General features: G+C 32.3%; 3 protein-coding genes and 1 long non-coding RNA gene across 4 annotated transcripts; all 4 read right to left on the minus strand.

Moving 5' to 3' along the window:
• Positions 1 to 5,905: 5,905 nt before the first annotated feature.
• Positions 5,906 to 9,117, minus strand: LOC145321986 (uncharacterized). Its single transcript, XR_013880472.1, has 2 exons — positions 8,996 to 9,117; positions 5,906 to 8,371 (listed from the first exon to the last, which is right to left on the minus strand). It is a non-coding gene; the product is annotated as an uncharacterized LOC145321986 (long non-coding RNA).
• A 21,902-nt stretch (positions 9,118 to 31,019) lies between these two features.
• Positions 31,020 to 43,022, minus strand: LOC145321987 (uncharacterized). Its single transcript, XM_080163708.1, has 17 exons — positions 42,770 to 43,022; positions 41,456 to 41,625; positions 40,944 to 41,039; positions 39,844 to 39,940; positions 38,434 to 38,543; positions 38,217 to 38,275; positions 37,959 to 38,008; positions 37,285 to 37,341; positions 36,386 to 36,474; positions 35,950 to 35,997; positions 35,485 to 35,596; positions 34,734 to 34,827; positions 34,440 to 34,483; positions 34,035 to 34,073; positions 33,653 to 33,685; positions 32,177 to 32,300; positions 31,020 to 31,353 (listed from the first exon to the last, which is right to left on the minus strand). Exons 1-17 carry the CDS (start codon positions 42,791 to 42,793, stop codon positions 31,070 to 31,072), a joined length of 1,530 nt encoding a protein of 509 aa, XP_080019834.1. The 5' UTR covers positions 42,794 to 43,022; the 3' UTR covers positions 31,020 to 31,069.
• A 1,185-nt stretch (positions 43,023 to 44,207) lies between these two features.
• LOC145322989 (uncharacterized) lies at positions 44,208 to 45,875 on the minus strand. Its single transcript, XM_080165377.1, has 5 exons — positions 45,776 to 45,875; positions 45,295 to 45,366; positions 44,796 to 44,844; positions 44,517 to 44,592; positions 44,208 to 44,288 (listed from the first exon to the last, which is right to left on the minus strand). Exons 1-5 carry the CDS (start codon positions 45,828 to 45,830, stop codon positions 44,208 to 44,210), a joined length of 333 nt encoding a protein of 110 aa, XP_080021503.1. The 5' UTR covers positions 45,831 to 45,875.
• Positions 45,876 to 48,640: 2,765 nt separating this feature from the next.
• Positions 48,641 to 59,124, minus strand: LOC145322990 (sodium- and chloride-dependent glycine transporter 1-like). The gene is made up of 18 exons (XM_080165378.1): positions 59,118 to 59,124; positions 58,548 to 58,645; positions 57,435 to 57,512; positions 56,624 to 56,745; positions 55,941 to 56,084; positions 55,449 to 55,560; positions 55,246 to 55,317; positions 53,921 to 54,070; positions 53,280 to 53,324; positions 52,791 to 52,874; positions 52,515 to 52,590; positions 51,725 to 51,861; positions 51,317 to 51,397; positions 51,044 to 51,095; positions 50,818 to 50,963; positions 50,483 to 50,533; positions 49,989 to 50,153; positions 48,641 to 48,736 (listed from the first exon to the last, which is right to left on the minus strand). The coding sequence occupies exons 1-18, from the start codon at positions 59,122 to 59,124 to the stop codon at positions 48,668 to 48,670; spliced, it is 1,689 nt and encodes a 562-aa protein (XP_080021504.1). The 3' UTR covers positions 48,641 to 48,667.
• Between the last annotated feature and the right edge of the window lie 1,824 nt (positions 59,125 to 60,948).

Below are 60,948 nucleotides of genomic sequence, written 5' to 3' on the forward strand. Positions count from 1 at the left end.
TAAATTACTTACAAGCAATCAATCACAACAAATGCTTATTTGGATTATATACCAAATCATGCTATTTTTTCATAAATTACTTACAAGCAGTCAATCCCAATAAATGCTTATTTTGCTTTTATACCAAATCATCTAATTTTTTGATAAATTACTTATAAGTAATCAATAACAATAAATGCTTATTTGGCTTATATACCAAATCATGCAATTTATTGATAGATTACTTATAAGCAATCAATCACAATAAATGCTTATTTGGCTTATATACCAAATCATGCAATTTTTTAATAGATTACTTATAAGCAATAAATCACAATAAATGGTTATTTGGCTTATATACTAAATTATACAATTTTTTGATAAATAAATTACAAGCAATCAATGAAAATGATTGCTTATTTGGCTTATATACAAAATCATGCAATTTTTTGATAAATTACTTATAAGTAATCAATCACAATAAATGCTTATTTGGCTTATATACCAAATCATGCAATTTTTTTGATAGATTACTTACAAGCAATCAATGAAAATGATTGCTTATTTGGCTTATATACCAAATCATGCTATTTTTTCATAAATTACTTATAAGCAATCAATGAAAATGATTGCTTATTTGGCTTATATACCAAATCATGCTATTTTTTCATAAATTACTTACAAGCAGTCAATCCCAATAAATGCTTATTTTGCTTATATACAAAATCATCCATTTTTTTGATAAATTACTTATAAGTAATCAATCACAATAAATGCTTATTTGGCTTATATACCAAATCATGCAATTTTTTGATAGATTACTTATAAGCAATCAATCACAATAAATGCTTATTTGGCTTATATACCAAATCATGCAATTTTTTGATAGATTACTTATAAGCAATCAATCACAATAAATGCTTATTTGGCTTATATACCAAATCATGCAATTTTTTGATAGATTACTTATAAGCAATCAATCACAATAAATGCTTATTTGGCTTATATACCAAATCATACAATTTTTTGATAAATTACTTACAAGCAATCAATCACAATAAATGCTTATTTGGCTTATATACCAAATCATGCAATTTTTGGATAAATTACTTATAAGCAATCAATCACATTTGTTGCTTATTTGGCTTATATCAGCCAAATCTTCTCTTTTTTTCATAAACTGCTTACAGGAAGGAAGGGATTAATTATTACTCCTCCTTCTTTTTCTTCACTTCAACTTATATAAGCCACTTTTACTGTAAATGACTGAGTATTTATGTAACTCCACCCTCTTTTATCTCACAAGTAAGACCAAATTGTTGTAGAATGCTGATATAAGTAAGCAATTAGTATTCTTTATGGCTTATCAGTAATTTACCACAAAAATGGCACAATGGCACATTTAAGTAAGCCAAAAAAAATGTTAATTGCTTACTTACACGTTTTGAGATTACTAGGGTTAATAATCAAATAAACATTAAGAATAGTTATATTGTATTATTCGTTGGGTTAAAAAATTTGGACACCTTCAGGACAGTGTTAATTGTCTTCACCTAAACTGCTGTATGGTCAAGACATAGAAGTTTGCATGTCTTACTGAACAGACAGATATGTATCTCTTTACTTTTGTTCAAGAATAGTTCAGAAAGCATCGTTCGGATTAATTATATGCGCCCTGCATTGTATTAACGCAGGGATATAAAGGGATAAGACATTGGATGATGAATTTATGTTAAAAAACACCCTATATTATAAAATAATAAATATTGGTTGAAAAGTTTGGACACTATCAGTGCTGAACCAACAAATCAGAAATTTTATAAAGTACCCAAAGTTAATTAGCAAACGAATATGAGATTTTGATTATATTGGGTACCAGTATAATATGCATACCAATGGACCCTCCCATCCTCTCTCCCTGGTATTAACTAAAATAAATGTTGATTAATGTTTATTGATTATTCCCTGGTCCCACCTTAGTCTTGTTTTTATTTATACAACCTGTCTATTTCTTTTATTAGCGAAGCTTTCCTGTAATTAGAGTCCGTCCGTCTGTAATAAATAGGTCTATCGTCATTTAGGAAAGGTTAATTTATAAATTGCCCTAGGCTAGGTTTTAATTCAGCAAGCACAGCAACTCTAAAGTTTCTTCACAAATAAACAACAGTCTATCTTAAAAAGCAGTCGAGATAATCAGATAATGGATAGTGTGTTATGAATGAATCACTGACGGACAGAAGCTAGTTATAGAATAGTTTGTTAACTAAAAGGTGTGCTAAAAATCTGCGGACCTTAGAATTAAAATTGCTCAGCTTGTGTTAATAGTAAAAAAATTTCACGCACGTTGATGTCCATTTTTTGGAAATATAAGAACAGTTTCTGTGCTACGTATAGTTAGGGAGCTACGTGGTAAAATGTCCCAACTGATGTAAAACTTGACTTGCGAGTATATTTTGGGACATTTTACCACCTAGCTCCTAGATTATTTGTAGCATAGAAACCATTGTTATATTTCCAAAAAATAGACTTCATAGCTGTTTTAACAGTATGCGTAACATTTTTCTACTATTAACACAAGCCGAGCAATTTTATTTTTAAAAAGTTCCGCATTTTTTTTGCACACCCTTTATATTGAAAACATGAGTATATATACACTTAAAAATATAATAATAGTTAGGATAGGTTAAATATGATAATAGAAGTGGTGTTAAAATAATAAAGAATTCTAGGGGCGCCTTCACACAGAGGAAAGGACGACATTTGGTTTGCATTTGATGACTGATTAACTCGAACTGCATAAACCCAGGGAGTAAGGGAGGGGACAATGGGCAATTAATTCAATATAAGAGTTATCAAAGAAAGGGCATGAAATCCAGTTTAATCCAATAAATTTGTAGGAAATTATAAAGGGATTATAAATTGAATAATAGATTTCCATAGCGTCATGTAAAGTGAAATCACAACTTGTTTTTGATGAAATATATTTAGGTTTTTTGGTGTGATTTTTATATTAAAAGATTATTTGACCCGGCCAGCTGCTAGCAAGAATATGACTGCCCCTTTTTATTCTGTTTATTTCCCTTGCCCCTTGCCCCCACCTCCCTTCTCCCTTCTCCCCGTCTGCTACATTCCAAACTAACACAACGAGTGTTTATTTCCCTTCCCCCCACTTCCCTTATCCCTTCTCCCCGTCTGCAATATTCAAAACATACATAACGAGTAGCGGCATTCTATGCGCAAGTCCCCAAACTCAGTCAGAAACTGCTAAATTCTTGCACATTCCCTTTAAGCCAGTCCCCAAAGTCTGAGACTCCTAAAAATTGAATATTCGATCCATTGTCCCCTCCCTTACTCCCTGGCATAAACCCATACTGAGAATCATTAAGTAGGAAGTTCCCTTCTAGGTGTGAACACAATATCACAATAGGCATACTGACGGAAGAACCTACGGGCTGACAAAGGTTAGTTTAAGAGTAGCTAAGCTACTAAACAAAAGTTTCAACCTTGTTTATATAAATACATTTTGTTGTATAAGATGCTAGAGTCGTTTGAATGGTTACTAATAAAGTAAAGCGTCTGGAGATTAAAACTAACCGTTTAAAAGTTTGGATACTGCTAATTTGAAGCAAACAATCACGACATAATACAAGTTTTTAAGGCATCTACACTAGCATCTGAAAGCTATGTAGTCAAAGAAGGAGGAAGGTGGCAAAAAATAGCCTAAATCAACCCAAAACTTTTTTTAAAAATCATACTGAAACCTAACCGGGAACTATGTGAAGTTTGTCTAAACTATAAAAAAAACTCTTTTTGTTCAGTGGTTAGCAAGATCTTAAGAGACAGACAAAAAATACCTCACTGCATTATATAATAGTATATAATTCAGAGATGTTAAGGGATAAGACAATTACCGACAAATTGATGTACATCCCTAATGATGATACAAAATATTACGCCTGTTGTAGAATACAATTGGTGGTTGACACGTTCGGACACTTAAACTACCAACTAAAATTCAATAAAAGTCCCCAAAGTTGTAGCGCCAACGAGTAACAAAACGTTGTTATAAACTTTGTGGAATAGTGTAATATAAACAGCCCAATGTCGATTCCCTCCTTAGATATTATTAGAAGATTTTCGCTTTAATTTATCGATAAACAATTCCCTACCCCCACTGAAAGAAACTGTAATAGAATGCTGACACATCAGATTTTATTTTCGTGAATTGTGAAGAAAAAAAGAATTCTTAGATAAGCTATCAGAATTCTTTTATCTCTATTTTTACTTTATTCAACAAGTTATATAGCTTTTTAGTAGCGAAGCTACTCTATAATTCACAATGTCCGTCCGTCTGTCCGTCCGTAATTAATGAATTGGGGGAAACGTGATTTTCTCGGCTCCTATAAAAGATAGAGAGCTGAAATTTTTTGACAACATTCCCATCATTAAGGAGCACAATTAACTATAAAACATCAATGGCGGTCGGACTGCTTTTAAGCAGGTTTTAGGCTATTTTTATATTTTCCAAATTTTCCCCATATCTTTGGTGTTTATGGTCCGATTTTCAAATTTTTTTCAGTTAAAGATATCAAAATTAAATTTCCCGTCATTTGAAGAAAACAACAATGACGGTCAGACTGACTTTTGCAGGTTTTTGGCTATTTTTCACATTTTTCCCCATATCTTTGGTGTTTATGGTCCGATTTCTAAATTTTTTCAGTTAAAGATATCAAAATTAAATTTCCTGTCGTTTAAAGAAAACAACAAAGACAGTCAGACTGCCTTTTTGCAGGTTTTTGGCTATTTTAATATTTTTCACATTTTTACCCATATCTTTGTTTATGGTCCAATTTTCACAAGTTTTTCAGTTAAAGATATTAAAATTAAATTTCTGGCGTTTTAGGAAAAGAAACAATGGCGGTCAAACTGCCTTTTAGCAGATTTTTGGCTATTTTTTTATGTTTGACATATTTCCCCATATCTTTGGTATTTTTGGTTCAATTTTAAAACTTTTTTGCATTAACAGTTTAAAAATTATTTTTTCCCATTGTTATGTGCATCTAGTATGTAATTTACTTTAACCATCTTCACCATACAAAATAAAACAAGGTTTCGTGTTTATTTTCTCCAATAAATCTATTTTTGATTTTAATAAATACACTTTAAATCTACTTCTATGTATTCCCATCCACAATTTTTTGTGCTTCGCTACTAATGAATGTTGTCATCCTTGTTAGTACTTTCAGCTTTATAAAAATTATTACAACAAATTATGTTAAGTTTTACTTACAAATACGTGCTTAAGTTTCGTTGGCTTAAATGCTTTGACACATCAACTAATAATTTTAATCTACATAAGGAATAATTTTGTTTTCACCACTGTGGATGTATATTAAGTCATAGTCCACTGTCCTTTATACTAGAACTTAATATTTTTGCTCCTATTGTTTCCTAAAGCTTCATGTTCTATCTCACACTATCAAAGGTATAGTCATGGTTTTAAGGGGTAAGACAAAGGGCGATAATTTGTACATTCTAATAATGATTTTAAAATGTAAGCAATTGTAAATTGTTGGTAAAAATTATAATAGTTTCTACATCCTTATCAAGATTTAACAAATATCATCAAAGATTTATAGCATCGAATAAGAGGACATTTTCATTAAATTTTGAGACCAATATAATCTACAGTCCATGTTTCCCCCATTTTTGATAAAACTATCGAAGAACTGTAAAAAATTTGGAAGGAAAATAAGGTAAAGTAAATACTCATTGCATTTTAAATTATTTACACAAAAAAACGAAACATACATCTATAATAGCAACTCAGAACAATCATATATTTTAAATATAGCATGACAGTAAGATGGGTGAACAGTCAAAGTGAGAAATAGAGTAGCTTTGTCATTAAAAAAGGCATATAAAATAGCAGAAAGAAAATTCTTTATTTTTTGGCATTCAATCTAAAATAATAATTTTTTCTAACAATTACTAATAAATAAAATCTCAAGAACATAAACCGGTTTTTATACATAAAACGGTTTCACCTGTTCTGTGATTTTTAAAATAAGAAATACATTTTATGATAGACTACTTAAAAAAAAACTTAAATTAAATAATTAAAATGTTTTATGCACCATAAAAAATATTTCTTATTTAAATCTACATTTAAATCACTTTAACATTACTACAATGTTCAAAACTGTTTTAGAAAAAAAATTTCTTTGGTCAGAATCAAGCAGGAATTCAGGGATAATTCAATGGCAGATAAACTTTTTCATAATCTTACATGATCTGCAAAAATTAAAAGCTATTCAACTATTTATTTGTAAATAACATCAGCTTTTTGTAAATTTAAAACACCAAAAACATGGGAAAGTGCTAGTTCTCTGTTTGAAAATACATTAAACTTATGGTATATTTCAATATTGGAAACAACGGCAAATTTTGATGCTTAAATATTTCAAATAATAATTAATTTTGGTTGTACTTTGTGCTTTTAAAATAGATTTATTGATAATAGCTCACTTATTGATTTAAAGATATTGAGAAAAGCCTAAAATAAATTCCATGTATTATTAAACAGTGAACAAAGACTTAAAATTGTTTGTTAACTATTCCTTTAGGTTTAAATGTTTTAAATTTTTTCATAAAAATCATCTACCATTGACATATCCTTGTATCTGTTTTTCATTTTTAATCATATTTTTTTCATGTTAATTAATTTTTCAAAAAAAATTATTTATATTCTAAACTATATTTTTCTAATTCTAAAGCTTATTTTTTGTAAAGCTTTTAAAGTAATTAAATAACATTAAAAAAAAAAATAAAATGCAAGACTTTTTTCAGAAAGTTATTAAACCATTAACATTATTATCTATTATTCTACACATTTGAACTTTTTAAAATCAGGAGATAATCTGCTAAAATAAGGTCAACGATATTTTTTGATTTAATGTCCTAAAGGGTTCAGGACCATGGGGGGGGGGGGTTGCAGGGGTGATTACCCTCCCCTCCCACCCCCCCCCAAAAAAAAATTTGGGAAGCCGTAAACACCCCAAAAATTTTGAATTTTTTCTCTCAATCCTCCAAAAAATTAAAAGCTTGGACGTCTTTGCTTATATGATATAAAGTCCCCCCCCCCCTAAATATTGAATACTAAATCTTTACCCTTCCACACAAATGGAAAAGCTTTGACGCCCTTGTTCATGACTATTGTAAATTACTCCCCCCCCCAAAAAAAAAAAAAAACATATTTAGCTTTTAAAAATTAGAGATCCAACCTAAATCTGAACAATATTTTTTTGTGTTCATGTACTTTATAACCTTAAATTATTTATGATTTTTTTTGAATATCTGTCCTTGGGATGGAGAAAAACTTTAAGTTTCCCAAACTTGATATGTGTCAAACTTTCTTCCAGCAGTTGGTACTGAGAAACCAAGTGTTAATACGTAGAAGTAATTAGTTTCCTTTTTTATTCATCACATAACATAAAAATGCAATTCTTTTGGAGATTAAGACTCTTATACTAATAAGAATTATTTTTTTTTTGTTTTTTTGGTTTTAATCTATATATGATTTAATTTTTTCCTTTATGAAGAAGTAAGAAATAGTGATACTGCATTGTTAGACATGGTTTTGCGGTCACAACTGCTGTCTAATAAACCTAAAACTTATGAAACTGAGAGAAATTAGTCCCCAAACTCTCGCACCTTAGAAGTTATTAGAAATCAAAACTTTGCATAATTTTCTAGATGCGAAGCATCTCTTTAATTTTCACTTTCCCCTTCTCGCCTCTACATCTCTCATTCCTTCTTATTTTGTGTTTACTATATTTTTTCCATTTTTAACATTTTAGAGTTCATATTTAATTTTAAGCTTTTCGATAATATTATGCATACTTATTTTTTCACTAAGCAATGAATATTCTATCTAAAACATTTAAATATAATTATAAACATATTTTCTCTATAATTTAGCTAAATGTTAAAAACTTGAATAAAAGCATAACAAAGATATGATAATATAATGTTATTTTGCATTATTAAATATACTTTTGGCATCTAAACTTTACTTTATTAATAATATTATTATGCTTGTAATATCTAAAGCCCGAGTTACACACACATAAAGTCACAACTAAATCTTAAATATTAAACTTTTTAATTAATTTAAAGTACTTAAATTCAACTTAGATATAAATTTTTAACTTTAATTTCTTTAAAATTGTATTTTGTTGTCTTTTACAAAAACAGAAAATTTAACGTAACAATAATATAAAATAAAGTATTTTGTATTTTACTTGGGCATATATAATTATCAACCTTTTTACTTTTAAATTTATTTCTTCTTTTCTTCCTTTGGTTCTTTGCTGTCCTTGGCATCTTTGTCCTGTGGAAATAGAGAATAGTTATTTCTCGCATCGTATTATAAACAGCTTTCCGCGGATATAGAATGTACAATCATAAGATTAAAACTAGTTTTTTTAGCCTCGAGGTGCCGAAGGCTTTCCCTCCTTATGTCCATTTGATTTCATCAAGCCAATATTACTTGTCGGTTTGTCTGTATTTAGGCCTTTCTATCTGTCAATATACTTATCTATCTATCTATTTATATCTCTTCTGGCTATTTTGCTATATTTCTATTCATTAAAATAAACCTTACCTTGCTATCTTTATCCTTGCCCTTGCTATCCTTACCTAGCTATCTTTATAATTGTCCTTGCTATCCTTTCCTTGCTATCTTTATCTTTGTCCTTGCTATCCTTTACTTGCTATCTTTCTCTTTGTCCTTGCTATTCTTACCTTTCTATTTTTATCCTTGACCTTGCTAACCTAACCTCGGTATCTTTATCCTTGCCCTTGCTATGTTTGTCCTTCTGGCCATCCTTACCTTGCTATCTTTATCTTTGTCCTTGCTATCCTTACCTTACTATTATTATCCTTGACCTTGCTAACCTAACCTTGGTATCTTTATCCTTGCCCTTGCTATGTTTGTCCTTCTGGCCATCCTTACCTTGCTATCTTTATCCTTGTCCTTGCTATCTTTGTCCTTCTTGCCATCTTTATCCTTGCCATCCTTCTTGGAGTCCTTCTTTTTCTTCTCATCCTCCTCCTCATCATCAGGTTCAGGGTCCTACGGGTAGATAGATTGGTAGGTAGATGAAGATAGATAGATTTCCCTAGTAATCTCTGTCTCAGCAATTTACCTTTTTTTGTGCTTATATAAGCATTTTTGTCAGATTTAAGTAGGACGTGCTCACATCGGGAAAGTCCGCACTTTACAACAAAAGTGGCTTACTTAAATCGGAAATGTCGGACTAACGAGCCATTTTCGTAGGTTAATTGCTTACTTGAAGAACTATTATTGCCCTATAAACCCCTAAAAATCCCCAAAAATAAGGGTGGCTGATAAGAATCAGCCAAATCGGACGCTTTTGACGTAAATGTCTTACAGATTAAGATTTTAATCCGGATTATTTTTCCTCAAAATTTAATCCCTTCTCAGCCATTTAGGCTATATTTGTAGTTGATTGCTTACTTATATCTTCCATTTTTGCTACAAAATCCTTACTTAAACAAGCCATTTTTGTGATTGATGTCCTACTTATATCTTCCATTTTTGCTACAAAATCCTTACTTAAACAAGCCATTTTTGTGATTGATGTCCTACTTATATCTTCCATTTTTGCTACAAAATCCTTACTTAAACAAGCCATTTTAGGGGTTGATTGCTTACTTAAATCCTCCATTTTTGCTGCAAAACCCTTACTTAAATAAGCCATTTTTGGGGTTGATTGCTTACTTAAATCATCCATGTTTGCTACAAAATCCTTACTTAAATAAGCCATTTTTGGGGTTGATTACTTACTTAAATCATCCATTTTTGTTGCAAAATCCTTACTTAATTAAGCCATTTTTGGGGTTGATTACTTACTTAAATCATCCATTTTTGTTGCAAAATCCTTACTTAAATAAGCCATTTTTGGGGTTGATTGCTTACTTAGATCATCCATTTTTGCTACAAAATCCTTACTTAAATAAGCCATTTTTGGGGTTGAGTACTTACTTAAATCATCCATTTTTGTTGCAAAATCCTTACTTAATTAAGCCATTTTTGGGGTTGATTGCTTACTTAAATCATCCATTTTTGTTGCAAAACCCTTACTTACATAAGCCTTTTTTGGGGTTGATTACTTACCTAAATCATCAATTTTTGTTGCAAAATCCTTACTTAAATAAGCCATTTTTGGGGTTGATTACTTACTTAAATCATCCATTTTTGTTGCAAAATCCTTACTTAATTAAGCCATTTTTTAGGTTGATTGCTTACTTAAATCATCCATTTTTGTTGCAAAACCCTTACTTAAATAAGACATTTTTGGGGTTGATTACTTACTTAAATCATCCATTTTGGTTGCAAAATCCTTACTTAAATAAGCCATTTTTGGGGTTGATTGCTTACTTAAATCATCCATTTATTTATTTTATGCTTTCTTTAATTCAACCTTTTTACTGTGAAATATGTGCTTGAACACCAGCTATCTTATGTTTACTTACCTTTCTTTTGAGCTACTAAAACCTCACATAAACTTGCTTAAACATTTTTAAAAATTATTTTATATATTTATTTACAATACAAAAGACTATGATGAAAATTTATTCAAGTTGATACAAATTAATTTGATGTTTCTGATTAAATGAAGTCTATAGGAGTTCCAGCAAAACCACTCTAACAACAGACTGAATTAAAAAAAAACAACAATCTATTTTTAAAGTGATTCTAAATGCCCCCTATTATTTTTTCAGGTGATAAGTTTATGTTCTTCACTGAAGTAATCTAATGAAAAATAATTACAGACAAACAAAATATATTCAAATGTACTAAATAGGATTACATAAAAATATTTCTTAACAATTTCCAATTAAACATTCAAGAATTTTTATCAACATTTAATAACAATAAATACTAATAAAATACATCAAATATAGAAACAAATAATATTCCAATGCCTGTTTGTTAATAAACCTGAATAAATTTCAAGAAAAGTATTTAAATTTAGGGTAAAACTTTTATAAGAAAACTTTAAAACATTTTGATTATTATTGTGCCTTGAATACCAGTTTTTTCAGCTATTTGTAGTTTAGGAGCTACATTGAAAATGTGAGAAAAAAGTTGAAAAGTTTTGAGTAAGGTGGAACATTTTACCATGTAGCTGCTATACTAAACTTAGCTCAGGAATAGTTCTTACATATCCAAAAACTAGAGCTTGTGACAATTCACAAATAGCTATACAATTGAATGTGTGGTAACCAATAGTTTTTAGACTTAAGATGAATCAAATTCATCCAGAGGTGTATTGTAGTTATATAAATTAAGTGTAAGTTCCTGCTTTGGTGTCAGATAAATTGCCAATATGAACCTACCCTAATAAACATAATGAACAAACTAACAAACAAACAGACAGACAAATTTTGAGATGTCCCAAAGACCAGACAAAATGACATGAGAGCATTGAAAAAATATTTTAAATTGGTGGAGTTGAAAACTTGATGCCTTTTTTTCTAAACATTAAAAAAAATATTTATTTACCTTTCACAGAAAGATAAACAGACAGATGGACAGACAGTCAAACAGACAGATGTAAATATAGACAAACATATTAACAGACATTTAGATAGACTGTCAAACAGATAGTAAAACAGATAGTAAAACCCCCAATTTATTAGGGTCAATATTCTTGTTTAAGAAGGTATGCTTGTTATGTTGCCTTACTTATATTCTAATTATTCTTGTATTGGAAGGTATACCTTGGTATTGCTGCGCTACTTATAAAATAATTGTTCTTGTTTAAGAAAGTATAGAATGTTATTTTGTGCTACTTATTGATATTATTATCTTTGTTTACAAAGCTGTAAATTGTTATTGTTGCACTACTAAAAAAATAATTAATCTTGACAGAAGACTAACAGACAGACAGAAAAACAGATCAAATACAAATAGATAGATGGACAAATAGAAAGATGGACAGACAGATGGATAAGCAAACAGATAGACATTTAGAAAGACTTCAAGACAGATGGATAGACAGACAGAAAAATGGATAGAGTAACAAATAGACAGATAGTCAGATGGACAGAGAGATGGTTGGACATATAGACAGACAGACAGACTGACAATAGTCTGACATACAGACATGCAGACAGATTTTCGGACATACAGATAAAAATATGAACATACGGAAATTTAGCTAGTCCAGACATATGGGATTTACATACAGACTTACAAGAAGAAATACAGAAGTGCAAGTAAAAAATTGAACAAGGATGACAATATCCATAAGTAGCGAAGCACAAAAATTGTGGATGGGAATACCTACAAGTAGAAAGAAAGAGTATTCTTTAAAATCAAGAATAGATTTAATTAATTGGAGAAAATAAACACAAAACCTTTTTTTATTTTGTATGATGACTGACATACAAATGCTCAAAGTAAATTACATACTGGATGCTCAGAACAATTGGAAAATTTATTATGATACTGTCATCTTAAAAAAGTTTAAAAATTGGACCAAAAACACCAAAGATATTAGGAAATATGTAAAAATATAAAAATAGCTAAAAACCTGCTCAAATGCAGTCCAATCACCATGGACGTTTTTTGAAACAACTGGAAAATTAATTGATATTCTTATCTACAAAAATTTTGAAAATTGGACCATAATCACCAAAGATATGGGGAAATCTGTAAAAATATAAAAATAGCCAAAAACCTGCTAAAAGGCAGTCCAGCCTTTATAGATGTTTCATCAAACAGAAGGAAATTTAATTTAGATATCTATAACAAAAAAAATTTTGAAAATCAGATTATGAACACCAAAGTTTTGGTGAAAACAACAAAAATAGCCTAAAACCTGCTAAAAAGCAGTCCAACCGCCATGGATGTGTGAAAGTTAATTATGTTCCTTAGTGATGGAAATTTTGTCATAAAGTTTCAGCCTTCTATCTGTCATAGGAGCCGAGAAATTCATGTTTTCCCACTTTTTCTCTGACAGACAGAAAGACTGACAGACGGACGGATGGATGGACGGCCAAACAGACAGACGGACGGAAGGACGGACCTTTCGAATTATAGAGTAGCTTCGCTACTACAAAGTAATCAGCTATCTATATCAAATTGATTAGGGTTAATATTTTTCTTAAAGAAGCTATGCTTGTTATTGTTGCCCTACTTATAATCTAATCATTCTTGTTTAAGAAGGTGTAGATTGTTATTGTTTCGCTTCTTATTAAATAAATATAAAGATTTAAAAAGGTTGAATTGTTATTGTTGCCCAACCTATGATCTTATTATTCTTGATTAAGAAAGTCTACTTTTTATTGCTGCGATTTTGAATTTGAGTTTCAAAAGAGTAAAAAAATATTTTTTGTTTGGGGGGGGCGTGAAGATACCCTTCTCAAAAATAGTTTAAAACCTTCCCAGGACCTATAAGAAGTTTCACTGTAAAGGAGACTAATATAGGTTCAGTGGTTAGCGAGATCCTTCGGGATAGACAAAAAACGCTACTACTTTATATGATAGGATAGTGCATCATCACCTTCGTCAAAATGATAGAATATTCAGAACCATAGTTTATTACTTAATCTTCCCATTTATATTTACCTTCATCAAACAAAATTCTATTCAAATATGTATGGTCTTCTACTAATATGCAAAACAATTTGTTTTAAATATGACAATATGCAGACGTGAAGGCCCACCAGAGTTGAGCATTGTATGGATTGTTGAAAGGGATGTGACAAAAGACGAAATCAAAATTAACTAAATTGTGTCTTTAGTAGCTTAAGATTATGGGATTGCACTTATTTATTATTGCTTTAATGCAGGGACTTAAAGGGATAAGACAAAGGCTAATATATTAATATACATCCCAACCTTTACCTACCTTTAATGGATTGAACTATCCTTATTATTTTATTTTCATTATAGACTAAATTTTTGATCTTACAAGGAATCTAAGGAGATAGGACAATGGATGATAAATTTATTCAAGCACCTCAATTACAATAAATATTTTTTTGTAGGTTACACTTTTTAGTAGGGCGGTTAAGACACTTGGTTTGTACAATCATTTAAGATATGTATTAATGTATCATCCATTGTCTTATCCCTTTAGATCCCTGAATTCATAAACAGTTGACCGCGGGAAAAACCCAATTATTTTTAATGTTATATAGTTCCAATAACAATCTGTCTATAATATGATTCGATAAATAACTATTACATAAATTATTGTTTGAGAGATCAACAATGTTCTCTGAGAAAAACATGATTCTTGTTTTTACTTCAAACTAAATTTAATTTATACCATGAATCTTAAGGAATTAGAAAATGGAGTATAAAATGATAGAAATATAAAATTATAATACAAAAAGTTAATAGTTATTTCTCGCATCGTATTATAAACAGCTTTCCGCGGATATAGAATGTACACTTCGGCACCTCGGGGCTAAAAAAAATGGTTTTAATCTTATAATTTTTATATTGTAGAAAGCTGGATATAATACTCTGCTAGAAATAGTTTTTTTTGTATGGATGAGAATGAATACGAGAAATTAAACTATTGGCCAAAAAGGTTAAGATTTTGCTAGTTTGGAACCAATCAATCAAAATACCAAAGTTATATCAAAATATAGGGATCTATAGACAATAACTAATAAATTGATGTACATTCCCAATAATGACACTCAAATTTACAACTTCTGTAGTCCCCAAAGTTGTTAAGCCATCACACAAGAAAACGCTATTTTAATCTTAGGGGACTAGTGTTATAAACAACAAAATGTCCTCTGCTAGTTCCCAAAGTCTCATAATAACATTTTCTTATTCGTTGGCTTAACAACTTTGGGGAATTTTACAGAATTTTCAATTTTGATTGGTTGGTTCAACCACTGCTATACTTAATAACCTAACCATTCAAAATCCAATAAAAGTCCCCAAAGTTGTTAAGCCAGCGAATAAGAAAACATTATTGTAAAACTTTGGGGACTTGTGTAATAAACAGCCCATTGTCCCCCTCTCTCTCTGCTAGTTCCCAAAGTTTTATAATAACGTTTTCTTTCTTGTTGACTTAACAACTTTGGGGACTTTTATTGGATTTTGAATGGTTAGGTTATTAACTACTACTATCTACAATACAACGATGTCTGTCTGTCTGTCCATCTGTCTGTCCGTCCGTCTGTCTGTATGTCCGTCCGTCTGTCTGTCCGTCTGTCCCTTAAGATCTCGGTAGCCACTGAACCGATCGGATTCTACTCTTCAGGGTATATACCTATTGGTCCTGTGGTGGTTTTAAGCTATTTTCTTGGGAGGTGGTACACCCCCAACCCCCCAAAAAACCGAAAAATTCCCACCCCCCATTTTTAAAAAAAATTGCTGAATATTTTTCTGGTCCTTTTATATTTTTTTTTTAATCACTTCTTGTGGCAAAGCCTCTAGAGGCTAGGGGCGAAGCCACTAGTACTTAATAACCTACCTATTCAAAATCCAATAAAAATCTCTAAAGTTATTAAGCCAGGGAATAAGAAAACGTTATCTTAAAACTTTGCAGACTAGTGTAATAAACAGCCCATTGTCCCCCCTCATTTTCTGCTAGTTCCTGGTAATTCAATTATATTACAAGGAGGGACAGGACACAAAGAAGTAGAATAAAATAGATCTTAAAATAGAACTTAAGATGAAGTTGTTATAAAACTTTGGGTGCCAGTAATTTACAGTCCAATGGCACCTTCTTCGTTGTTTTTGCTCAAGATATACATCATCTAAAACAAGTAATGCACCCCCCCCCCCCAATCCCCTCCTCCTTATACAACCAAACCTAACCTTGCCTAGTTTCAGTGCTCAACAAGGTACTTCAAGTGAAAGCGTTAATGTGTTTTTTTAAGCATTTATTTTTTTTTTCTGTTTTTACTATAATCTAAATTTTATTTTTTACCAGGAATCTTAAGGAATAAGACAATGGACGATAAATTGATAAAAATTTCCCATTTACGATAAGAAATAAATAAATCATTGGTCAAAAAGTTTTGACACAGCTATTTTTGAACCAAGCAATCAAATTTCAATATAAGTTATTAAGGTGACCAAATATATTAGTCCCCAAAGTTTCATAATAACGGTTTAATATTTTTTTAGGACTTTATTTTTAATTTTGATTGGTTAGTTTATTAACTACAAGCGGCCTTGCCCCCTAGAGGCCTCTAGAGGCACTTGAGGAGGGGGGAGTCGAATTTGATACACCAATTTCTTATTTTAGATTTTAAAAGAAAAAGGAAAAAAATATTTTGGGGGGTGGAATTTTTTTTTGGAGAGGGGGACCCCCCCATAATTTTTAATTTTAGTTAAAAAATTATTTTTTTTCATTTTAGGGGGGGGGGGGGTTGGGGGTGTCCTGCCACCAAGAAAATAGTTATGAACCTTCCCGGGACCTATGAGAAGCTACATTGTTAAGGAAAACCCGATCGGTTCAGCGGTTAGTGAGATCCTTCAGTACAGACACACAAACAGACAAACATCCTGTTACTTTAGTATAAGGATAGTGTCCAAACGTCCACTTCTAATTGTAATCCATATAAGGGGTAATTATGTTTACCATCATTGAGGATGTAATTATACATCAATTAATCTGCCATTGTCTTATCCCTTTAGATTCCTGCGATAATAAAATTTGGATATAGTCCCTTTCGTGGCAAGGGGTGTTTCATCGTAATTTTAAAAGCGAAGCTTTCTATAATTAGGGTCAATACGTCCGTCCGTAAGTACGTCTGTCCGTACATCCGGAACAGATAGCATTTTTTTGTTAGTTTAGGCACGTTAGAATTGTCCTATCGATTTCAAACTTTGCATGGTGATTCCTGTAGTAGTTTGGTACGATTTAGAAAGCGCAGCAAACGTCCATTTTAAACATGTTGATTTTTACTTTTTTAACAACAAATTTTTATGTGATCTATTTATCCGATTTATCTGATTTTTATATATTGATTCCTTGGAACAACAAAGTACAATATTATAATCGAATTAACTCTATAATCAAGTCCTAAAAATGTAAGTATGTACATAAGCAATACAAGCAGTTCAACAAAGTTACTTAAAATTTTGCTTCTACTCATATACATTTATCTTCAAATTATTCAGTTCTGACACTATACAAGAGTTAATGTCCGTTTGTCTAACCATTTTAGTGCTTCGCTTTTATTGATATTGTCATCCTTGGTTTATTAGATTTTGATAGGTTATTTTAGGTTAAGTTGATTGCACGACCTTTGTCTAAGAAGTCCTAACTGTGCATAATAATAAGTTGCACCTGTTTTAGGCCAAGGCAATCCCCCCTCTATCTATTTATGTCACGCATCTGAAATAGCAGCAGTAGGAACCATTTTTAATGTCTTTAGTTGTGACGCGGTGACGGACCGAGATTCAAACCTATCACATTCCCTACGCTGAGCGGATGCGCTACGTGTTAAGGGATAAGATAATGAACGACAAATTGAAATACATCCCAAATGACAATAAACATGATTACCCCTTCCAAGTATTAAAATTGTTGGTTAAAATGTTTCTGAGCTAACAATAAGAAAAAGCAGTAAAAAACTTTGGGTAACAGTGAATTAAAGAGCACAGTGTCACTTCCCTCCCTGGTGATGGATTATTTATTACATTGCTTTAGACTTTTCCGCAAGAGAGATAGATAAATGAACGATATTTTTTTATATAGGGGTTCACTGTTCAGAATCCTTATAATCCAGATAAAATAAAACAGATCGTGTTAATAACAACTTTTTAGGGATAGTAAAATATAAAAAATTATGAGATTAATTAATTCCAGTTTAGTTGGCCTTGAAGGGCCGAAGGCTTAGGCTTTCAAAACAAGTAAAATGTTTTTTAGTAGCGAAGCTACTCTATAATTCACTTTGTCCGTCCGTCAGTCCGTCCGTAACGCTATGGGGGAAATGGGATTTACTCAGCTCCTATAAAAGATAGAAAGCTAAAAATTTTTGACAACATTCCCATCTTTAAGGAGCACAATTAACTATAAAACATTTTTTAGCAGGTTTTAGGCTATTTTTTTATTTTCCACATTTTTCCTCATATCTTTGGTGTTTATGGTCCGATTTTCAAATTTTTTTCAGTTAGATATATCAAAATTAAATTTTCTGTCGTTTGGAGAACCAACAATGACGGTCAGACTGCTTTTTTGCAGGTTTTTGGCTATTTATATATTTTTTACATCTTCCCCCATATCTTTGGTGTTTATGGTCTGATTTTCAAACTTTTTTCAGTTAAAGATATCAAAATTAAATTTCCCATCGTTTGAAGAAAACAACAATGACAGTCAGGCTGTCTTTTTGCAGGTTTTTGGCTATTTTTATATTTTTTTACATTTTCCCCCATATCTTTGGTGTTTATGGACCGATTTTCAAAATTTTTTCAGTTAAAGATATCAAAATTAAATTTCTGGTCATTTCAAGAAATCAACAATGAAAGTCAGACTGCCTTTTTGCAGGTTTTTGGCTATTTTTATATTTTTACATTTTCCCCATATCTTTGGTGTTTATTAATCGATTTTCAAAATTTTTTCAGTTAAAGATATCAAAATTAGATTTCCCGTCGTTTGAAGAAAACAAAAATGACCGTCAGTCCCATCCACGAAATTTTGTGCTTCGCTACTTATGGATGTTGTCATCCTTGTTTACTTTATTATTAAATATTTATTGAAAGTTGTCTTTAAAACGACACTAAACATAATTTTATCAGTATGGCTTAGAACCTGCAGAAATTAAAAGTATTCGATGCCATACTGAAATAGTTATTTATCACATCGTATTATCAACAGCTTTCCAACTATATTGAAATTAATATTGATAATTGAATCATATAACATAAAGTCCTACCCTATACCAATTCACCAAGTAAAACTTTGGGTACAAGTGTAATTTACGGTCAATTGCACCTCCCTCCTTGTTTGCTCAAACAAATGCATCATAAAAACGTTTTAAGAAATAAAGCCAAACATTAACCCATATCAACCATTTCATCATAACAATTTCTGAACCAATCTAGTTAATTTACTATTTTAAAACATTTAAATTTAATGCTTTTAAGCTGACGAATGAGCGAGTGTGGTTATCCCAGACAAAGTAAAATTGGCCTGTTTATTAAACTGGCTCCCAAAGTTTTATAACAACGTTTTCTTATTCGTTGAATTATCAACTTTGGGGATTTAAATTTGTATTTTTAAAACGTCTCAACAATTAATTGTAATTTACTGAATTTTGAGGGTAATTTTGTCTATTATCATTGAGGAAGTATACAAATATATCGGCTATTGTGTTATCCATGGTAATTATAAAAAGTAAAAGCGCCAATTTTTACAATTTTTATTGGGATAAGACAATGAATGTTTAATTGCAATGATGATATTGCATCGAATTATAGACAGCATTCCGCGGATAGTAAATTTAAAAATGAAAAGATTTATTCCGGTTTTGTTAACCCTGAGGGGCCGCAGTCAAGGGCTTACAAATCTGGCATTGATATTATGTTTTTTTTTTTTCATTTTCATACTCATATAAAATTGTCTAGATTATGATACGTTACACATTTTTCCAGTATGGCTTTGAACCGGTTCTAAACCCGCGGATATTAATCGGTTTCAAAGCCATACTGAAAATAAAATTACCCCTGTTGAAGATTAAAATTTTTGATTGGGCACTACTTGTTCGGAACCAACCAATCAAAATTAAATAAAAGTACCCAAAGTTTTTAAGCTAACCATAGATCAAGGATAGTAATAAAACTTTGGATACCTGTGTAAATACGGTCCAATGTACCCTCCCTCCTTGGGTAAAAATGTAATTTACTGCTCAATGATCCCTACATCCCTGGGTATGGTGTGTCTACAAAAAGGCAGTGTCCAAACTTTTACACCAATTATTTTAATCTACAAAAGTGGTCACGTTTTAAAATTGTAATTGCACATATTGTAAACAGTTATCGCTCAAGTAAATTACTGTTTTTCTACCATATAATAATTTTTTTTTCATTTTGACTCAAAACCTATTTAATCAAGAGGGAAAACTTAGATTCGTAGCCACACTAAAATAGTTGTTTATAGCATCATATTATATACACTAAACAGCTGTCCGTGGATTTTAAAATGTACAATTGTAAGAGTCAAAATATTTTTAAAATAATGTGTTAAAAACTTCATTTTATTTGCTCAAAGATGTGCCTCAAATCAAAAACGTTTTAAGAAAAATGCCACCCCCCTTCTCCTTATACAACCTATCCTAACCTGACCCAAAATTGAAGGTTTCAGTGCTCATCAAGGTACTTCGAGTGAAAGCGCCAATATTTTGTTATAGAGTATTGCAGTTATGGATTTATATTTCTTGTTTTTACTTTAAACTAAATTTTCGTTTTTACAAAGAATCTTAAAGAATAAGACAATGGACGATAAATTGATGAAAATTCCTTATTAACAAACAAACTTAACTAATCAAAATTCAATAATTTATCAATATTATCTTAAGTGTTCAAGCGTTTCCAACCCTTATTGTAATCTACAGAAGGGGTAATTATATTTACCATCACTGTGGATGTATATTAATTTATCGGCCATTGTCTTATCCCTTTAGATAACTGCGATGATAAAACTTCAATATAAGTACCTTTTTTAGGCCAACAAACAAGATAACGTGGTTATTAAACATTGTATATTTCAGGGAAAATCTCGCCCTTACGAGGTAAGGTATAATACAGGGATCTTAAGAGATTAGACAATGATGATGAATAAAATTACTCCTGTAGTGAATTAAATTTGTTTATTGGATTTAATAAAGTTTGGACACAACAAGTTCAAAATCAACAAATCAAAATCTCCCCAATTATATTTTTTTATAAAACGTGCGTAAAACTTTGGGTACCTGTCTCCGCATTCATTTTCTATCATTCTAATTTACAATGTCCAATGTTCCCTCCCTCCCTTGGTATATATAAACAAACAGGGATGGAACAATTGACGAAAAATGTTGTGAACTAAATTCTGCCAATAATAAAATGGGACAGATAAGAAAAGGACAGTCGAAATATCCAGGAAAGGAGGGGTCATTGGGCTATATATTACACTGGTCCCCAAAGTTTTAGATAAAGTTTTATTATTCGTTGGCTTAATAACTTTGGGGGATTTTGATTAAATTTTTATTAGTTGGTTTATTAAGTTGAGTGTCCAAAGGTTTCAACCACTAATTGAAATTATACAGAAGTCATAGTTATGTGCATTATCAATTAAGATGTACATCAATTTATCCGCCATTGTCGTATTCCTTTAGATCCCTGATAAACATCAGAGAAACAAAGATGAAACATTCATAAAATCGAAGCTCTAAAATAAATATATAGAATTATAGAGTTGATATGCTTCTTTAATCGTACCTTATATATATAAATAAAAGTTTGAAATCAGAATGGCAATTCTATCATGTCTAAATTAATCAAAAGAGCTAACCAATATGGACTTACGATCGAACGGACCGACTCCAAACATAGAAAAACTTCACTTGTAAAAATGTATCTAATTTCCAGAAAGCTTCAAAACCGATTAATATCTGCTGGATTAGAACCGGTTCTAGGCTATTCATGTATAGCATCGTATGACAGACAATTGTCTATGAATATTAAAATAAAAAAAATAAAAAATCAATACCAGTTATGTTTTATTATTTTATTTTTTTAATTTTAATATCCACAAAAAGCTGCCGATAATACGATGCAATAGAAATAAAACTTTTTAAAAAATAATGGTCTAACCTTATATTATTACCAGAACTGCCATATTTTCCTTCTCAATTGTTTGGCTTGCTTCATTCATTTAATGCGTAGTTTTAATTTAACTTTACGATTTTCTACAATTCAAATATTCTTACAAGTATTATTTAATAGTTAGAATATTGTTATTGTTGAAAATGTATAGTTAATACAAAATATAATTCATTTGAGAATGTTTCATTTTTTGAGAATTTATCAAAACACTTTCACTGTAAATAAAAAGTACATTGCACATATACATAACAATGACATGTTTCTCTCCCAATCACCTTGGATGTACTGACTCGACGACGGGTCAGCCTAGAGTTGACCCTCCTGCGCCCACCACACACACACACACACACAAGCTTACACACACTCACAATTAAGCACTTATTCCCGCATTCTAATGTTACTTGGGAGAGTGGAGTTAACCTTTTTCAAAACAAATAAAAACATTTGCGATAAAAAAGCTTCCCTGTAAAACAAACTTCGGTTCACCTGCGAGATTGTTTTTTACATACAGACATCCTGTTACTTTTGTATAAGAATAAAAAGATCGTTCATAGTTTTTCAAAGAAAAATTTTGGGTATAGTCTCATTTGTAGCAACGCCTCTTAAGGGGCGTTTCGTCGTAATTTAACAGTAGCTTTTCTCCTATTTCTAGACCCTGCGGGGTAATCACCTAATCTAACTTAATATCTCCAAATCTACTGTGAAAATATGACGAATCACCCCTTAACCCTTACAGATCGGGCCCCAATTCCCACCTTAATAGATCGGGGGGGGGGGGGGGGGGTCATATTGACCCCCCCCCTCTATCTCGGCTTCTGTTACAGATAAAGACGTAAAATTTTTTTCTGGTGGTTCATGTGTATTTTTAGAGAAAATTACATTTCTAGTCATAGCAGTCAGGCCGCTCCTTAGCCGCTTTTTAGCGGCCAGCCGCTAAATTTTAAAACAGCTGTAAAGCGGCCAATTTTGCAGCTAGGATGACAAAATTTTAGGACGAACTTTTATTTTTCATAACAAAAAAAATACTTTTTCTGATCATCGCCGAAAAACGGCAAATAACGGAAACCGCCATTTTCGGCGGTTACGGCGGTAAAACGGCGGTTGGCGGCACCAATTCATATTTTTATCTGTTTACTGTTGCTCAAGGATTTACCAAAAAAATTATAGGTCTCTAGCTGTAATAGAAGCCACGATATTCATGATATATGTCTGTAGTAAAAGCCGGACAAAAATCGGTCATAAAGTCGGTCAGGGTGCGGTCAAACGGTCATAACACCACTTTTCTCATAAGGTCAGTATTCACCAAAAAAAATTTAGGTTTCTACCTTATACACAAAAGTCATAATGTAGAAATTAAGATTTATTTAGAATTTTTTTTTAATTTTTGTGCTACCTAACCGACTTTGACCGGACACCACGACCGACACAGACCAGATATCCTAATAAAATCAACTCTTGCCGACGTATAATTACTAAACTTAAAAAGTCATGAAGTCACAACTCTCTATCTCACCTACAAAAAAAATGACATTGAAAAAACTAGAGGGGGGGGGTCAATATGACCCCCCCCCCCCCGATCTGTAAGGGTTAAGAGGAGCTGTCATGAAAGGGACTATACCTAAAATAAATTTTACATGGTCCAATCCCTTGCATAGTTTCTCTATAACTTCTGTTAATTCATAAATTTTATCATGTTATAGATTTTAAACTTTGGGTAAGGATTCCTGTAACAAAAATAAAACTTGGAAAGCAAAGCATTTCTATTATCGTTATCAGAAAGTCTTTATATCCATTTAAAACATATGCCAAAACTCTTTACATTAAAAATTAGTATAAACGTGGGTCCGCATATCTGGATTGGGTTTCCAAACTTTTCAACCAATTAATATAATCAAAAGTAACAGTTTTTAGTAGCAAAGCTACTCTATAATTCGTAATGTCCGTCAGTCCGCCCGTCTGTCTGTCCGTCCGTCCGTCTGTTAGAGACAGAGTGGGGGAAACGTGATTTTCTTAGTAGCAAAGCTACTCTATAATTCGTAATGTCCGCCAGTCCTTTCGTCCGTCCGTCTGTTAGAGACAAAATGGGGGAAACGTGATTTTCTTAGTAGCAAAGCTACTCTATAATTCGTAATGTCCGTCAGTCCGTCCGTCCGTCTGTTATAGAAAAAGTGAGTAACGTGATTTCTTAGTAGCAAAGCTACTCTATAATTCGTAATGTCCGCCAGTCCGTCCGTCTGTCCGTCCGTCCGTCCGTCTGTTAGAGACAAAGTGGGGGAAACATGATTTTCTTAGTAGCAAAGCTACTCTATAATTCGTAATGTCCGTCAGTCCGTCCGTCTGTTAGAGAAAAAGTGGGTGAAACATGATTTCTTAGTAGCAAAGCTACTCTATAATTCGTTAGAGACAAAGTGGGGGAAACATGATTTTCTTAGTAGCAAAGCTACTCTATAATTCGTAATGTCCGCCAGTCTGTTCGTCTGTCCGTCCCTCCGTCCGTCCGTCTGTTAGAGACAAAGTGGGGGAAACGGGATTTTCTTAGTAGCAAAGCAACTCTATAATTCGCAATGTCCGTCCGTCTGTTAGAGACAAAGTGGGGGTAACGTGATTTTCTCGGCTCCTATGACAGATAGAAGGCTAAAACTTTTTGACAACATTCCCATCATTAAGGAGCATAATTAACTTTAACACAACCATGGCGGCCGGACTGCTTTTTAGCAGGTTTTAGGCTATTTTTGTATTTTTCACATTTTTCACCATAACTTTCTTGTTTATGGTCCAATTTTCAAATTTTTTTAGATATGGATATCTAAATTAAATTTCCTGTTGTTTAATGAAATATCTATGGGGGTTGGACTGCCTTTTAGCAGGTTTTTGGCTATTCTATATTTTTACATATTTCTCCATATCTTTGGGGTTTATGGTCCGATTTTCAAAATTTTTGTAGTTAAGAATATCAAAATAAGATTTCCAGTTGTTTAAAAAAATATCCCTGGTGATCAGACTGCCTTTTTGCAGGTTTTTGGCTATTTATATTTTTATATAGTTCCTAATATCTTTGGTGTTTATGGTCTGATTTTCAAAATTTTTGCAATGAAGAATATAAAATTTTTTTTTACTTATTTGATATTGTACACTATCTTATCCCTTTAGATCCTTGAGCAAAATAAAAAATCATTTTTAGGACCAATTATTGAAAAATATTTATTTCACACCATATCATCCAAGATTAGTTATTATCGCAGCATTCTATAATTAGCTTTTTGCGGATAGTCTCAAACGATAAATTATAAGATTAATTCCGGTTTTGTTAGTCCTGAAGGGCCGAAGGCTTGGTCCAATGAAAACTGGTATGAATATTAGGATTTTAATTTTACTCATCATAGAAAATGTCTATATTTTGATACGATACATGATTTTGCAGTATGGTTGGGAAACAGTTCTAATCCGGCGGATATTAATTGATTTTGAAGCCATACTGGAAAATCAAATAAATTACAGACTGAATGATGAGAGGCAGAAAAGTGAATCATAGAGTAGCTTTGCTTTTTATTCTTTCTTGGTTAGTATTTTTTTCCAGAGGGAGAGCGGAGACAATTAGCTGTTTATTTCAATAGTCCCTAAAGTTTTACAATAATGTTTTCTTATTTGTTGGCTTTGGGGAGTTTTACTGTATTTTGATTGGTTTATTAAGTTGAGTTTATAAACGTTTCAACCCTTAATTTTAATCTACAGAAGGGGTAATTTCGCATGTCATATTTAGGGATGTGCATCAATTTATCGACTATTGTCTCATCTCTTTAGATCCATGATTTGTTTCATAATTTTATTTGTTATCCTTGCTTAAGTGAATGCTTTTTATAACACGACAACAACATAAGTTTTAAGTATGTGTAGTAATATATTAAGGTTGCGCCACTTAAAACGGCCATAGCGTCAAAACTACTTGATCAATCAGGACGTTTGACCCCACTATAAAAAGCCTAGGTAATGACCTGTTAGCACAAAAAAATCTTTGGACGAAGATGGGCTCGTACTCCAAGCTGGTCGCGCTTATGTTTAACGAGGCAGATTTGAAATGCGCTGGTGGTGTAATATTGATTCTTGACTAGGGCCCAATAAATTGGACCTCAGCCCATTTGTAGATGAGGTAGAGTTATGCAACTTGCTGGGGATACTGTTAGATACATAAGTAAGACACTAGAAAAGACTAGAGCTCTCTATCTAAAATGGCTTGGCTTTAGTAGTCCGGCAAATGGTTTGGCAAGGATAATTAATATTCCATCGTCCTTCTCCAATATCCCAATGTTAATTAAATCTACAGACCTTTGAATCTAATTAATTAAGCTAGGTATATGAAATTTAAAGTTGAAATCTATTTTTTTCCGTTTTAAAGAATAATAAGATAATTTCTCTAATTTAAATGAAAACAATCATTTTTTAATGTTTTGTCCTAATCCTCATATAAAAGTAACAGGATGTCTGCCTGTGTCCCTGTATGTCTCTATGTCTGTCTGCAGTGAAAAACTTTGCCAAAAGCTGAACAGATATTGTTTTCCTGTATGAATTTTTAATTGTATTTTCTCATTGGTCCTAGGTAGGTTTATTACTATTTTATAAGGGTACCACTCTCCTCAAAATATAAATAGTTCCTAGAAAAATCGTATCCCCCCTCCCTAATTTTTCTTACTTTTTTCTCTTAAAACTAATTAGGGAAAGGTCAATTTACCCTTTTTTCCGACTTCAAATTCATCTAGTGGCCTCTAGGGTAAGCCAAATAAGCAATAAATGTGATTGATTGATTGTAAGTAATTTGTGAAAAAATAGCATGATCTGGTATATAAGCCAAATAAGCAATAATTTTTATTGATTACTTATAAGTAATTGATCCAAAAAAAGCATGATTTGGTATATAAGCCAAATAAGCAATAATTGTGATTGATTACTTATAAGTAATTTAAAAAAATAGCATTATTTGGTATATAAGCCAAATAAGCAATAATTTTCATTAATTACTTATAAGTAATTTATCAAAAAATAGCATGATTTGGTATATAAGCCAAATAAGCTATAATTTTCATTGATTACTTATAAGTAATTAATAAAAAAATGGCATGCTTTGGTTTATAAGCCAAATAAGCAAATATTGTGATTGATTGCTTATAAGTAATTGATGAAAAAATTGCATGATTTGGTATTTAAGCCAATTAAGCAAATATTTTCATTGGTTGCTTATAAGTAATTTATCAAAAAATAACATTATTTGGTATATTAGGCAAAAAAAAATATGCAAAAATTTAGATTAAATAAAAACCTTAACATTCTATTTCCAATTTGTGGACCAACCATGCCCATGGAACATTGATCTGTAAATTACATTTATACCCAAGGTGGGAGTGTACATTTGACTGTATTTACACAGGTACCCAAAGTTTCATTACCATCCTTGCTCAATGGTTAGCCTAAAAACTTTGGGTAAATGTAGTGCACTCGCTCGCCGTCAGGGAGGTGAAAGCTATATTATATCTCTGCCTAAACCCAGTGTCATAACTAAAGATGTTATAATGGTTCCTACTGCTACTAAGTCAGGTGCGCAACAATAATAGTTAGAGTAGAGGGAATGCCTGGGCCCAAAACAGGGGCAACTCATTACAAAGGTTGTGCAATCAAAGGGTTGGTTTGGTTGACTGATTGGTGAATGGATGCTTTACACCAAACACATTTGCAGAGTATGTTTTAAGGTGTTTGGAGAGGTCTAGAACCCAAAACAACACCAAGCCACCTACAGTTTTAACTCTTACTTTCCTTAGGAGACTACTTTGTCCAAGGCTACTTTGTCCGAGGCTACTTTGTCCAGAGGCTACTTTATCTGAGGCTTCTTTATCCAAGATTCAATTGCTGTCATACTATTCAATTGTAAATTAGTTAATTACATTAATGTCTGATACATCCAGCATAGAAGAATTTTCGGGGTCCCTTTCATGGCAAGCCTCCTAAGAGGTGATTCATCATATTTTCACAGTATATTTTATAGGTTATGTTAGGTTATTGCCCTACAGGGTTAGGCAATTGGCCCCACAAGGGACAGAAATAGAGGAAAAGTTACTGTGAAAATACAACAAAATGCCCCTTAAGAGGTTGCCTCAAAAGGGAATTTTCTTCTACAATTTCTATTTAACTATTGACTGATTGAATACAAGCTTATCCTCAGGTTTTTTTAAGAAGGTGGGGGAAAGGGCATTTGCCAGAAAAAACAGCCTAAAACTATACCTAGAGGTAAATTTGCAATTGCAGTAGCCTAAGGGAAACATCTCCAAAATGGAAAACTCAATTAATACTGCAATAGAATTTATCTGCTGAATGCAGGAATGCATATACAATGAAATGATTTAAAAAAAAACTTATTTATGCATAGAAAATAATTAAGTCCAATTATTCCAAAGACCTTTTTTTCAAAGATTTGTGGATTTCAAGGTTGTGCCAAAATATTCACATTTTTAAAATTCAAATTGTACTACTTGTATTAATAGTAGAAAAATATTACTCATACCATTAGAATCCTCATAAGCTCTAGTTTTTGAAAATATAAGGACCGTTTTTGTGCTATTTGTAGTTTATGAGCTACGTTGAAAAATGTGAGAAAAAGGTTGAAGTTTTCAGTAATTGGAACATTTTACCACGTAGCTCCTATACTATACGTAGCACAGGAATGGTTTTTATATATTAAAAAACTAGAGCTTATGAAAATTCTAACAATATGCATAACATTTTTCGGATCTACTGCAGTTCACGGTAAAATATTGCTGGTAACGAATATTGCCAAAAATCTATGAATTTTAAAGGCTGCTAGCTGCCAAACGGCTGAACGTACAGATCATGCCCGCACACTGTTTAAAGCAGCATAAGAAGGCCTACAAATAATCTGGAATAGCCATAAATCAATAATGCATAATTATCTCACAGTTCAGAGAAATGCGCAAAAAAGGTCTATTTTACGCGTTTTTTCTTCAGTGAAGCTTTCCCTGTGCATCATTGGATCTTGGTTATTCCAGATTATTTGTAGGCCTTCTTATACCGCTTAAAGGGGTGTGCGGGTATGATCTGTACGTTCAGCCGTTTGGCAGCTAGCAGCCTTTAAAATTCATAGATTTTTGGCAATATTCGTTACCAGCAATATTTTACCGTGAACTGCAGTAGATCCCATTTTTCTACTATTAAAACAAGCCGCATAATTTGAATTTTAAAATTGTGCTTATTTTTTTAACAACCTTTAAATCAATAAATCCTCAAAAATAAGGCCTTTGGAAAAAATGGTTTTTAGCGCATAATTTGATGAAATAATCCTGTTTACATAGGCGTCCAAGGGGGGGGGTAATGGGCCATTTGGCACCCCCAAACGATTTTGGGGGTGCCGTAGGCACCCCCAAAATTTTGTGAACAATACCCCCCCCAAAAAAAAATTACCCCTACCTTGGGGGTGCCGTAGGCACCCCCAACGATTTTGGGGGGGGTATTTACCCCCCCCAAACCATTTTGGGGGGGTAAATACTCCCCCCAAAATAGAAAATCTTTAACAAAAAAAATTTTTGCGCGCTTCGCGCGCATTTTTAATACTAAATTTTTTATAAAATTTAAATTACCCCCCCAAAAATTTTACCCCGGGGGTAAATTTTGGGGGGGGGTAAACAAATTTTACCCCTGCCAACAGATTTCAGGGGGGGTAATTACCCCCCCCAAGCAAATTTTACCCCCGGGGTAAAAATTTTGGGGGGGGTAAAAAAAATTCGCGGCGCGCTTCGCGCGCCATTTTACCCCCCCCAAAACCAAATTACCCCCCCCTTAAAAAATTTTTACCCCCCCCAAAATAAAAAGCTTGGACGCCCCTGCCTGTTTAGATATTTGAAATGTAAATGTCTCATAATAGGTTTTCCAAATATATACATTTTACATAAAAATTTTATTTCCTATGCATAATTAAGTTTTTTTTAAATCACTTCTCTTGAATGACCCTGTAATACAAAATTTTTCTTTTAAAATCATTTCTCTTGAATGACCCTGTAATACAAACACTATAAGATTTTTTTTGATGAAAATTACTCCATAACACATATTACTTATAAGCAATCAATCACAATAAATGGTTACATGGCTTATATACCAAATCATGCAATTTTTTGATAAATTACTTACAAGCAATCAATGAAAATGATTGCTTATTTGGCTTATATACCAAATCATGCAATTTTTTGATAAATTACTTATAAGCAATCAATGAAAATTATTGCTTATTTGGCTTATATACCAAATCATGAAATTTTTTCATAATTCACTTACAAGCAATTAATCACAATATATGCTTATTTGGCTTATATACCAAATCATGCAATTTTTTGATAAATTACTTATAAGCAATCAATCACAATAAATGCTTATTTGGCTTATATACCAAATCATGCAATTTTTTGATAAATTACTTAAAAGCAATCAATCACAATAAATGCTTATTTGGCTTATATACCAAATCATGAAATTTTTTGATAAATTACTTACAAGCAATCATTCACAATAAATGCTTATTTGGCTTATATACCAAATCATGCAATTTTTTGATAAATTACTTACAAGCAATCAATCACAATAAATGCTTATTTGGCTTATATACCAAATCACAATAAATGCTTATTTGGCTTATATACCAAATCATGAAATTTTTTGATAAATTACTTACAAGCAATCAATCACACTTGTTGCTTATTTGGCTTATATCAGCCAAATCTTCTCTTTTTTTCATAAACTGCTTACAGGAAGGAAGGGATTAATTATTACTCCTCCTTCTTTTTCTTCAGTTCAACTTATATAAGCCACTTTTACTGTAAATGACTGAGTATTTATTTACTCCACCCTCTTTTAACTCACAAGTAAGACCAAATTGTTGTTAAATGCTGATATAAGTAAGCAATTAGTATTTTTATTGCTTATCAGTAATTTACCACAAAAATGGCACAATGGCACATTTAAGTAAGCCAAAAAAAATGTTAATTGCTTACTTACACGTTTTGAGATTACTAGGGATATTGTAATAAAAATAGATTTTATGTTGCTTAGTGTTATCCCATTCTAACAACTAATAATACATTTTATGGCTTCAGCCAGTATGCAAACAAATGAAATGTTAACAGTAAACAATTTATTAAAGAGAATTATAATAATTTATTACAAAGAATCTTGAAACAAATATTGTCTTTTAAAATCTTGACTTTTAGAAAATTCATCCTTAATAGTTTGAACATTAAGTTTTTGAAAAATTTCTTCCATGCGAGTTAATTTATCTTCAGCCTCGGATGCTTCTTTATTATATGATTCAAAAACTAAATCAAGTTCTTTCAACCGGTTTATTCTCTTGACCAAGCCGTCGTTACCGTTAAAATGTTCAATTTTTGGAGGCGCGTTGCAGACATGGTATTCTGTTGCATTACTTTTAGCTTTATCAATATAACCTAAAAAAAAAATTCATTAAACGAAGGACGTCATTTTTAAGGGGAGGGGAAAAACATTTTGTTTCTGAAGTGTTAAGCTTTTTATAGTGCCTATCAAATGAAGTCATACTGGCCTACCATTAATCAATTAAAATGAATTCTGGCCGCCAATCAATGGTCATTTGTGTTGTATGACGTCTTTTTTTTATAGACACTATATAAAGCTTTGTGAAGTGTCCCAAATTTAACTGATTTTAAAAAAAGCAAGGGGTCTGATTTAAGAAGCAAAAAAAACCGCGACTGTGGCTTAACACGTAACGCACTCGCCCGTCGTGGAGGGGGTGAAAGGTTCGAATCTCGGATTAACACTGCATCATAACTGAAGACGTTAGAAATGGTTCCTACTGCTACTATGTCAGGTGCGCGACATTAATAGTTAGAGTAAGGGGAATGACTTGGCCCAAAACAGGTGCAACTCTTCTCAGACAAAGTTTGTGCAATCAAAGGGTTGGTTGTCTGATGGGCGTTACTTAACCTAACACCCCTGTGTTTGGACAGAAAAGGGGACATTTGGCTCCCCTTGGTAATCCTGGGTTGTTGGACCATGGCGTTTCATGTCATGGACAGCATCTCCGCCCGCATGAGGTAATTGACGAGGTAAGAAGCCAAAAAAAAATTGCACTCCCTGATTTTTTATCTTTTTTTGGTGAAATGGGTGTTTATATTGTTATATGTTTACTATTTGCACTAAAAGTGCCCATGGCTGACGTATCATCGACATTTTTTTCACATGGTAAACCATTTATAATCCCAATCCAAGACGACGAAATAAAAGTGTTACAACCTGAAAAATCCTCAAATTCTTCATCCTCTAATTCTTCTTTAGTTGGAACATTTAAGAGCTCAGCTATTTCTCTTTCTTTCGCTTGTATCATTGCATCCATTTTTTGGTGTATCAGATGGCTTGACTGCAATTTTATATTTATTTATGTTTTGAAACCAATTGGTTTTTTTTTTTAATAGTTCTTAATAACCAATGCACGGCATTTCTATAAAATTATTTTTTTTTAATTTAAGCTTTTTATATAGCTTTTATCTCCAATTTATGCATTTTAGAATTGCCCTTCGGATTTTAAACTTCGCATAATAATCCTGTAACAGTTAGGTTTACAAGTAAGTAGTTTCTAAAATTTACCAGCTTTCCTGTTTTTTTTTTTAAACAATAATTTACTTTTATTTTGCTTTTTTAACCTACCATTTTGCGCTACTTATGACCAGTATTACCACTGATTTAAGGCACGGCCTTAACCCTTACAGATCGGGGGGGGGGGGGGGTCATATGACCCCCTCTCTATTTTTTCAATGTCATTTTTTTTGTAGGCAAGATAGAGAGTTGTGACTTCATGACTTTTTAAGTTTAGTAATTATACGTCGGCAAGAGTTGATTTTATTAGGATATCTGGTATGTGTCGGTCGTGGTGTCCGGTCAAAGTCGGTTGGGTAGCACCAAAATTTTTTAAAAATCTAAATAAATCTTAATTTCTACATTATGACTTTGTATATAAGGTAGAAACCTAAATTTTTTTTGGTGAATACTGAGATATCAATGACCATATGAGAAAAGTGGTGTTATGACCGTTTGACCGCACCCTGACCGACTTTATGACCGATTTTTGTCCGGCTTTTACTACAGACATATATAATAAATATCGTGGCTTCTATTACAGCTAGAGACCTATAAATTTTTTTGGTAAATCCTTGAGCAATAATAAACAGATAAAATATTAATTTGCGCCGCCAACCGCCGTTTTACCGCCGTAACCGCCGAAAATGGCGGTTTCCGTTATTTGCCGTTTTTTGGCGATGATCAGAAAAAAGTAATTTTTTTGTTATGAAAAATAAAAGTTCGTCCTAAAATTTGGTCATCCTAGCTGCAAAATTGGCCGCTCTACAGCTGTTTTAAAATTTAGCGGCTGGCCGCTAAAAAGCGGCTAAGAAGCGGCCTGACTGCTATGACTAGAAAAAGTAATTTTCTCTAAAAATACACATGAACCACCAGAAAAAAAATTTACGTCTTTATCTGTAACAGAAGCCGAGATAGAGGGGGGTGTCAATATGACCCCCCCCCCCCCCCCCCCGATCTATTAAGGTGGGAATAGGGGCCCGATCTGTAAGGGTAAAAAAACTGGTTTTAATCTTATGATTGTACATTTTTATATTCGTAGAAAGCTGGATATAATACGATGTTAGACATAATTTTTTTTTTTGGATGAGAACCGGTTCTAATACGATTCGAATGAATACGACAAAATTTAATTACCTGATAATTAAACTGACATGGAAGCTCATAAAACTAAAAAAAAATTATTGATTATTAGATAGAAATATTTCTGTGTTCATATTTTATTTGAATGATTTTATATAAAAGCTGTGTAGTCGTTTAATTTCTTTACACTAATAAATGTAGATTATTCGTAGATATTATGAAAAAATGTTGTCTATTTAGGTTACTAACACGGAACTCGTTTATTGGTCAGTTCGTTCATTCAATAGGAGGAAATGAGGGAATCGTTATTTAGCCCTCTCCAAGTTTCACTTTAATAGAGTACATGGTAATCTGGTGTAATAACCAAGTAATAATAAATTGAAAATTCATTCTTAGACTGAAACAAATATTTTATTACAATTAAATTTCTACTCACATTTTCTGTGTAAAACCAGCTGAATAGAACATACCAATCCTAAAAAATAATAAAGATTAAACCCAGTTTTAAGGCCGGGGTCTTTTGCCCCTTGGTGCCAAAAAAAACATAAGAGATTTTGATATTCGCGGAAAACTGTAAAAAAAATACAATGATAGTTATTTATTGCCTCGTATAAGACAGCTTTCCGCGAATATAAAAAAAAACCTGTTTTGTTAGACTAGATGAGCCTAAGTCCAGTGCTAAACAAACTGGTATTGATTTCTTGATTTTTATTTTGAGTATTCGTTAAAAATTTTCTGTAATACGATGCTATACATAATTTTTCCGCAATTCTGAGTACTGGTTCGAATCCAGCGGATATTAATCGGTTTCAAAGCTGCATACTAGAAACTATAATCATACCTGATCCCCGTAGCATCCTACAAAATGAAACTTCTCAGCAATACCCTTCAAAAATGGATATATAATATACATGGATATTATGACAGGGAAAAATTTGTTGTTAATCTATTGGTCAGTTTATTCATCCATTAGGATTATAGGTGATGGGGTAAAAAGGATTCATTCATCCAATAGAAGTATAGAGGATGCTAAAAAGGGTTGATTTGGGGTATCGTTACTTTAGCCCACTGCGAGTATCACTTTATTAGAGAACATGAAAATCTGGTGTAACATCCAAGCAATAATATATCGATTCCTTGAGATCAAATGGATTGAAAAGGTTGACATTCTTCACTGGATCTTTCATCACTTTGCCGAAGTCAATCAGTGTAATTCCAGAATTTAGCCCCTGAAAAATTATGATTAGTTATTTATCGCATCGTATTATAGACACCTTTCCGTGGATATCAATATGAAAAATTAAAATTAAGTTCTTCAATCGGTGTCTGAGAGATAATATTTATGTCGACATTTTTTGCATTATATTAAAGTGACGTGCCACCAATTAACTTTTCTTAAGACGAAAAGTGCTCATGGCTGATATAATATAGAATAAATGACATTTTAAATTAACCAATGCTTTCTTGTTATAGTAAACACACAAATATAGTCAAAATTGGTCTCAAAAGATTTCAAATTACTTTTTTTCAAAGTTTCCTGGCATTATGTGCCCGCCAGGGTGATGGGTAACAACAGCCTATAACGATAACGAAATTAATTAAGGAAAAAATCGCGAAACCTATATGTGTTTTTTAGCTGTCGTTGGGGGGCAACACATAGCAAAATTGACGACCTCTCCATTTGCCCCCTAAATAATATTTTAGAATTATTTCGCTTGTTGGTTATACCTTATTCCTGGATGGGGTAATACTAATTTAATTTCCAGTTCCCACCTGTGCATAAATATTACATCTAAAAAGACAAAATTAAAACCTTTTTCTTTTTTGTTTTGGGGGGTGGGTGGCGGTGTATTTTGGCCTCCACCAAGGATTTTTTTTTGCATTACCTGGAACTTTCCAGGTTCTCCAACTCGTTTTCCCTGGGGATTCTGCTTCCTGTATTCATAACCACGTCCCCAGTAGTAACTAGACCATTCTTTGGCACACGCTACCATTTGACTAATAAAATAAGGATGATTATGCTCAATAGAGCGAAGCTGTTTGAAAAAGTTGCAGAAATAAAAAAAATATAGGGAAAAAACGGGGTTGGCTCGTCATATTTCAGTTAACACATAACCATGTCATTCACTGTTAATGTATTTCTTTACTTTTTAGGAAGTATGTTTTTTAAAAGTCAGGTTAAGTAATAATGGATACTGGGTACTTGCAAAATTAGGGCCTATGCAGGGGTTAACAATAGGAAAAAAATAAGCTACTCGATCCAACCTTTATTTCTTTTTTTTAAGTGGCTAAACCAAAACTTTGTGAGAAAGCACAAATAAAACCTTTAAAAAAAAGCTTGTTTTGGTTACCTGTCATTCATATTATCAAATTCATTGTACAGTTCTTTTATGTCACTTCTAAAAAATATAAATTTGATTAAGAGTTCTATTAGTGTAACAATTAATTCAACTTCTTACCAATTTAAAAACATAATTTTAGGTAGTTCCCAAGAAATACATAGAAAACATTTTTTATTCAGGGTCTGATTTTGTACATATATTTTTGAAAAGGTTTATTTACACTAAAATGTACAAATCAAAAAGAATTTTAATTCTTCTATGTGTTAAAATCTTTAAAATTTTAGTGGGGAAAAAGAGAAAGAAAGAGAGATAGATAAATCGAGAGAGAAAAGATAGAGAGAACTTTTGAATACTGCCCTCTTATATTAATCTGTTAATAAATAAAATAGACAAACATACACATTTTATGGTAGCTTCGCTACTAAAATGAAATTATGTTACTAACCTAAAAGCAATATCAATATCAAGAATTATTAATCTCTCAATTTCATCTGGATAAACTGTTACATACAGTGGGGAGAGGTAGAACAGATCCTAAAATTAAGGATGACAACATCCATAAGTAGCGAAGCAAAAAAATATGGATGGATATCTGGAAAAAGTTAACTTTATTGCAGTTTCATAAAAAAACATTAAACTAAAAATCACGAAACCTTGTATGATTTATAAAGTAAAAATCTAGGAATCGATCTAGCACCTCAACAAATTAGCAAATCTTAATGAAACTTGGTGAAAATATGAAGACTGTTAGCATATTTATTGCCTAAAAATTTTAGCTCTCTATCTTTTTTTAGGAGCCGAGAAAATCATGTTTCCCCCTTTCTGTCTCAGACAGACAGACAGACGGACATTTTGAATTATAGAGTAGCTTCGCTACTTATAAGTATATATGCATGTACAATGTACATATATTCAGGGAGGGGGAGGACATTGAATTGTTATTTGTACCAAGTATAACCTAACCCGACCTAAACTCACCTAAAGTATAAAACAAACAAATAAAAGAATCTTCCCCTCTCTTTTTATAACTGGAGGAGGGTTTCGTTGCTCAACAGGGTACTTTGAATGAAAGCGCCTGCTTTTTTTCCAAATAAAGAATAGTAATTTCTCGGATCGTATTATAAACAGCTTTCCGCGGATATAGAATGTACAATTATAAGATTCAAACCTGTTTTTTTAGCCGGTGCCTTCGGCTCCTCGGGGCTAAAAAAACAGGTTTGAATCTTATGATTTGTATATTCGTAGAAAGCTGGATATAATACGGTGCTAGACATAGTTTTTTCGTATGGATGGGAACCGGTTCTTATCCACTGGATTCGAATGAATACGAGAAATAAAACTTACCATTCTAAACTTTGGGTCACAAAACTCTTTGCTTGCAATCGCTCCTAATTCAGTATCCTTAAAATATACAAATGAAAATATATTTTGAACATTACTTTATAACTGACTAACGGCTATGCCCATAGAAGCCTCTAGAGACACTGGAAGGAAGGATAGAGGGGAAGCAATCCTCCACTTTTTTGAAAAAAAATTGTAGGTTTTTTTTATATGGGTGATTTTTCTAGGGATAGTTGTGGTGATCCTTCTCCCAACACAGTTATAAGCCTTCCAAGGACCTGTTAGAAGCTTCACTGTAAAGTTAAACTATATCGATTCAGCGGTTAGCAAGATCCTTCGGTAAACACAGATAAATCATTTCACTTTGATTGTAAGACATTTGTCTGTGATAAGTAATGTTTTTTTTTGTTTCCCCCCAACTATATAACTTTTGCGGCATTATGTAAAACTGTTAACGTTTTTAGTTATGACGCAGTTTGACTCGAACCCAACACCTTCCCTACCACTCCTACCCTAACGACTAGCGGATTGCGAGTAAATAGGAGGAGGGGAATATAGAGAGAGAGCAAGGTTAGGGGAAGAAAATAGGATTGAAGCAAGCTAGCAGCATTACAGACAAACAGAATAACAACAGACAAACGGACAGACAGAGAAGGAAGGAAATAATTATAACTTACAAAATTTTGAAAGAAGAATCCTTCTCTACACAAAACTGGCTTCAATGCATCTAAAGTAATCATATTCAGTTTAATTGATAATAGTATACGTGGACATATTGAAAATTTATCGTTAACGCAAGTTGCTACAATTGTCCTCATTTATTGGTCTCTACGTTCATCCAGTAAGAGAAGAGAGGGGGTTGGGTAGATGGGGTGGATGAGTGTTATCTGTATTTTAGCCAGCTGCGAGCAAGACAGCCAAGAAAATGAAATTACCTATTTCTGTTCTGAATGTATCAAAATAATACTCTATATCAACATACTCAACTAAAAACCTAAAAAAAACAATAAATAAGAATTTGGGAAAGGTACCACAACCCTTCTGAGAGGAATATTCCATGGAAAAAATTACCACCCCTCAAAAATAACTTGAAAAATATATTGATAATCTCACTTTTATAGACCTGGTGAATAGAAAAATCTGTGTATCTACCTTGGAAATTTCCAGTTGTAAGCAGAATTGCTACTATCCTTCCTGTTGTTTAATAATTTTTGTGCCAGGACATTCCCCACTTCTTCACATAGCACTTTTGTTATAGCATCCTAAAGAATATTAAATTTAGATTACAGATATTAATGTGTAGCAATGGATTTATTATTACTTGGATTTTATAGTAGTTTATCATGTACTCTAATAAATCGAAACTTGTTGCTCGCTAAAATAACGATCCCCCCATCAACACCCTTAACCCAACTTTTCCCCCCCTACTAGATGAAAGAATTGACCAATAAGTGATGTCCATGTTAGCAACTTAGAATGACGAAAACTTTTCCCCTGTTCAAATATCCATGAATATTCTATATCATTTGGTGTAGCGATGCATTAAAAAGGTTATGGTTGGTTAAACCGACTAAAGTAGTCAGAGGTCATTAAACATGAATAAAAAGCAATTAAAAATAAAAACTTTATAGCATGACTGACAAACCTACGCACCAAGTAAATTATATACAGGTTGCCTATATGCATAGGTAAGCTTAACAAAAATTTCAGACGTTCACCTTAAGCAGGAGCAGAGAAAATCACGTATCACTTCTAATGATTTAGACATACGAATGTTTTTAATTCTATAGAAGCTTCGCTACTATTCAAATGTTGTGATTATACAGTACGAGAAAGTGAAGAAAAGAAAGTAGGGAAATTTTGATGAGACTTTTTTTGCATAATTTTGCAAATATTTTCTCATGTTGCAAATCAAAACAATTCAAGGATGATAACGTACGAGAGTAGCGAAGTTGTTCGATAGCAAGAGAGATGAGTAATAATAATATGAAAAAAAATTAAGAGAGAGGGAGAGAGAGAGAGAGATTAGGAGAATGAGATAGAAAAATGAAAGAAAGAGAGAGAAAGAAAGAAAAATTATAATATGAAGGTAGAGGAGAGTGTGGGTGAGAGAAAAAAGGTAAAGAGATATTTGAACGAATAAACTGTATATTGAAGTAACTTTATAAGAGAGGGAGAGAGTCAGAGAGTCAGAGAGAGAGTGAGAGAGAGCAACAGAGAGAGAGAGAGAGAGAGAGAGAGAGAGTGAGAGAGAGAAAGAAAGAGAGAAAGAATGAGAGAGTGAAGGAGAGAAAGAAAGAGAGAGAGATGGGGAGAACAGAATTACAAACAGCAGACAAACAGAGAGACGGACACGATTTAAAGGAACAGAGTAGCTTCGCCACTAAAATCAAATTGGAAAGTTGAAAATATTTTACAGTCTATTCACATGTGCTCTAACTATTTTTCATTTGGATCAGGTTCACGGTAATATATTCCTAGTAATGATTATCTCCAAAACTCCTATCATTTGCTTTAGAGAGTAAAATACTGGAATACAAGGATAGGCAAATGGAATATTACCTTAGATTCTGTGTCAGTGTTGAAAATAAGGTGGACTGGGGTACCAAGAGATTCAGAAAATAAAGAATTTACAAAACGCCTCAAATTTGTGACCATCCTAGGAATATCAATAATTGTTTTAAATCTTTATATGAAAATAACAGGATGGCTGTGTGTACCGAAAGATTTCGCTAACCGCCGAACCGATATGATTCTACTTTAAAGTGTAGCTTCACATAGGCCCTAAAAAGTGTATAACCATTTTGGAGAAATCGCCTCTAGAAAAATTCACCCCCCTCCGCTCAAAAAATGTAACTTTCTTTTTAAAACTAAAATTTTTAGATGTCTCTAGGGGTGTATCCGCTAGTTAATATACTATATTTAGATGCTTTTATAACTACTTTATATAATCAAAGACTTCATATTTATCCATGATAGTTTTTAACCACCCCCCCACTATTACCTTTCCCAAGTAAAAATTACTTAGAGTTGGTGGGGAATGGGATTATACAAGTTTTGGAATGATTGTTTGCGAATTTATGTATGGTCAAACTGCGTAGAATTTCTGCGGGGTTAAACTAAATTTAAAACAAACTAAAACAATTCTTGAACTCAATAACCCCGTCATTTTTTTGTGTTTTTGTGTCGGTCCTTTTACCTTGTGTTCTTGTATACAAGTAACAGGATGTCTATCTGTCTACGCGTTTGTCTGTCTGTGCCTGAAGAATCTAGCCAACCGCTGAACCGATATGATTCTAATTTACATTGTAGCTTCTCATGGACCCTAAGAAGGTTTATTTTGGAGGAGGGTAACGCCACCCTCCTTAAATAAATCGCCCCTAGGACAAAACTAAAATTAAAAGTTGGGGGGGGGGGTGTCAACTTATCTTCTACAAGTGTTACCAGAGGCCTCTATGGGTTCAGTCGCCAGTAATTCTATAGAGTAGCAGCGCTAATAATAACATATGGTTACGTGTCTTTTCGCCTTTCTACATTTTCCTTGCAAATCACTTTCAAATAATATTCCTGATAGCAGATTGGCTATACTCGCATGACTTATATCCTGTCGGACGAACGAAAGTACCTTGATTATAGAGTAGTAGCGCAAAAAAATTACATACCGTGGCTCGTCTTTTCTTTCTTCCACATTTTCACTTTGAAAAGATAGATTGATTAGTATCATATTCATGTGCACGAACTCGCTACCTCCAGTTAGATCCTGCACGTTTAAAATTACATATTTTATTGCTATTGGAAAATATTCAATTAGGAGTAATTATGGCTATTTAAAGAAAAACATTTATACGTATAATGCCAAAATTGATATAAACACAGCCACTTTTGTTCAAAACACAATGGTTATATTTATGCTAGTTGTAAAACCTTTTTTTTTTTTAAAACACTGGTAATAGTAACATTATATCTGTGAGTCTCTCTGTTTGTACCGAAGGATCTTTCTTACCGCTTAACTGATATGGTTCTTTTTTTGATATGTGGCTTTTTATAGGGTTTTTGAATTTTTAAAAAATATTTTGGTGGGTACCACCACACTCTTTGAAACCAGTTTTTCCCCCTTCAAAAAAGCTTGGACATCACTTTCTATCTATAAATAACTTTTTTATATGTAACATTTTCCTGTGGCACAATTAATTCATCATTAATGTAGGCAGCCAGTAAGGGACATATTGATTCACTAGATTTCTCACTTTCAATATTTGATTGTTCTTCATTTATTTGTGTTGATTGACTATTCGATAGACACGCTGATAGACTTGTCACAATAATTACTGCCAAGGCACAGCCCTGAAAAACATTAATAATTATCTTTATATAGAAGTAACAGGATGAGTATATGTCTGTCTGTCTGTATACCGAAAGAATTATATACTACTGAACCGATATGGTTCTCCTTTACAATGAAGCTTTTCACTTAGGTCTGGGGAAGGTTTATAACTATTTTGGGGGAGGTTACCAACACCCTTCCATGAGAATCGCTACTACAAAAATTTTGTTCCCGCCCGTTTTTTTAATTTTCATTTCAAATTAAGAGTGGAGCGTCATTCACCCTTTTCTTTTAATGCCCCTAGAGGCCTTTAGTGGCACTTTAACTGTTTTTTTTATTTTCAAATATGTCTATGTTGCGTTGATGTATATGTTGCGTTGGGAGGGTAGTTATAAATAGTTATAATCCTTCCCGGGACCTATGAGAAGCTACCCTGGTAGGGAGAACCCGATCGATTCAGCGGTTAGCGAGATCCTTCGGTACAAACAAACAGACAGACAAACACACATCCTGTTACTTTATTATAAGGAAAAATTATTAGTAATTGAAATTAACTTTTTATTTCCTTTTATATATGCATGGCCGATTAAGGTCTTTTTTAAAAGTTGGAGAGCTTAACGGAAAATATAAAGCAAGGTTTGAAAAATTATAATTCTTTTACTAATAAAGTTAAATGTAACAGGAAAAAAAACACCCCTCTGTTTTAAAGTTTTAAAATAGTTATTTGACGTAGACAGCCTTCCGCAGATATAAATATAAATAAAATGTAGTTGTGCTAAATTGTCTGTGATACGATTTTATATATGATTTTTATTATGACTAAGAACCAGTTCTAATCCAACGAATATTTATCTGTTTCGAAGTCATCCTGGAAAGCATATTACAAATTATAAAAATAAGAATACTTATTACTCGCATCGTATTATAGATATAGAAAGTACAATTATGAGATTAAAATTTTAATAAAACTAGTTTTTTTTAGTCCCGAGGTGCCGAAGGCACTGGCTAAAAACCTGGTTTTAATCTTATGATTGTACATTTTTATATTCGTAGAAAGCTGGATATAATTCGATGCTAGACATAGTTTTTTTTCGTAAGGATGAGAACCGGTTCCTATCCACAGGATTCGAATGAATACGAGGAAATTTATTCTAAAAAACTTACCTTTAATGCTTTGTTAAAATACATCTTAAATAAATATGTATCTATATATGCATTTTTTATAAAACTTTCACTGAAAATAAGTAAGGCAATTCTTAGAAAAAGTTTCACTTTTCACCCTTCTTCAAACACTAAATTAAGCTAGACGCGTTTTTTATAAAGTCATTCTGTCTCACTATTCTTAGTACAGCTACTTTATAACTAGTTCTGTTGAACACATAATGCCTCAAAACAGACACATGACGTTGTGATACATTGGATGTCTGAATCGCAATTGAAAGTGAAATCGGTGGATTAAAAGATATTTTTCTGGCGTTTTTCTGAACAATTTTTTCCATGGATTCCAGGGATGCAGGGTTAAGACAATGGCATAAAATTTAATTTTTTCCCAAGATTGTTGATTGTAGTTTTTTGCCTTTAGAAACTTGTATATTAAGGGTTTTATTTGGGTAGGAATTATCTAACATTGTCCTTTACTCCCTGCAATAAAGTTTTGCCCGTAATGATTTACCACGAAGGCGGGCCCAAAATGATTTTCCATGTCATGCTTTGCGCGTTTTATAAGGTTTAGATTATAGATACATACTTTCAAAAACTGCCAATACGAAAACAGCAGAAGAACAATCCGGCCATTTTTTAGTTATTAATTGTACAGATTTTGTTACGAAGGAGAAATTAATTTTATTCATTTCGTAAGTATAATAAGTTAGTTATATTTAGTTTTTCTTCGGTAAATTATATCGTTTGAAAATGTCTTAGATCGCATAATGTGAGGCATATGACAAAACTTATATAATAAGTAAGCTATAATTAGTTAAATTTCGTCGCTCTTATTATTGGAATGAAACGTCTAAAACATAAAATAAGGTTTTGTCTGAAAGAATTTATTGTTTTACATTTAACGGATTACGGGGCAAGTCTGGGCATCTAGAACCTCTATACCTAGTGTATAAAGATTAATAGAGTACACGACTTTCACAGTATACAGTACAGTATACTTTCACATTAGTATACGAGTTACATAGAGTTTACAAATGCCTGTAATCTTAATATCTACTTCTACTTAAAATGTAAAATATGTCTCTTGTAATGTTGTCATAAAAATGGTTATCATTGTTATCTTCGTGTTTTTATATAGTTAGATATAGGTAGATTGAGAGTTGCACCCTTTCAGGGTGGTTAATGACATTCTAGTATTCTAATATGGTAAATTATTTTCTATGTATGTGTAGTGCAAAGGTGTCCTATAAGTCGTCGTCTATGTATAAAATGCTTTAAAAGTCATAGATCTTAAGGGATAAGTCAATGGGCGATAAATTGCACTAGGTCATTTTTACAACCTTCCCACCCTTTGAAATACAAACCATAATATGCGAGGGTCGCAGCTTATAATAAAACATATATTTATTTATAGACAAAAAGATTAGAAGTATAAACAACTTTACATAATGACTCTAGTAGAATCAACCAAATCTTCCACAATAGCAATCTTCACTCGCTTTCTAGTCTTGGGTTTGGACATCTAAAATAATGGATATAGTATTACTTGGATGTTAAACCAGATTTTCATATTTCCTAATAAAGTGAAACTCGCAGGAGGCTAAAATAAAGATACATACTTTTTACTCCATCCCCTCCTCTACTACTGGATGAACGAACTTACAAATAAATGATTTTTTTTTGTTATGAACCTAAAGTGATGACAATTCTTCCCCTGTCATAATATCCACGTATATCCTATATCCATTACCTTTAGTAATATAACTGGTGGCATTTGTTCTCTTCTGGAGTCAAAACTTTTCTTTGGTGCCATCAAGGGCTCAACTCTATAAAATAACAAAGAATGAAGATATAAATATTTTTGCTTAAGGTTGATTAAAACAATTCAAAGTTTCCTTCAACTCATAAACCAATCACTGTTTTAGAATTTTGAAGTATAATTAATTTTTTTTATAGGATAATATTTCACAGCTGACTAAATAGCTTTAAAGTTTTTTAAAATAAAGTTTAACATGAAAGGAATACTTACTTGGTGTATTTTTCTCTGAGCTGCTGAACTGAAGCATACAAAAGGGTACCTGAAGATGAAAAATAAAAGCGAAGCTCCACAAATAAGGCAGTTGAAATTGAAAAAACGAACATTGAGTCACTTCACTTTTGAAATTAAACAAACAGAATATAAGCATTTTTTTAATAGATAATAGATATTTCGTTGCTTAATCTTAAAAGTATTCACCATTTAAAAAAAAAAGTTGTTTAATTGAAGGTTTCGTGATTTTTTTGATATTATAGTTAATTGGGTAATAATATCAAAAGACAAATCCAAGATTACAATCAGCAATGAACTGTAATGCAGCAATAATAGAAAAAAAAGAAAATTATAAGTTGAATTGTTTTCAAAAGACTTTTAGAGAATTGATATTAAAATATATACATCAGTTTTGCCTTTAAACATTTATGTTTGCTTGTGAATGTGTAGCAAGGAGGAATGAAAATAAACAACAAGCAAAATAAAAATGAAAAATAACCTATAGGTATTGCTGGTGGAATAAGTTCGAATAGCCAACTCAGAATTTGAACCCAACACTCATAAATATAATCTAAATAATTAACAAATATTATTTCTTGAGTAATTTTCTAAACAAACTAGTATAGAGGTTGAAATCCAATTATTATAGTAGGTTTGCTCTCATAAAACATATCTTGATTATATAATAAATATATTTCAACTTTAAAATTATAAGATGAATATTGCTATCCTGTTTTGTTAAAATATTGTATGTCTACTTATAGACATTTTCTAGCCTAGAGGCCTGGTGCAAGGGCCCCAAGCGGACCAACCTTTGTAAGGTTTAAAATTTTTCAGTAAAGATTACAAATTTGAGCCATTTGAAAAGTTAGAGAAACTTTACTTTTCACACAACTTTATTAAATATCTCAGAAAGGTGTCAACCCCCCTCCCCCCCCCCCCTCCACGGAATAGGGTAAAGTAAACTCCAGAGTTTCTACCTTGAAAATGTTCTTCTGTTTTAAGCCTCATGTCCAAATTATTATAGATAACCATGATTAGGAGGAGAGGAGAGAAGCCACACCAACAAACATAGTAGTACAACTTACAAAACATCACCATTTAATTCAAGGCAGGTTTCAAGCTGTTTTTAAGCGAATAGTTTTTCCTTTCTTTTATTATAATCATTCCTTTTTCAATTACATTTTTTTGTAAATATTTCCCTTTTTTATGTTTTCTTTACTTTTCAAAATTAGTTTTTCTATTATCTATTTCATCTTATTTTTACAAAATATCCATCAATGTTAAATGTGATGGTTTTTTCCTTTAACCATCCAGGCATCCACACCATCATATCATCTAAAATTATAGCAAATGGAAAGTATGACGAAGCCAAAGCTGTCCTACTTTTGATTCCTGTGACGTCATAAAAATGAGGGATTATCATCTCTTTTTTATGGGCTTTCTCCTCTCATCTCCCTCATTTTAATGACTTCACAGGAATCAAAAGTAAGACATTTTTTGCTTCGTCGAAAGAATCAGCATATATATTATCCTATAATGAAAAGCAGTAAGATTGTTTTGTTTAAAGCCTATGATTTCCATGACTACTGAAATGATTGAGTTCTCCAATTTTGGAAGGCTTTACATAGGTCTCCGACTACTTTTGGGCTGTTTAATTTTAAGATTTAAGTCTTTGGATGGTTTTAGGCTATGATTAATCAAAATGCGAGGGGTCAAACCACTTGTTACCTAAAGACTATTCTACATTTTGTATGTTTAACATATAGTTAAATACTTTGCCACTAGGTGACTCAATTTCACCTTTACACAAAAACTATTATATAAAAATAGTCTTCTATAAATAAATAGATAAGAAAATTTAGAATTCTTACAAAAGTTTTTTGACTCTTAAAATGTTAAATTTTGTATTTCTTTGTTGTTTTAGCTTCTTCCCAATTGAGCTTATTGTTTTTATTTCATGGTGGACACAAATTAGTCCTATTAAGTTTTGAGCATAAATCTAACACAGGCCAGGTAGAAGGGATGGGAGTGGGACATTGGGCTGTTTATTACACTAGTCCCCAAAGTTTTATAATATTGTTTTCTTATTCGTTAGATTAACAACTTTAAAGACTTTTATTTAATTTTTACATAATCGAACATATTAACCCTTAACGGCCGGGGAGGGGGGGGGGGCGTTGAACGCCCCCCCCCTCCCCGGTTTTTTTATATCTCATTTTCTGTGTGTGAAAGATAAAGAGCCCAAACTGCGTGACTTTTTAAGTATGAGTATTACACATAACTGAGAGCTGGAATATTTGAATATCTCCATCCTGGCGGGTACAGGATGCCGGCAAACCTGGCAGGGTAATCCAGGTAAAGAGCAAAAATATTTTTTTGACTTAAACAAAGCATTTTATCCTACCAAAATACTAAAATATCCTCTAGTAGTACATCCCCATATGAAATACAGGTGTTCAAGTCAATTTCAGGTTCCAGGTATGATCCTGCAGGTCTCCAGAAATCCTGTAGCCGCAATTTATAATTTGATATTTCTAACATAAGATTTACATAAAGATAAACATTTTCTGCAAAAAATTGTTCTTCTAGCTTCAAAAATAAAAAAATTACAGCCGTCTGAAATTTTTAAGTAAAAAAGGACCTAAAAACAAAGGTTGTTTAATAAAAAAGGGAAAGAAGCGAAAATTGACTTTGACTTACTTCAGGTCGGAAATTCATTACTAAACAGGGGACATGCACAAAAAGTTTTAGCCCTCTAGCTCTAATGGGGACTGATATAATAGGGGGGGGGGGGGCGTTGAACGCCCCCCCCCCTGAACGATTAAGGTGCGGCAAGGGGCCCGACTGTTAAGGGTTAAAAAGTAAATGCTTGTTTTATCTTATTACTTTAAAGAAGTTTTATAATATCGTTTCTTATTCGTTGGCTTAACAACTTTAGGGACTTTTATTTAATTTTTACATAATCGAACATATAAAAAGTAAATAATTGTTTTATCTTATTAGTTTAAATAAATACATACCTATGTTTTTAAGAAAATTGTTAGCCCCATAGAACCAAGCAATAGAAATTAGTTCCAAAAAAGCAAGGTAAAGGATAGCAGCGCTTAGTCTGTCATTTAGCATGTTGAACAGAAAGAAACCTGAAAGTGATCATTTTTTCAGAGCTTCTTTTCTCAGCACTTAACTAAACCTAATACAAACATAAAGAAGCGCTGGAAAGTGTCGAGTGTGAGGTCATAAAAATACATCTAGAAGTGGGAAAGAAAACCCCTAATAAAGAGATGGATCATAGAGGTATTTTTATGACGTCACACATGACACTTTCTATTGCTTCAACATAAAGAAAAATGTATTTCAAAAATTTATAAGATCTCATAATTCAGTTGAAATGAAATTTCCAGTTTTTCTAAATCTCTCGCTGAGAACTATCTGTATTGGACAATTTGTTTGTTTTCGGATTTAAAAATTCATGAGTGTAAGGAAAATTGTGCGGGAAAAAAGTTTAAGAAAGATTTTGACTAAAGCTACCTCTCAAAAACACAAAATTGGTGCGTTCCATTGTTTTGTTTAGTTTTTGTAAAGCCAGATATATGCTTTGATTTTTGGATGTTGTGAGAATGCGTCAGAATTCTAGATTTTTTAGATGCATTTTTGTTGAAGCTGTACCTATGATTCTAAATTGATTCTTGTAATTTTTGTTTTAGATGTTGTTTGTCCAGTTTAATACAATTTGTGAATAAAGCTATGAATTGCAGCTGGTTGTTTTAACGGCTATTACTGGCCAGGCCACTCTACATTTAGGATTGTCCAAAAGTTGTGACATCCTAAGAAACATACTTGCGGTAGCTGACACTATCTATTGTGTAAGTTCACTTGCCTGATGGGTAGCATAAAGGAAACCCTACACAAGCTCCTATAACACAGCATATCAGACAAACCTAAAATAACATTCACTAAAAACTTAAATTATTATGTCCATTTACTTTTCTTACAAATAAATAATAAAAGTTTAGCTTTATAGAACACATTTAGTTGTAAAACAAGGAAGACAACACCCATTAGTAGCGAAGCAAAAAATCATTGATGTAAAAGCAGATGGAGAGATTTAAAGAGAATAAATAAAAAATCACAAAACATTTCCTACTTAACCTTTAACGTTGAACGCCCCTCCCCCCCCCTCCGTTTTTTTCTATCTCATTTTTGTGTGTGAAAGATACAGAGCCCAAACTGCGTGACTTTTTAAGTGTGGGTATGAAACATAACTGAGAGTTGGAATTTTTTTAATATCTCCATCCTTTCGGGCACAGGATACCAGCAAACCTGGCAGGGTCATCCAGGTAAAGAGCAATAATATTTTTTGACTTAAACAAAGTGTTTTATCTTTCCAAATACAAAAATATCCTCTAGTAGTAAATCCTCATATTAAATACAGGTGTTTAAGTAAATTTCAGGTTCCAGATATGATCATGCAGGTCCTGATCCTTCAGGTCTCCAGAAATCTTTGAAAGGCTACTGTGGCTGCAATTTTTGACTCCAAATTTTAAACTTAAGCTTTTCCTACATGTCTACATAATGTATTAAAATTTCATAAAGATCCGCTGCCGTTTTCCCGCCGACTGCCGACTGCGGCGGCTGGTAGCTGCCAAGAACAGCTGCAGCCGCTGAAATTTATGTTTTAATATTTCAAATATAAAATTTACATAAAGATAAACATTTTCTGCAAAAAAATGTCTTCTAGCTTCAAAATTAAGAAAACTACAGCCGTTTGAAATTTTTAAGTAAAAAAGGACCTAAAAACAAAGGTTGTTGAATAAAAGGGTAAAGTAAGCGAAAATTGACTGACTTACATAAGGTCGGAAATTCATCATAAAAGAGGGGGACTGAGATAATAGGAAGGGGGGGGGGGCCTTGAATGCCCCCCCCCCCCACGACCGATTAAGGTGCAGCAAGGGTTAGGGGTTAATATTATATTTTTAATATTTATACATTATAGCAGGACTGACATACATACGTGAAAGGTAAATTAAATACTGGATTCTCATTGGTATATGAAGTCTTCACAAAAAAATCAGCCGTCTATCTTAAATAACAGCTGAGAAATACACACAGCGTTATGGACTGACTGATGGATAGACTGATAAAGTGAATTTTAGAGTAATTTTTCTACTAAAAATAATATAAATAGGCCACCTTTGCTTTATGTTTTCTAAGAGCAGGAAAATCATCCACAATGGCTGCCACCAGAGGTTCCCAGGATCCAACTATGGAACTGAGGGCCAGGGATATGAACATGGCGAAGAAGAGGAAGTTGAACAGCTGTGGTGGATCCATGATGTTTATAGCAGTTGGATACACCTTAGAAATAAGGTCTCTGATAGATCTTTAATAAAGATGTCTTCCGTCTGTCGCTTTATTTATTATTAGCTGCTTTACCGACAGGGCTCCAGGCATTTGCTACTGGTCCTGTGGTGGTTTTTAAATGTATATTCACGTTCTTGTCTCAATACTATTACTGCTAAAATGGCACACGAAACAGATAGAACAGGATTCAGAACAATAAAACACCCGGGCTCTGTGAGAAATCAAAACTATTTGTTAGCCTGTCAGTAGTTTAGCTTTTTAATTATAATTCAAATTTTTTACCATCCATTTAAACAAACAAATAATTAATTGAAATGTTTTACCTGAAAAATTAGGGCCGTTTTCTCATTGACAACCTGAGGTACAGTTGTATTCTAAAAGTATGATTAATTAAAGAGTTATATAAAACATTTTTTTTAAGGTTAGGTCAAATGTAAAGTAAAATTAAGAAAAGTTTATCACAAGGTTAGAAAGCAAGGATGTCAATCCATTGAGAGGTGTAAAAAGAGGGGTTCGAAAGTTTTGAGGTAGGGAATCAAATCTATTTTTTATTTTCTTGGACTAGAAAAATGAGGGGGTTTCAATGAGTTAGAAGAGGTAAAAAACCCTAACCTCCAAACCCTTGAATGTCCATTTGAGACATGTATGTCAAAGTTACCTGTTCAAAAGCCAGCATTCCCAGAGTCCCAAATACAACAAATCCTGACAGGATGGAGGTCAGGGAGTTGACAATAGCAACTACCCAGGCATCCAAATGGCAGTTGTTGTAAAAATCATTGTAACTGCTTAAAGCTATTTGACACCCTGATAATCAATTTAATAAAAAGCTTTTTTACACTTTAAATGTATTTTTTTTCTATTTGGTAAATTGTAAAAAAAATAACCTGCTGAAACACTTAAACTATAAAATATTTGCAAAACAGCTTCAGTCCAAATCTAAAATTAATGAAATACAACTTAACCTAAACAAGGGCTAAAAACAAATATTTTTTTAATTATTTCCTCTCCCCTCCTCTTACTTTCAATCAATTTTAAAAGAATCAAGGGTTAGGGACAGAAACTGCTAAAAACTGTTTTCTGGGCAATTTTTGGGACTAGGTGATGTTCTGAAATGAAAATTATAGAGATGTTGTGTTTACTAAAATCAAGGAACTTACCTTTAAATTACAAAGTTTGCTCCAGTCAGGCTTCAAAAAGTAATATATGCCATCCATAAAACCTTTCAAGTTACAATTTATCTATTTTATTTTCAGGATTAAAATTATAAAAGTAACTTCTTTGTTTTTCAATGCTTATATCATCACATTACTCTACATAAATTCCTTAAGAAATTATTAAAAAAACTACTACTTCTTATTTCATCTTTTTGATAATTATCAAGATTAGCATTACTATTATTTTCTAATTATTGCAATTTTATTAATTTTAAAATAGTTTTTTTTATGTTTGTATTTACATTAATTTAGTTATAGTTAATAATTAAAACTTAACTATTTAGAAGGTTTGGTTTCTTCCTTCTTTCTTTTACCCCATCCCCTCTCCTAATACTGGATAAACGAACTGACCAATAAATGAAAGTTTAGAATTTGATTGAAATTTGTAAACTTTCCATCTTGTCTTGATACAAAAATCAATAATATGATGAGAACAATGTAGGGAAAGATGGTGATTACATAGGCAACTTTACCAGATGACCGAATTCCTGAACAAAACATGCTTTTAAAACTTCCAGCAAATGTTGGAATATCCATTATAGTGTGGTCAACTATAACTAAATAATATAAATTTTTGTTTCATCAGTATATCCATAGGTTTTGGAACTGTGTTCCTATCCAGGTTTTAATTAAAAATAAGATAATTTACAGTCTCTTTATTTTTAATAAGAAATAGTTGCAACCTTTTTCTTTTGGCAACTGTTATCTATAATACAAAGTAGAACGATGTCTGTCTGTCTGTCCCTTAAGATCTCGTTTACCACTGAACCGATCGGATTCTACTCTTCAGGGAATATACCTACTGGTCCTGTGGTGGTTTTAGGCTATTTTCTTGGGGGGTGGGACACCCCCAACCTCCCCCCCAAAACAAAAAATGCCCGCCCCATTTTTTTTTGTAGGAGATTTTCTTGGTCCTTTTACGTATTTCGCCAAAAAAAAATTTTATCACCTCTTGGGGCAAAGCCCCTAGAGGCTAGGGGCGAAGCCGCTAGTTTTTAAATATAACAGGTTCATAAGTGCTATGTCAAAAGCTTAAAGGGAATGGGTAGTAAAACAAAAAGCAATTTTCTTCTAAACCTAGAATTTTTGTTATAAGATTTACTATTTTTGAGGTTTATGTTGTTTGTCTTGATTTATATACCTTTTGCAAATATTAGAGCCACTATCATCCAGGTCAGACTGTAATATAACATGTTAGAACCTTGTAATGTTCCATACTGAAAATTACAATTTTATATTGAAAACACATTCTGTTTTTATTACCTACCTAATGAGAAATACCAGTCCCTTTACTTTAATATGATTTTCATTGTGGTTGATAACCGGTTATAATAAATTGGATATTCATTGGTTTTGATTTAAATATATACTGTAAACCATCATGTTTTTATTTTTTTCTGTAAAACAAATTATTCACCTGAGTCCATGTGTGATCTTTTCCAATTGTGCCATCTAATCCCAAAATATATCTCATATAATATTCTTCACTAGCCATAACTCTCTGAAATTAGAATCAAGAATGCATTTATTTATTCAATTAAAAATCATGATAGGAAATTATGTTCTGCTTTTTTCAGGGAAGATCTCTATCGTGTTTTTAAAGCTCCTTTATTAAGGAGGAGATTAGAAGACTCATCATCTTTGAGAAAAAATACAAATTTTAAATTATGTAAATTTTTTGAAAATTCTTTACAGACAAAAGTTATGCTACTTACAACATTAACATTGACTTGATTTTAAACATCAAAAATATCTCATTTTCTCACATTTTGAACATTGTTCTATAACTCCATTTTAGCTTTACTCAACTTTTTATGTGCATAGCATCCCTATAAGCATAACAAATTGGCACACTAATGCCTGTTGAATATAAATGAACTTTAATATATTAATTGTAACAACATACCATTGTTGAAATTGGGTGTTGCACATTGTCATCATCAATACAACACTAAGTAATAAATTGTTTTTTTTAGTCTTTATATATATTAATACTAGCGGCTACGCCCCTAGAAGCCTCTAGGGGCACTGGTAGGAGGGTGAAAAGTCGACCTCATCCCATTTTAAATTTGAGTTTCAAAAGATTTTTAAAATATTTTTTTGGGGGGAGGGGGGTGAAAACACCCTCCCCAAAAGTAGTTCAAAACCTTCCTAGGATCTATAAGAAGCTTAACTGTAAAGGAGAACAATATCGGTTCAGCAGTTAGCGAGATCCTTCGGGACAGACAAAAAACGCTTACTACTTTATATAATAGGATATTGGAAGTAAAATAAACAAATTAAAAATATTTGATAAGCCAAGGACGTCCAAGCTTTTATATTTGGGGGGGGGGGGGATTGAAAATTATTTTTTTTTTTGGGGGGGGGGGGGTAATTTTTATATGATAGAGGTAAGGACGTCCAAGGATTTTTTTTTTTTTTCTGGGGGGGGGGTAAAAATTTAAAATCAATAATTTTAGGGGAATTTACGGCAACCCCATATTCATTTAGAGGGGTATTCACCCCTTTACCCCCCTCCCCCTTGGACCTCCCTGTGATAAGCATTACCTTTTCTACATGAACAAATCTTGGCATTGTATCATTATCATGTGGGTAATCACAATCATCCATATCATAATATTTACAAAATGTTGCCAGATCAGTGCAGTTGAAATTCCAATACACAGGTTGATGACTATCACAATGCTCACTGTCAGGCTTCACATAAAATTATTGTAATGAAACCAATATTTTGTATTCTGTTTGTATTTTGTATTCTGGTGGCTTTGTTTCATTAGTTATTCAATATTATTTTTTTTTTAAGAATAGAAAATAAAAATGGTTGGGATTATTTATCTCAGAAATGTTAGCTCACCCACTTTAAAAATGTCTATATAATTTGGGTGATGTTTACACTAATATATAAAAAAAAACATTAATAATGTTAAACCCAAGCGTAAAAAATCGCAACCACATGCATAGCCATAGCAATTGGGTTTTTAATATTTTTTTCTCTCACAGATTTGGGTTTTCAATGTTTTTATTCAGGAAGTAAGGGAGGGGACAATGAAGCGAATTTTCAATTTTCAGGAGTCTCAGACTTTGGGTACTGGCTTAAAGGGAATGTGCAAGTATTTAGCAGGTTCTGACTGACTTTAGGTACAAGCGCATAATTGTCTCTAACTCGCCGAGTTAGTTTTGAATATAGCAGACAATTTAACAATTTTTTTTCTCAAAAAATATCATTTCTTAGATAAATACTTTATTGTGATATTTGTGTAATAAACAATCTAAGAACCCTTAAATTTAATTTTTGTATATAGTGGCATTTTAATATCTAAGAATATGGGGTGAACAAGTTCCAGGGACAATTTTTTCTAATAATTAATTACAGAATGGTTACGTCAGTCTGACGTACTGGTAATCTAATTTTCAAATGAATGCTTTTTTCTTAGAACTTTTTTCTTATTATATAGTTTTCTAAAATTGATTAACATACCCTTTACAATTTTCTCCAAATTTTCTGGATTAATCTGGATTTCATGGCCTTTCAGCAAAATCTTATAAATTGAACTAATTGCCCATTGTCCCCTCCCTTACTTCTTGGTTTTTCTTACTTTTCAAAAAAGGAAAAATCTTAGAATTTTTTAATGTTTTTTCAGTGTTTTTTTTATGTTTTTCAATGTTTTACATTATTTTTTATTAGTTTTCAATGTTTCTAATGGTTTCCAATGTTTTTTTTAAAAACATGAAGATAAAAACCTTCCAACTGAAAAACATTGAGAGAAAAAATCTAATGAAAACATAATGTTAATGCTAATCTTTCTAGTGCTCTGTGTAAAAATGTTTTTTTTTTGCATAATTCCTTGAAATTTTATTTATTACTTATTTACCTGTGAATAGCATCTCATGGTATTATATTTTGGGGAACAATGTGTCCATGGCAAAGGATTCTTCGCAGTCCCCTTAATTTAGGGTTTTTAATTGATTTTGATTAATTGTGGAGAATTATTGTCCTAAGTAAATAATATCAGAGAGGTTTATTCTTCCTATGTGACTTTAGTCATCATAGTTTGAAAGTTACCTAGATGCTTACCTCGATAAGATAAATAAAAGCCCAAGCAACTAGAACTGCATAAGCTATTGTTATAAACCAGTTGACACCAAGCATAGCATACCCTAAGCCTCGCAGTCCAGGTACTAGTCTTCTGCATTGAATATAATTATGTAAATGCACAAATTGCATGGTAATCATTATATTAAAATAAAAGGATCTTTGTCTGTCCGTACCAAAGGATCTCGCTAATTGCTGAAACGACATGGTTCTCCTTTACAGGGTATTTTTTCCATAGATCCTGAAAAGGTTTAAAACTATTTGGTGGAGGGTGCCCCAACCTTCCCAAGAGAAATCGCCCCTAGAAGAAATCACTCCTCCAAAAAATGTTTAACCACTGATTTAAAACCGGTTCTGAGCCATAATGAAAAATCATGCATTGTATTGTATTATATACAGAAAACTTTTAATGAATAATAATATAACATAGAGTTTCTACAAAATATAAATCCATATTGTTATCATAATATTAACCTGAAAGCCAAGGTACAACTGGTTCCAGCGTACTGTCCCAGAGCTGTCTCCAGAAAGTAGATAGGTATTCCCACAACAAAGAGAGTACAAAAATAAGGAATAAGAAAAGTTCCTCCGCCGTTCTCATAGCAGACATAAGGAAACCTAAATGGAAACAAGGCTTACAACACCCATAAGTAATAAAGCTAACAAAAAAATTATATTACTGTAAATTTTCTTGTAGCATGACTGGCAGACTAAGTAAGTTGTATAATTAAGGTTGTTGATATTATCTTTGGCTATTATGTCAGACGTGTAAGATTTAACATTAGAAAATTAGCTTCGTCCATATGCAACAACAGAATATATGTTATTTAGACAAGGATTTAAAAATATTTGGACAAAATTCACTATACGATAAGGTATGCAACAGGATTATGGTACAGTGACTCATTTAAGGTGACTCGTCTGCATCAAGGATCTAAAGAGATAAGACAATTTCTGATAAAATGATAAAATTACCCCTTCTATTAAATACAAATAGTCGTTGAAACGTTTAGACACTCAACTTAATAAACCAACCAATCAATATTCCATAAAATTAACCAAAGTTGTTAAGCCGCCAAATAAGGAAACTATAATAAAACTTTAGGGACGAGTATAATTAACAGCCCATTGACCCCTCCCTCCCAGCGTTTCCATACCTCCAAATATTACCAAGTCCAACAGCCAACCCAATAGAAGTGAGAAGAAACTCAATATGGTTTGCCCATGTCTCCCTGTCATCAGATCGAGTCCTACACTTTACTGTTTTCTCTGACGCAAGCTAGATTAGAAATTCTTTGTTTTATATATAAACTAGTGGCTACGCCTGTAGAAGCCGCTAGAGACAATTAATGTGGTAGATTCCCTTCCCGAAAATATTAAAAAACCTTCCGTGAACCCAAAAGAAGCTTAATTGTAAAGGAGAATCATATCGGTACAGCGGATAGCAAGATCCTTCGCTACAGACAAAAACAGTTTATTACTTTTTATAACACAAGGATTTATACTGAAGCATTACACAAAATTGTTCCGGCGTTTAATGTAATTGTTTTGCACTTTAGTTAAGGTTAGGTTACATTGGATTCAGGTTAGCCACTGCAGGGTTAGGGCATTGCAGGTACAGGGCCTCTGCAGGGGTTAGATATAAGAAGAAATTACATTACCCCACCTACTAGCGCCATGCCATGAAAATAAATAAATTATAACACATGAAAAATAGCATTTATAATTATTTTAAGGGATAATGTTATTGTAGAAAATTTATACTTGGTGTACATCCCCTATGACGATAAACAAAGTTACCCTTGTTTTATATTAAATTTTTGGTTGAAAATTATGACACTTTTAGTTTGAACTAACTAATCAAGATAAAAGTACTCCAAGTTTTCAAGCAAACAAATGAACAAGCATGTTTGGGCATCAGTATAATTTATAGTCCAATATCCCCTCCCTCCCTGAATCTTTAATTACCTGATCATTGTCAAAACTGGAGGTTACTGATTGTTTACGTGGAGTGGAGGTCAGTTCACTTTGAACATCAAAAGAATCCTTAAAATCATTTATAATTAAATAATTACAGAGATCTAAAGGGATAAGACAATGTTCGATAAATTGTTGTACATCCTTAAGGATGATACAAAAAGTTATCCCTTCTGTAGATTCAATTAGTGATTGGAACGTTTGGAAACTAAACTTAATGAACCAACCCATCAAAATTCAATAATAGTTCCTCAAACTTGTAAAGGCAATGAATAAGAAAATGATATTGTAAAACTTTTCATAAATATCCCAATAAACCCTTCCTCCCTGAATTAAAAAGTAATTCTAAGAATAATTAATAATTTAGGTCTTTTCTATATTGTCTTCATTTGATTTATGCAAAATGCCATTTTTTTTCCAAAACTCTGACAAAAAAAACTTTAAGAACTAAATTTTTTTTAAGCAAAGCTTTTCTATAATCAGAGTTGGTCCGTCCGTCCGTAACGGTTAGCTATTTTTGCTAATTTAAACAGGTTAGAATTATATGCTAGCGATGTCAACCTTTGCATGATGATTCCCATAACAGTTAGTTAAGTCTCACTCTCAGAAAGCGCAGTAACTCTAAAATCGTTACCAGAAAGTCCGTACGTTTATTTAAAACATGCTGATATTTTACTTTTTGACAATAATTTTTTGTTTGTTAAAATTATCCTATTCATCTGATATTTAGAAAACTGATCCCTATTACAACATGGTACAATATTATATGCTAAAAATGTAAGTATGTCCTTTAACAGTATCATGTATTTAAGCAGTTTTGCAACAAATTTACTTACAATTTTGTTTATTTAGATTTATTCTTTAATTTTCTGCTTATTCAGTTCTGACTCTCTAAAAGTGTTCGTTTGTCCTTCCATCTCAGAACTTCGCTTATGAATGTTGTCATCCTTGTTTCATCATAAAATGATTACATTCTTACTTGACAAGCAAAAAATGAATTAGAAATACCATTGATATATCAATGAAAATTGAGGGCAATTTCATGGTTGTGCTCTGAAAATATGTTTAAAAAATAAGGGGGGTGGGGATATTTAGCCAGCTCACCTTTCTGATAATCTTACAGTCCTCAACAAAAAGATTATTTTTATTATTCATTCCATAGGCAGCATTGTCGTTCTTCTCCAGATCATTAGCATTAAGTTCTAATTTTAGGTACTTGTAGATTTTTGTATTTTCATTAGCTAAACTAAACTTTTGAAAAAATGTTTAATAACTTTACTAATTACCAGTTTCAAGTTTCTCTGTGTTTGCATTGTCCAATAAATAATATGTTAATGCTTTTTTAAGGGATAAGACAATGGGTGATGAATTGATTTAAATCACTGCACTGTAGATGATGACAAAATTAACCCTTCTGTAAATTACAATCAATAGTTAAATTACCATTACCTCGTAAGGGCGGGTTTCTCCTTCGATATCATATAAGTGATCATATAGAGAATCCAGAGGCGATACTCTAACACCCAAGGATATTAGGTTAAGTACCATCCATCAGACAACCAACCCTTTGATTGCACGACCTTTGTCTGAGAAGTCCTAACTGTGCATGTTAGTGAGTTGCACTTGTTTATAAGCCAAGACATACACTCTACTCTTACTATTCATGTCGCGCACCTGACATAGAAGCAGTAGAAACAAGTTTTATCGTCTTTAGTTTTGACGCGGTGTCGGCCCGAGATTCGAACCTATCCTCTCCCCTGCGACGAGCGGATGCGCTACGTGTTGAGCCACGATCGTGGGTTTAAAAAGTTTAAATACTATTAGTTTAGAATCAACCAATATTAAACAGCAACATGTTGACCGACAAAAAGGATACGATAATAAAATCTAAAGTGTCCCTTTGATCTGTAACTCATTTTGTTGGATGCATAAGTTGACATTGGAGTGGTTGGTAATTTCATCTGGAGGTTGTTCATTGTTCATTCTACTCATTTTCATATATACACTGTTAAAAATATTTTTTTTTTTTACCATCAGATGATACTCTATATTCTTCACATTAATGTATAGTATCAATCCGTACGTAGTAGGAAAAAAACCTCATTACGATACAAGGAAGTTTTCAATGCTGTTTTAAGTATTAGGTAATGTTCTGTGAAGTAACACGTAGTACTAAATAATGTATTTGTCTGTATAGTATTGTCTAATACGCTCTTGGGAATATAATTCAATACGGTAGAAGTAATTTTTCATTGCCCTCCTTCGCAATTGTTGTTACCCTCTATCATAATTTTTGATACTTTGTAGGGAATGAAACTGTTTTACTTTGTATGAAAGATCAGTTTATAATATATGATTATTATATGTACATATACATTTTGTTATATCAACAAACATACCAAGCAGAGCCATAAAACATTAATTTAAATGTAAATTTAGTAAAAAAATTACTTTAAAGATGTTTAGGACTAAACATTATCCTTAAAAATAAAAACTATGGTCAGTCATAATTACAAAAAACAAAACTATAAATCTGAGCATAAATAGTAACAATTCATCTTTGTCTAAAACGACCAAGCATTGAAACACTGCCATGAGAGGTGTGCACGAATGGTGCCTGTTTCAATTATTCTTTACAGTACAGATTCGTACCCTAGAACGAATGAATAGTTACTACTTTAATAAACCATTCTCTTGCGTATTGTCTGATACGCTACAGCGTATGAAATAGTACTAAATCAAGAAACATTTCTACAGCGTATTTTCCGATAACCTACAACGTATAAAATATTACTATTTTTATAAACTTTTCTACAGCGTATTCTATAGTACCCTAGAGCGTATCAATCGATACTAAAAAAATGTATGGGTTCTGTATAGTAATAATTATTGTGTTATATAGTATTACATAGTGTTATATATTAATTATATAGTTGTAGGGTACTTACGGGTCCAATACTCTCCAGAGTATCAATTGATACTAAATAAAAAAAATATTTTTAACAGTGTATGGAATCAAACCATCTAAGACAAAATGTATTGTTTTCCTGCCTCTCTTCTGCTCTAATTTGTCTTTAATTTGTGAAAAGGAAACTTCATTTATTTAATAACACCTAAACTATATTTACAAACTAGATATTATAAAAAAAACCTACATAAATCTTGATTATATGGATTCTTCGCTTATACTGTACAATTACATTGTGGTCCTAGGAATTATTGTTCCAAATATCAGATAAATAGATTAATTTATCATTGATGTCTGAACTAAGTTAAATATGCAGCATGTTATGATTCGACGTACTGACTTTCTGGTTACGATTACATAGTTGCTATGTGTTCTATATTGTACCTAACTGTTTCAGGAAAAATCATGCAAAGTTTAAAGTCAATATGAATTTTAACATGTCTAAATTAACTTAAGAACTCCATTACGGATGAACGTACAGAAAGACCCTTACGATGGAAAATCTTGAGAAACAAGATCTAGGTTTTAATGACCCAG

The sequence above is a fragment of the Acartia tonsa genome, chromosome 6, assembly GCF_053477335.1.
Source record: "Acartia tonsa isolate MP-2025a chromosome 6, ASM5347733v1, whole genome shotgun sequence".
Lineage (NCBI taxonomy): Eukaryota > Metazoa > Arthropoda > Copepoda > Calanoida > Acartiidae > Acartia > Acartia tonsa.

What these genes read in the sequence shown, in the direction of transcription:
- LOC145321987 (XM_080163708.1), bottom strand. Translation starts at nt 42,793, where the DNA reads ATGTATTTTAACAAAGCATTAAAG. An exon ending in CAATCCATTTGATCTCAAGG is followed by an intron (nt 34,484 to 34,733) that starts AATCGATATATT and finishes CATTTTTGAAGG; the next exon opens with GTATTGCTGAGAAGTTTCAT. An exon ending in CATGTCAGTTTAATTATCAG is followed by an intron (nt 32,301 to 33,652) that starts GTAATTAAATTT and finishes ATAAAATTGCAG; the next exon opens with TCAAGCCATCTGATACACCA.
- LOC145322989 (XM_080165377.1), bottom strand. Translation starts at nt 45,830, where the DNA reads ATGGTTATCTATAATAATTTGGACATGAGGCTTAAAACAGAAGAACAT. An exon ending in AACAGAAGAACATTTTCAAG is followed by an intron (nt 45,367 to 45,775) that starts GTAGAAACTCTG and finishes TTAATTATTTAG; the next exon opens with ATTATATTTATGAGTGTTGG. An exon ending in TCCACCAGCAATACCTATAG is followed by an intron (nt 44,845 to 45,294) that starts GTTATTTTTCAT and finishes TTTCATCTTCAG; the next exon opens with GTACCCTTTTGTATGCTTCA.
- LOC145322990 (XM_080165378.1), bottom strand. An exon ending in GCAAACTTTGTAATTTAAAG is followed by an intron (nt 51,096 to 51,316) that starts GTAAGTTCCTTG and finishes CATTAATTTTAG; the next exon opens with ATTTGGACTGAAGCTGTTTT. An exon ending in TAGTTTAAGTGTTTCAGCAG is followed by an intron (nt 50,964 to 51,043) that starts GTTATTTTTTTT and finishes ATTGATTATCAG; the next exon opens with GGTGTCAAATAGCTTTAAGC.